Source organism: Schistocerca gregaria, chromosome X (assembly GCF_023897955.1).
Source record: "Schistocerca gregaria isolate iqSchGreg1 chromosome X, iqSchGreg1.2, whole genome shotgun sequence".
NCBI classification, from domain to species: domain Eukaryota; kingdom Metazoa; phylum Arthropoda; class Insecta; order Orthoptera; family Acrididae; genus Schistocerca; species Schistocerca gregaria.
The window spans coordinates 429,996,215-430,068,303 of NC_064931.1; the positions used below are offsets into that span (position 1 = coordinate 429,996,215).

General features: G+C 43.5%; 1 protein-coding gene across 1 annotated transcript; it reads left to right on the forward strand.

Annotated features, from left to right (window-relative positions):
* Positions 1-2,473: 2,473 nt before the first annotated feature.
* Positions 2,474-46,613, forward strand: LOC126298122 (uncharacterized). Its single transcript, XM_049989440.1, has 2 exons — positions 2,474-3,497; positions 46,540-46,613. The coding sequence occupies exons 1-2, from the start codon at positions 2,474-2,476 to the stop codon at positions 46,611-46,613; spliced, it is 1,098 nt and encodes a 365-aa protein (XP_049845397.1).
* The last annotated feature ends 25,476 nt before the right edge of the window (positions 46,614-72,089 follow it).

Here is a 72,089-nt window from a genome sequence, read left to right on the forward strand (position 1 = left end):
TACCTTCTCTCTGGCTAAGAATAATAGCACTGTGCATTTCCTCTGGCTAGTTTGTGTTACCTTGTCCGAGCACACCGTGACCTTTCTTTTACGATAATGTTGCAACTCCTCCTCCGTCATTATTGCTTGCCTGCTACCATCGTACGAATTTAAGAACACCTGCACGAATTTTTAGAGAACTCCCCACTTCAATGGGTGAACGGTGCAACACCTAAACGGTGCATATCTTCTTGTTAGCAATGATTGAATTAGAGTATACAGTGGCGCTTGGTGAGTTTTCACTTCTAATGATGCTATGTGGTTTTGTCTACTGGGTTCCAAAATCAGACCTAGCTTACGCGTTATCTCACTCAGTGCTTTCTGTAATCCCGACGAGTACTGTTCAGGGGACAAAAGGTTTGCACTCAGTTGACCATGCTACGCGTAATGTATGGTTTCTTGCAAGTCTGACGCTATAACCGTATGTTCGATACGCTATCCGTTAATGCTTGTAACAGCCTTGTCACTATAATTCCCTTGTCCAATACTTTTACCCGTACTTGCAGTACTCTTAAATTCCGATTAATCGTGTCTTCCGTTCCCCTAGCATAACCCATTACTCTACTCGTTAATTTCCTTAACAATCGTGTGTTTTTAAGCACTTCACTCGTCATATTCACCGTTTGTAACAAACCATTTTTCTGCTACCTTACTTCCCTCTGCCAATATTTTTTACCGCTCTGACTCCAGTCCCTTTTTCTTGTCATCGACGTATCGCAGCTTGTGGACAGAAACAAATATCACCGTTCCTCCTTCCTTAGAAGGTTGCTGCCACTAGCAAACCCATTCACATAGAACAAATTAGCGGAAAAGATTTACACTAACGTAGCTTATTCACTGCAAGCATATGAACAAAAGAGATCCTTGACAAACACATCTCATCTTGATCTTAACCAGTACGATTCTTTGTAAGCAAGCTCAATCACATCTTCTTCTCTCTTCCTTCGACTTCTCCTCAAATTCTTCTCTGACTGCCTCCTTGAAACTCCCATAATCGACTCTGGACAGCCTCGAAAATGTCGTAGACGTCCAACATGTGCTGTTGTCGTTCTTACAGGCAATTGAAGCGTCACATTGACTGGCGAAGTAGTAGCCACCACCTGGTGAAGTCTCTGATACCTTGTGATAAAGTTTTCCATCTCACCTTTCGGCGTGTGTGGAATGGATAACATCATCCACACTGTCCAACTTCATGTTGTGGTAGTCCTGCCGGATGACTCACTAATTCCTCCTGTTTCTCTAACGACTTCTGTACTCGTTTCCACATTGCACGCCAGTACATGACGTAGTCGGTATCATGGAAGAACATAGTGTTCATTATTTTCTATCAAAACCCATTGCACGCTAATACCTGACGCAATAGTTATCATGGCAGGGCGGGTGAAGGATCAAGACTTCGCTCTGAGCGACTGGAGCTGTGACGGTGTCAAGAAGACCGGAAGAAGAAGAATGGCGTACTCCTTCCCAACAACATAAATGCCGTAACAGTAGGTCCATCCAGCTGCGGCAAGACAAATGTTCTGGATGGAGTCCACTATGAGCATGTATGTGTATTTTAAAAAACACTGTTTCAGCTCAAATACCAACTACCACAGGAGAGATTGCAGGGTGCAGATGGTGTAACACACACGACATTCAGTGAGAGCACTGATCTCCCTCTACCGGAAAAAGTAAAGCCAAATACAGTGTTCATATTTTACGGTGTTGCTATGGAAAACCAAGATCAAATTAGGCGATATTTCTGTTTTAGTCGCCATATGTTGATGTATTTTATCTGAGTCAGACGTATTCCAGAATCCCAAAACAGCCGGTGAGAGATAATGCAAACTTAATTATGGCATTCAAACTGCACAATCTGAATTTAAAACACATTTACCACGCTCATGTAGGAACCGAAATGTCGTTCAATGATGTTGCAAAGATATGTGCACATTGCTGAAATCAATCAGAGTATGGGTTTCTCGATATTGGTAAAACAAGGAAACTGAATAATGGCTGGTATAGACGGAACTTCCTGAAGTTCCTAAATATATAGCCATTCAAAGAGCTGAGTTCATCAATATACACACCACAGTGGATAAATTCGCGCGCATACCGGGAACTCAATTTGATAAGATGGGTGTGCATAGACAGAACATTCGCTTGTACATGGACCCGAAAATTCAAATTCTAGAAGGTAAGGTTGGAGGCGTACACAAGGAACCCAGTTCTCTAAATGATGAAGTTAATGCAATCGAAAAGGAAGTAAACGACTTAACTGAAGGGGAAATAGCCGTTATTGTGAAAGGGACACTGTATGAAATGGGCGATATGACTGAAGGGAAAATAGCTGTTACCGAGAGGAGTGAGGAGCATAAGAAGAACAAGAGACGATATATAAAACTTCACGCTGCACAGAAGTCCGATTTACACTCGCACGCGATTCCGAGTTGCGATGTCGAGGCGGAAGGACGTGTTTGACGGTAGAGCGAAGGGTGTGGCGGATCGCTGTCCGGCGGGGTCAGCTCAGGCGACTGAGTTGCTCCCGTCGGCGGCCCCATCCGGCCCCCCACTTATGACGAACCGGCGCCGACAACCTGACGATGACTTGGATGTTTCTTCTGATCACTTTTCTCGCTCCCAGGAGCGCATGCTCGTTCGCATGCACAAGCTTGCGCATGGGGGTGACTACCCCGGTCGTGCGGAAGACGTAGCTGCCGTGCTTGCTTACTGCAATATCCGGAAGGCTGCTGCACTGCCGGGCACGGGGCGACAGGAGGCAGTTGAGCCGGTGGGGGCCTCGCCAGGTGCGTTGTCTGCGTCCCTGGCGACGGCGGTCTCACTGGGTGCGCCACGAGGGCCGGCCATGCAAGAGGTTGGTTCTCTCGTGGCTGCTCCTACGGCCCTGCAACAGCAAGAACCCGTTGCCACGCCAGTTACTGCCCCGCCCTGCGCGAAGTGCACTACCGCGGTCTGGGCGGGTGCAAAGCCAGCTGAAGAGGCCGCCGTGATTGCCGGCGACGACGACTTACCAGACGCTAATCTTGCGGAGGCTATTGCTGACGCCGACCGACGTGACGCTGACGATGCTCGTGCGCTCCGGAAGCGCCGTGCAGACGCGGCTGACGACTCCAATGTCCGCTCCCAAGCCTCCCACACTGCTCGGCCGCGGAAGAAAGCCCCTAAGGCCTCCCGACCCGCTGCTGCCGCCGCGGCCCAGGTGGTCGCGACGGCGATGCGCACGAGGGGGCAGCAGCCCTCCACAGGGCCTCCTGCCGTGCGCCTCCCCGATGAGGACGGGTTCATCACCCCTGCCAGGCGGCACACGGCGCGGGCAGCTGTCCTACAGCCTGCGCAGCCACTGCCGACTGCCAACGCCTTCCAGGACGCGTCTGTTGACGTCGCGGATGACGCTGGGGTTCCGCCCCGGAAAGCGACGCCGCGACCCCCGCCGATTGTGGTCCAATGGGACGGCCCTTGTAAACCGTTCGAGCAGAAGATCGCTCGGGCGGCGCCCACTGCCAGTGTCAGGACTGCTGGAACTGACCTTTACCGTCTCTCCATGACCAGTATCGAGGACTACCGTGCAGTCATGGATGTCATCTGCAAAGATGGCCTCCATTGCTACACACATCCGTCAGAGCCGCTCAAGCTGTTGAAGGTGGTGTTCCGCCGCCTCCCACTACAGTTTGGGGCGGATTACCTACGTGAAGAACTAGAGGACATGGGCTTCGGCATCCGCCACACGGGCCTCATGAACTCCCCGCGCACCCACCGCCCCATGCCGCTGTACCAGGTCGTTCTTGTCGACAACATTGCAAATCGCAAGATCTTTCAGGTGCGGCGGGTTGGGCATGTCGATGTCGAAGTGGAGCCACTGCGAGCCAAAGGCAGGAGGGCCCAGTGCTTCTCTTGCCAACGGCTCGACCATGTGTCCCGCTACTGTTCGATGCCTCCCCGCTGCGTCAAGTGCGGAGCCCAGCATCAGAGCAAGGAATGCTCGCTCAAACGTGAGGATAAACCGACGTGCTGCAATTGCAGTGGCGCGCACGTCGCGAGCTACCTTGGATGTCCGGCTTTCCAGCGTGGCCGCCATCAGCACCGTGGCCTGGCTGCCCCTTCCCGCAAGGTGCAGCCTGGCACCAGCTTCGCTGATGCCGCTAAGGGGGGAGCGCCCAACCCTTCCCCTCCGCGGCCTGCTGCCTCCGTTAGTGATGCGCCGCAGCGGCCTGCCTCTTCCGCAGCGGCTGCTGACCCTGCACCCACGCCTGCCTCTCCCGCTGCCGCTCCCCGCCGGCGCCGACGACGCCCGCGGCGTATTGCCCCCGCGACGGCTCGTCCGGCCGCTGGTGCCCCTCTGGAGCGGCGGCGGCCTGACCCCCAGGCTGTGCCCCCGCCGACACCGCCTCCTGCGGTTCCACCGCCACCTGCTGTTCCTGCTTTGGAGGCCGCCCCAGAGGCCCCAACGGCTCCCGATGCCGCTGAGCTCCGTACGCTACTGCGTTCGTTGAGCCGGCTGCTTGAGCAGCTCCCGGTGCTCGTCACCGCCGTCACGTCTGCCCTCCAGGCCGGCGTTGTTCCTGCTGACCGCCATGGATAATGAGCACATCCATGGGCTCACGGTGTGCGGTTTCAACGCACGCGGTTTGGTTCCCCAACAAGGGGAATTCCGCCAATTCCTCCGCGATGAGGCGATCGACGTCTGTCTCGTCTGCGAGACGTTTCTGAAGCCTGGTGTGGCCGTCGGGGTGGCGAACTATCGCTGCTACCGCACCGACCGGCCCATCCATGGCGGAGGCACCGCCATCTATGTGAAGGCTTCGCTAAAGCACCATGAAGTCCTGATGCCACCTCTTGCTACGGTGGAGGCCACTGGGGTGGCTGTCTCCACCACGGCGGGGGTCATTACCTTCACCGCCGTCTACAGGCCACCGAGAGGCCATCTCCTGGAGGCCGACCTTGATGCCCTGCTGACGCTGCGTGGGAAGCTGTTCATTGCGGGCGACCTGAACGCCAAGAGCCCACAATGGAACTCTCGCGTCACCGTCAGTGGGCGGCGCCTTCTCCGCATCACTCAGCGTCATGGCGCTGTCGTCCTCGGTCCGTTTGACCACACCTTCTTCCCCAACAGAGGCCAGTCCGACGTGCTCGACGTCGCGGTCCTAAAGGGCGTTGGGCACTTTACGTCGGCTACCGTCCGCTGTGCCCTGTCGTCCGACCACCTTCCGGTTGTCTACGACATGGACATCGTCGGCGCCTCCCTTCCGCCTGGCCGTCGTACCTTCCGCGGCATTGACGAGGCCCGTTTTCGAGATGAACTGCTCGGTCGCTTCGTCGATGCCCCAGATCCATCCCTGGTTGGGGCCGATGCTGCGCTGGCCTTTTTTACGCGGCACACTCTCAGCGCTGCTGCTGCTGCGTCTCCCCGTCAGCTGAGGCGGCCTCGTGAGATGTCCCGGCAGCTTCCGCCGCACATCTTGGAGGCTATTACCGCCAAAAACCGTCTCTTCCGTGAGTGGCAGCTGACTCGCCAGCCTGCGACCAAGCGTCGCCTCAGTCGGGCACGGCGTGAAATCCGGGCCGCTATCGACCAACACCGGAACCGTGACTGGGCTGGCCTTGTGGCCACCCTCACCACGACTGATGGGAGTGCCTGGCGGACCGCCAAGCGATTCCTCCGCCGCCATCAGCCGGTTCCTCCGCTCCACGTCGGCGGCGAGGTTGTCTGTGCCCCGGACGCCAAGGCCAACGCCCTCGCCGACGTGTTCGCCGACAACTTCCGCCCGATCGCGGACGTCCTGGATGCCGACCATGTCCGTCTCGTGGAAGACCGCCTCCCGGTTTTCCTCGCCGCCAGGGCTCCTGACGATGTGATCCCACCCATCACCGCCGCTGAGGTTGAATTCCAGTGCCGCCGCCTCAACCCCAAGAAGGCGGGTGGCTCCGATGGTGTCACGAACCGCCTCCTGCAGCTATTGCCACCGGCGATCCATCACTCACTGCCGGACACTTTCAACTGTGTTCTCCGCTCCAGGATCTTCCCTTCCGCGTGGAAGTGGTGGCTATCCCGAAGGCTGGCAAGGATCCGCGTCGGGTGGAGCACTACCGGCCGATCAGCCTGCTCGCGTCTCTCTCCAAGATCTTTGAGAGGCTATACCTGGAGCGGCTGTGGCGCCACGTCACTGCCGAAGGGCTCCTTCCTGCGGAACAGTTCGGATTCCGGCGGGGCCACTCGACCACGCAGCAACTCTTACGCCTGGTGGAACAGGCGATGCGGGCGCTGGAGTCGAGGGAGTACCTTGGGGCGGTACTCCTCGACGTCTACAAGGCGTTCGACTGCGTGTGGCACGAGGGCCTCGTGTACAAACTCCTTGTGCATGGGGTCCCGACGTCACACGCCCTTCTGCTGCGGTCCTACCTCGCAGGCCGCACCTTCCACGTCCGGGCCGGCGGCGGCACCTCCACTGATCGGCCAATTCGTGCGGGGGTACCGCAGGGGTCCGTTCTCGGCCCCCTGCTGTACACCTTGTACACCGCTGACGCTCCGCGGGTGGCGCGCGTGGAGTTGGCTCTTTATGCCGACGACACTGCGCTGTTCACCCGCAGTATGAACGTGGTCGCGATGTGCCGCCGGCTCCAACTGGCGTGCGATGTCCTGAGGACGTGGTCGACCAAGTGGCGCCTCAAGTTTAACGCCGCCAAGAGCCAGGCGGTCGTTTTCACTCGGAGACGGTTGCCTCCAGACCTGCCGCCTGTCTCGATCTCGGGAGGCCCCATCCCGTGGTCACCGACCGGCACATACCTCGGTGTGACGCTTGACAGGCATCTCACCTGGCTGCCACACATCCGCGACATCAGGGGGCGGGCGACTGGGCGTCTCCGGGCGCTCTACCCGCTGCTGAACCCCTCATCCACGCTCCCCCCTCGGCATGGCCTGACCGTGTACTTGGCCCTCATCCGGCCGGTACTCGAGTACGCCGCTGTTGTGTGGGGGAATGCCGCCCCATCGCACGTTGCGATGCTCCAGCGTGTTCAGAATCGGGCGCTGCGGCTCGCTCTCCACAAGCCGCCTCGTTACTCAACAAGGCTCCTTCATGAGGAAGCTGGCGTCCCGTTGCTGCGGTATCGCTTCAGGCAGTCCGCCAGGGTGTTCTATGCCTCTGCAGAACACTCTGGCAGACGTCTTATCCGTGGACTGGGTCACCAAGTCCACCGCAGGCCCACCACGCGTTGGCCTGATCTGCTGCGGGAGTAGTTTCTCCCGCAGCCTCTATGACGCTTTTGACGCAGCGTCCGCCCCCACGCGGCCGCTCCCATAGGCCAATCCTACGCGTGAGGCCCCACTATAGTTCTAGAGGTCCACACAGGAACAGCAGCTTCGCTGCTTAGCCTGTCTCCCTCCTGGTAGATTTATCCAGAGAATTGCAGTGCAGTGCAGTGCAGAGAAGTCCGATTAGTATACAACTAGATGTCGACTAAGCACAAAGTCATTGGACACGGAAGGCCGTTCGCGAGAAGTTACTGTTTCTGAGGTTAGGGCACTTAAAGCGGGAGCAGACACTGTGAGAAACCCTTGAACTAGATAATGAATCTCTCGATGAATTCTCAGCGAAATTCCACTACGACGACGCTATTACCGATTTCATTAACCATCACAGTGACGCTAGGATAGACAAACATTTGGTGTCAGTGGTGAAAAACCGTAGATGTGGGGGACGCAGCTTATAACTTTAAATGAAAAAACAATACAGATCAGTGACAAATAGTTTCAAAGAACACCTGGTCTACTGGGCCTTATTTTCTTAAGACTCAAAATAACTGTAAATTATTCGCCTAAATACCTGGAAATGTATCGTGATCTGCATAAGAATGGAAAAAGCCGAATCAATGTGAAATACACATGCGTTATAAAATATATATTGGGTGGAGAAAGAAATAGCAGTGGTGATGGTATTTACATTCAGCATAAAAGAGTGAGCAATCGACTCCCGCAATACGACGACCCCAATGAATAAATAGACCGCCTACAAGTCCTCATAGCATCAGGTGCCGCTGATAATACAGCTCATTCGAATGAAGCAGTTTCAGTAATTTCTGACCTCAAAGAGAGAGGTATCATCGCATAAGATATACGTATTGTATACTGTAGACTCAGCAGTATTGGGGTTGCAATGCGGCAACTACGTATCCCAGCCCCTAGACAACGAAAACTGCCAAAACTTTTAATATTTCAACTCTGAGTCGGAGGGTGCGTATTTAATTTGAAAGCCCGCAATTGGAGGCTCGTCCAGTAATTGTGTCCTTCAAAGTGGTAATTCCTTTGCTCTATGTTATTCAGCATACTATGCGAAATGTAAAAACCTTTGCAAAACCAATAGAGATTTCTGTAGAGTGAACGTCTCACAAAACACCGTGTGATATCGTTTTTTTTCCACAAGTAGGTTTCTGCAGATAGTGAAATTACGCAGTAATTTTTCACAATTAACACATGCTATCGATAGAGGTAATAATCTATCACGTAAAAGGCAATTTGTGTGTGGGCTCAGAGCCTAAATAAGTTGAGTGCAGGGAACAGTAGCAGTCAGAGCGTTTAACAGACAGCGATATTGGATACGGTTGGAATACGCGGTAACGGGTGGCAGCTATGGTTACATCAGTCGACTTCTCCAGGGCTGACGCACCTCAACATCAGTACCACGGCAGCTACTTCGAGTACTCCAGGGCAGTCTTCAATGTCGATTTTCACTACAACCGACGGCGTCGCCATGGCAGAGGGAACCATATCAGATCATACAAGTGCCTGCGCAAATATTCAGAGAGTGTCTGTTACTGAAGTTCAAGCACCACTTTTAGATCTCGCAGATATTACGTGTAATTCTGAAAACGATAGTGAGACAGTTAGTCCGAAATCAGAGCGCAAAAGTGTAAGGAATTCAGGCAAGGCGAATGAATGTGAGGGAAATATGATGTCTCAACTAATGTAAATGATCCAGGGAATGGCAAATAATATCGGTGCAGTTCGAACAGAAATGGGTACATTGCGAACAGATATGGGCACATTGCAAACAGTTACAGATACAATTCTGAGTGATGTGGATACAATGCGAATTGAAATAGGTTCCGCTGTGAAACAGAAAGTTGAAAAAATTATGGGTAACCTTGAAAAAGCAATTGATGATAAATTAAAATGTGTGCAAGTGGATATGGAGAAAATTACAGAAGAAGTTGTAATAGTAAAATCTGAAATCGAATCAGTGGAAAAAGGTCTTGGGAAAAAATGGATAAGATACAGACGGAACTTGGGGACAAGGTAAGCGACTGTACAAAAGCGCAAGATGCTCATAAAAGCGATGTATGTTTAGCAATTACTGACATAGCCAATCGTGTAGGTGAGGGGGAGAACGAAGTGGGCAAAATTAAAGATAAAATGGAGTCCAGTATCACTAGTGAAAATGAATTAAAAAAACAAATGCAACAGATAAAAAGTGATTTAAATTCGTTAGCCTCCCAACAAGCCACTGCTGTCATAAATATCCCTTGGGAAAATACCGGATCTGTGAAATGTTACACAGATGACGGAAGATATCACTCAGTAAATTTCTTGGCTGCGTGTAGGGGCGTCTTTGTTCACTGCAAGTCGGATGGAGCGAAAATAAAATACGTTAAACGGCATTTGGAAGGAGACTCACAGTCTTAGGCAAATGTTAAATGTAGTTGGTGCCGATCGTACGAAGAGTTTGAAATGTGTTTCTTGAATAAATTTTGGAGCGAGGCAAAACAGATGAAGATCCAAAATGAATTCTTAAACGGGCCGAGTTACAGGTACGGTAATGGGATGATGAGAGATTTTTGCAAGTGCAAACTTGGTAAGCTTATGCTTGTGAAAAATCCGTTGGGGTATTTAACGGAAATCACCACATTCAAAATGCTATTACCTAAAGATTTGCTGTGGGATCTTGCCCATAGTCCATGTGATTACATGGACGAATTGCTAGAATGTAGAGAAAAAATTAGAGAGGGCTTTGAAGTTCAAACCTCAGAGTAAACCGGGTGGTAGTTATCAAAATGGGAGTCCAAATAATCACCACCAAAATTATAATCGTGAAAGAAATCAAAGAAGTTCTAAGGGAGATAGTAGCTGGAATGAGCAGAATGGTCGGAGAACGAACTGGGGTGATAACGGGACACAAGTAAAGAACGCAGATTTGACGGAGGAAATTCGAGCGAAGTGCAATCGCGTAACAACCAGTCGGAAAACTGATGTTCGCCACATCTCAGGTCCGAGGATGGCCATATGAACAGGCGATGAAATGGACTGGAGATACTGGTAATGCTAGAAATGTTGATAGGTTTGGAGAAAGGCAACAAATATGTAACACAGAGTATGTTAAAGAGGAAGGATATATAGGTGGCTCTTTCAATAAAAGCAGGCGTGAAAGTAGGGAGCATAGGTTTGTGAGAGATTTAAGTAAAAGTAATGGGAATAAAATTGCGGGGAATGATGTAAGTTATGAATGTGTAATGTGAATGTGATTCAGTGCTTCAAAAAGAAGTTAAAGAGGAGATGAATTTCGTGAAAGCAAATTGTGTGGAGAGTTCTGAAGAGGTATTAGAAAACAGTGGCATTTGCAGTAAGGATGGTGTTGTAGTAGCAAGTGAGTCGGCGAAAAGCGTCAATGTTAGTGAAGGCTGCGTAGCTTTGGTATCGCCATCTGCGAGTGAGGGTGATTGTGTTTCGGTGGAAAGCGTCAATGTTACTAAGGGAGGCTTAACATTGGCCTCGCCAGCAGTTGAAATTATAAATGTGTCGGTGGAGGTAGATGATTTCTGTTTAAAGGAACACAGTAAAGGTAATTTATGTAATGATGTAAAAGCTAATGGTATTGATACTTCGGTGGAAGGAATTTACGCCTTTCTAGTCACGAATGAAGGCGAAACGAAGCTTATTGATGAATGTGTGAATCTAAAACGTTTGTCAGAGTGGGAAAGTGAGAACATATGTAAAATAGAATTGGGGGTTAATCTGGATGAAAGGTGTGTAGAAATGGCAGTGTGTGCTGGAAAAATGGCTCTGAGCACTATGGGACTTAACATCTGTGGTCATCAGTCCCCTAGAACTTAGAACTACTTAAACCTCACTAACCTAAGGACATCACACACATCCATGCCCGAGGCAGGATTCGAACCTGCGACCGTAGAGGTCACGTGGTTCCAGACAAAAGCGCCTAGAACCGCACGGCCACACCGGCCGGCCACAGTGTGTGCTGATTTTTGTCCGATCACAACGGAATGTAGCTAGGCTGGAAGTCCCAAAATTGTACGACAAGGTAGCAGCAATTTAGAACATAAAGTGTTTAACAGTGAATTGAGGTGTAATTTTGTTGAAGCTGAAAGTGTAGATATTTAGGAGAGGAAAAACAGTAAAGTTGTGCATGGTGTGGGTAGTGAATCTGCGAAATGTGTGGAAGAACTAACAGAAAATTTAGAGAGGGCTGAAGTAAATAATGTGGATGGCGACAGTTTGTGTAATGAATTTCGTAAAAGTTGGTATATGAAGGAGGAGTGTGATTCTAGTGAGACTGATTGGCAATGGTGCAGTAGAACGTTACAGTCGTTGCTGCCACATATGTGGAAATGAGAGAAGTTTAAAATTGTTAAGTGTATATATAGAAAGGCAGAAGTGAAAAGCTGTTCTAATGTGCAATTGTTAGTAGTGATTTTGGAGGGATAATTTACATATTTACTCGGGGATTCATTAGTAATTTGTTAGTTTATTGTGGCACTGTATGTGTGCAAAGGGGGAAGTTTATCCACTGAGGGTGGGTGGAGGTCAGTGACCTCTTGGATTTAAGTAAAATGTGTATTGGTTTATGCTTTGTATAAGAGTGTGGCAAAGAATTTAGTGATCAGTTTGAAAGGCATTAAAATTGTAATTCTATGTGCACGCATTTTTTGGTGTGTGGAGGTAGGAAGGACTTATTAAAGTCAATTAAATAGAACTTACAGGAATTTGAGGTTACTGCGATTCAATCGTTTTCCTTGTGACCGGAACCGCTCTGCTGCTACGGTCGCAAGTTCGAATCCTTCCTCGGGCATGGATGTGTGTGATATCCTTAGGTTAGTTAGGTTTAAGTAGTTCTAAGTTCTAGGGGACTGATGACCTACGAAGTTAAGTCCCATAGTGCTCAGAGCCATTTGATCCACCTGAGCATGCACATTACCGTTATTTGCACGACGATTCTGATGGTGTAATCAAATTTTCAATATCTTTATTAGTTTAAAGTTTAGTATCTGACGGTAAATTATACAAGTAACACCCAGCAACGAATTTCCAAAATCTGAACAGTTGTTACTATTTCTTTGATCTACATGTCCTTAGAAAGCTATTAGTGTAAACCTAAATTGGTATGAATTACAGGCATGTAACTTAAGTAGTACATGAGTTACTGGAGGTCAAAGTGGTCGATTACTATCGATCGCGTCATGCCATAAGTGCTCCACAGTTACATTAAAAAACGGTAGCAACATGCTTACAAATATATGTTATTCATCTATGTCTTTGTTTATTTCAGATATACAAGGTGTTACAAAAAGATACGGCCAAACTTTCAGGAAATATTCCTCACACACAAATAAAGAAATGATGTTATGTGGACATGTGTCCGGAAACGCTTAATTTCCATGTTAGAGCTCATTTTAGTTTCGTCAGTATGTACTGTGCTTCATCGATTCACCGTCATTTGGCCTAATTGAAGGAAGGTAATGTTGACTTCGGTACTTGTGTTGACATGCGACTCATTGCTCTACAGTATGTGAAGCACATCAGTACGTAGCATCAACAGGTTAGTGTTCATCACAAACGTGACTTTGCAGTCAGAGCAGTGTTTACAAATGCGGAGTTGGCAGATGCCCATTTGATGTATGGATTAGCACGGGGCAATAGCCGTGGCGCGGTACGTTTGTATCGAGACAGATTTCCAGAACGTAGGTGTCCCGACAGGAGGACGTTAGAAGCAATTGATCGGCGTCTTAGGGAGCACGAAACATTCCAGCCTATGACTCGCGACTGGGGAAGACCTAGAACGACGAGGACACCTGCACTGGACGAGGTAATTCTTCGCGCAGTTGACGATAACCCTAATGTCAGCGTCAGAGAAGTTGCTGCTGTACAAGGTAACGTTGACCACGTCACTGTATGGAGTGTGCTACGGGAGAACCAATTGTTTCCGTACCATATACAGCGTGTGCAGGCACTGTCAGCAGCTGATTGGCCTCCACGGGTACACTTCTGCGAATGGTTCAGCCAACAATGTGTCAATCCTCAATTCAGTGCAAATGTTCTCTTTACGGATGAGGCTTCATTCCAAAGTGATCAAATTGTAAATTTTCACAATCAACATGTGTGGACTGACGAGAATCCGCACGCAATTGTGCAATCACGTCATCAACACAGATTTTCTGAGAACGTTTGAGCAGGCATTGTTGTTGATGTTTTGATTGGGCCCCATGTTCTTCAACCTACGCTCAATGGAGCACGTTATCATGATTTCATACGGGATACTCTACCTGTGCTGCTAGAACATGTGCCTTTACAAGTACGACACAACATTTGGTTCATGCACGATGGAGCTCCTGCACATTTCAGTCGAAGTGTTCGTACGCTTCTCAACAGCAGATTCGGTGACCGATGGATTGGTAGAGGCGGACCAACTCCATGGCCTCCACGCTCTCCTGACCTCAACTCACTTGACTTTCATTTATGGGGGCATTTGAAAGCTCTTGTCTACGCAACCCCTGTACCAAATGTAGAGACTCTTCGGGCTCGTATTGTGGACGGCTGTGATGAAATACGCCATTCTCCAGGGCTGCATCAGCGCATCAGGGATTCCATGCCACGGAGAGTGGATGCATGTATCCTCGCTAACGGAGGACATTTTGAACATTTCCTGTAACAAAGTGTTTGAAGTCACGCTGGTACGTTCTGTTGCTGTGTGTTTCCATTCCATGTTTAATGTGATTTGAAGAGAAGTGATAAAGTGAGCTCTAACATGGAAAGTAAGCGTTTCCGGACACATGTCCACATAATATAGTTTTCTTTCTTTGTTTGTGAGGAATGTTTGCTGGAAGTTTGGCCGTACCTTTTTGTAACACCCTGTATACTATTCATGAAGAAATTGGTTAAATACACTCCTGGAAATGGAAAAAAGAACACATTGACACCGGTGTGTCAGACCCACCATACTTGCTCCGGACACTGCGAGAGGGCTGTACAAGCAATGATCACACGCACGGCACAGCGGACACACCAGGAACCGCGGTGATGGCCGTCGAATGGCGCTAGCTGCGCAGCATTTGTGCACCGCCGCCGTCAGTGTCAGCCAGTTTGCCGTGGCATACGGAGCTCCATCGCAGTCTTTAACACTGGTAGCATGCCGCGACAGCGTGGACGTGAACCGTATGTGCAGTTGACGGACTTTGAGCGAGGGTGTTTAGTGGGTATGCGGGAGACCGGGTGGACGTACCGCCGAATTGCTCAACACGTGGGGCGTGAGGTCTCCACAGTACATCGATGTTGTCGCCAGTGGTCGGCGGAAGGTGCACGTGCCCGTCGACCTGGGACCTGACCGCAGCGACGCACGGATGCACGCCATACCGTAGGATCCTACGCAGTGCCGTAGGGGACCGCACCGCCATTTCCCAGCAAATTATGGACACTGTTGCTCCTGGGGTATCGGCGAGGACCATTCGCAACCGTCTCCATTAAGCTGGGCTACGGTCCCGCACACCGTTAGGCCGTCTTCCACTCACGCCACAACATCGTGCAGCCCGCCTCCAGTGGTGTCGCGACAGGCGTGAATGGAGGGACGAATGGAGACGTGTCGTCTTCAGCGATGAGAGTCGCTTCTGCCTTGGTGCCAATGATGGTCGTATGCGTGTTTGGCGCCGTGCAGGTGAGCGCCACAATCAGGACTGCATACGACCGAGGCACACAGGGCCAACACCCGGCATCATGGTGTGGGGAGCGATCTCCTACACTGGCCGTACACCTCTGGTGATCGTCGAGGGGACACTGAATAGTGCACGGTACATCCAAACCGTCATCGAACCCATCGTTCTACCTAGACCGGCAAGGGAACCTGCTGTTCCAATAGGACAATGCACGTCCGCATGTATCCCGTGCCACCCAACGTGCTCTAGAAGGTGTAAGTCAACTACCCTGGCCAGCAAGATCTCCGGATCTGTCCCCCACTGAGCATGTTTGGGACTGGATGAAGCGTCGTCTCACGCGGTCTGCGCGTCCAGCACGAACGCTGGTCCAACTGAGGCGCCAGGTGGAAATGGCATGGCAAGCCGTTCCACAGGACTACATCCAGCATCTCTACGATCGTCTCCATGGGAGAATAGCAGCCTGCATTGCTGCGAAAGGTGGATATACACTGTACTAGTGCCGACATTGTGCATGCTCTGTTGCGTGTGTCTATGTGCCTGTGGTTCTGTCAGTGTGATCATGTGATGTATCTGACCCCAGGAATGTGTCAATAAAGTTTCCCCTTCCTGGGACAATGAATTCACGGTGTTCTTATTTCAATTTCCAGGAGTGTATTTACTATGTTTTTAGAAAGCACAAAGACATTAGGCTATTGGCTACCTTTTGTTGCCATTCTTTTGATATATGTTTATTTAATTTGTTTATCTATTTAATAATGTGTGTTAGAGCAAGTTTATGGTCCAGCCGTAAGAATGTTTATTTATTTTCAAGTATTTAAATGTAAATCCAGTATATCGAATATGTTTCATTATGTTTGTGAGTGTGCGTTGGTATGAAGACATGGCGAGAGCGCTGTAGCCAATCACAGCGCTCATGAATGGGGAGAATGGATGGAAGCGAGTTTCCGGATAGGATACCGGGGAGTTCCGGCAGTGCGGCAATTCTGGACGGTAGGGCAAAGGACGGGAATGAGTGTTGGACGTGGACAGTACAGCGCGACGGACGCACAGTCGGTGGTGACTTGAAGCAGTTACAATCGGCGGAAAGACTTGGACAGTGCTGCAGTTTGTGTGTGGTCGCTGAGAATAGAAATTTTTCGGAGTGCCGACCTGTGTTCTTGTCCGTGACTTCTGCAGTGAAGACGTAGTGTGCTTTTAGAATTGAATATCTCGCGAGTTATGTTGTTGTTCACACCTAATTACGTGCAGTAGGAATCTCTTGTTTCCCTGTTATTCAACTTAAAATTTTTTTAATTGCTGGACCATCGACACCAGTAAGTGTTTTGCAGAAATATACCACATTCTCAAACGTACTTCTGCTATCGTACTCATCATTTAAAGTCGTTAAGATAGTACCTGCACATTTTATTTAATTGCAATCTTTCATTTATAAATTTATATGTTACATTAATAATTCGCAATTGCCGAGTGATAGGAACCTTCTACCATTCGATTCATGTGTCTATTCATATTGTGTACTGTAGACTCAGCAGTATTGGGCTTGTAATACGGCAACTATGAATCCCAGCCCCTAGACAACGAAAGCAGCCAAAATTTTTAATATTTCAACTCTGAGTCGGAGGGTGTGTAGTTTTTTTGAAAGCCTGCAAGCTACTGTATCTTACCACCTATGGCTGATGTCACCTGTGGCTATGGTGGCATGAACACAAGAAAAAACTATTTCATCCCCGTATTCTACTCTGTGGCATATCTACTACAAGAAATCTACTAATATCAAACACAGGCCTTAATTTTAGGAACATTTTTTAGGACTGTACATATGGAACGCAACATATTGTATGCAAGTGAATCATGGACTAGAGCAAAGCCAGAAAAGAACAGAATGGAAGCATTTGAGCTGTGGCGCTACAGAAGGATACTGAAAATTAAGTGGAGTGATAAGATAACAAATAATAAGGTTTCGCAGAATAAGTGAAGAATGGAACTGATGGAACGCAGTGACTAGGGGAACGAACAGAACGACTGAACACTTGTTAGAAAATTAGGGAGTAACTTCCGTGGTACGACGACTGTAGAGAGGCAAAAAATGTATGAGAAGACACAGATCAGAATGTATTCAAGAAACAATCGTGGACGTTGGGTAAAAGTGCTACTATGAGATGAAGAGGACGGCATAGGAGAGGAAGTCATGGCGGACCGCATCAAGACCAGTCAGAAGAATGATAAGGAAAAAAAGTGCAGTGTGACCTAGCACTTCTATTATTGTTCCACTACACAAAGATAAGCCCACCACACAAAAAATTAGTCACCCCCACGAAAAGCTTTATTTGCCGCTATGGACAAAGGCCTTCTCTGGGGTACTCGATTTCGTATGTCCGCTAGATGCAGTCCTTCGCAATGCTCGCGAATGAAACTGGTTGATATGAGTATTATTCATTGACAACACCGGTTTATGTCGTGTCTGAAACCATATACACTCCTGGAAATGGAAAAAAGAACACATTGACACCGGTGTGTCAGGCCCACCATACTTGCTCCGGACAGTGCGAGAGGGCTGTACAAGCAATGATCACACGCACGGCACAGCGGACACACCAGGAACCGTGGTGTTGGCCGTCGAATGGCGCTAGCTGTGCAGCATTTGTGCACCGCCGCCGTCAGTGTCAGCCAGTTTGCCGTGGCATACCGAGCTCCATCGCAGTCTTTAACACTGGTAGCATGCCGCGACAGCGTGGACGTGAACCGTATGTGCAGTTGACGGACTTTGAGCGAGGGCGTATAGTGGGCATGCGGGAGGCCGGGTGGACGTACCGCCGAATTGCTCAAAACGTGGGGCGTGAGGTCTCCACAGTACATCGATGTTGTCGCCAGTGGTCGGCGGAAGGTGCACGTGCCCGTCGACCTGGGACCTGACCGCAGCGACGCACGGATGCACGCCAAGACCGTAGGATCCTACGCAGTGCCGTAGGGGACCGCACCGCCACTTCCCGGCGAATTAGGGACACTGTTGCTCCTGGGGTATCGGCGAGGACCATTCGCAACCGTCTCCATGAAGCTGGGCTACGGTCCCGCACACCGTTAGGCCGTCTTCCGCTCACGCCCCAACATCGTGCAGCCCGCCTCCAGTGGTGTCGCGACAGGCGTGAATGGAGGGACGAATAGAGACGTGTCGTCTTCAGCGATGAGAGTCGCTTCTGCCTTGGTGCCAATGATGGTCGTATGCGTGTTTGGCGCCGTGCAGGTGAGCGCCACAATCAGGACTGCATACGACCGAGGCACACAGGGCCAACACCCGGCATCATGGTGTGGGGAGCGATCTCCTACACTGGCCGTACACCTCTGGTGATCGTCGAGGGGACACTGAATAGTGCACGGTACATCCAAACCGTCATCGACCCCATCGTTCTACCATTCCTAGACCGGCAAGGGAACTTGCTGTTCCAACAGGACAATGCATGTCCGCATGTGTCCCGTGCCACCCAACGTGCTCTGGAAGGTGTAAGTCAACTACCCTGGCCAGCAAGATCTCCGGATCTGTCCCCCATTGAGCATGTTTGGGACTGGATGAAGCGTCGTCTCACGCGGTCTGCTCGTCCAGCACGAACGCTGGTCCAACTGAGGTGCCAGGTGGAGATGGCATGGCAAGCCGTTCCACAGGACTACATCCAGCATCTCTACGATCGTCTCCATGGGAGAATAGCAGCCTGCATTGCTGCGAAAGGTGGATATACACTGTACTAGTGCCGACATTGTGCATGCTCTGTTGCCTGTGTCTATGTGCCTGTGGTTCTGTCAGTGTGATCATGTGATGTATCTGACCCCAGGAATGTGTCAACAAAATTTCCCCTTCCTGGGACAATGAATTCACTGTGTTCTTATTTCAATTTCCAGCAGTGTATCATTGACAAAGAGTGGTATGCGACTGCAGTCCTTGTCGTTTATTATCTTATAGAATGACTGCAGAATGTACACGCAAGGCTTTGAGTAGTACACTATTAGCTGCAGATTCGCTAGAACGGCCGCTTTGGTACACTAACAAATTCGTTAAGTCCCATAGTGCTGAGAGCCATTTGAACTAACAAATTTGGCAACTTCGGTCACAGTTTGGTCAAACGTACATCCAAACACGTTAGCTTGTTGCTGCTATTCTGTCGTGCATCTACGTAGAATCATTTTACTGTCTTCACTGTCCTAATACCATAAAAGAAGTAAAGCACGCGAAAGGGAATAGAAACGTCTAAAATTGCGATTGACATGAAGTGCAAAATGGTTAAGCGGGAATGGCTGTAGGACAAATGTAAGGATACAGAAGCCTATACCATATGGGATAGACAGACGCGCTACAGCAAAATTGTAGATATAGATATAGAGCAAAGAGAGGCAGCTGTATGAATATCAGCGTCTGAGATGAAAAACCAGTATTAAGCAAAGAAGGGAAAGCTGGAAGGTGGAAGTAGTATATGGAGCTGTATAAGAGAAATGAACTTGAAGGTGATATTACAGAAAAGGAAGCGGGCGTAGAGGTAAATGAAAATGAGTTGGGAGTACGATACTATGAGAAGAATTTGACAGATGACTAAAAATCCTAAGTCGAAATAACGCTGCTAGAGTACAGGTCATTCCGTCGGAACTACTAATATTCTTGGGAGAATAAGCAATTACAAAACTATTCCACTAGAGGAAAATGAAAATGAGTTGAGAGTACGATATTACAAGAAGAATTTGACAGATGACTAAAAATCCTGTAGCAATAACGCTCCTAGAGTACATGTCATTCCGTCGGAACTACTGATATTCTTGGGAGAAAACTACATTTATAGTATTTATATATATTTAGTGAAAGCTGTTGACAGTTTTGCTGGAATGCTCTATTTGAAATTCTGGAGATAGAAGGGGTAAAAGAAAGGGAAGGCAAAGCTGTCTACAGCATACACAGAAACCAAGCTCCAGTTGTAAGCGTCGAGGGGCATGACAAAGAAGGAGTGGTCGAGAAGTGAGTGAGACTGAGACAGGGTTCTAGCCTGTCCCCTACGTTACTCAATCTGTACATTGAGCAAACAGTAAAGGAAACCAAAGAAAAATTTGGATAAGGAATTTAAGTGTAGGGAGGAGAAATAAAATCTGTGAGGTTGTCAATGACTTTATAATTCTCTGAGAGACAACAAAGGCCATGGAAGAACAGTTGAATGGAAGGGACGGTGTCTTGAAAGGAGGATATAAGATGAACATCAACAAAAGCAAAACAAGACTAACCAAATGTAGTCGAAATAAATCAGGTGGTGCCGGAGGAAACCAAATATTAAAAGCAGTAGATGCGTTTTGCTATGTGGGAAGCAAAATAATTAAAGATGGGCGAAGTAGAGAGGCTATAAATGTAGACTGGAAATGGCACTACAAGAGACACGATCTGAGACATCAAGAGATCATCAATTTACTAATGGCATAGTGGCGTGGTGGGGGTTTGGGGGAGGGGGCGGAGGGGTAAGAGTTGTAGGGGAAGACGAAGATATGAACACAGTAAATTGGTTCAAAAGAATGTAGGTTTGAGTAGTTATTCGTAGTTAAAGAGGCTTGCATAGGATGAAGTAGCATAAAGAGCTGCATCAGACCACTTTTTTCGGACTGAATATGGTCGTCGTCGTTGGACTTGAGTAGGAAAGGCGGCAGAAGCAGAGGGATTTGATTTAAGGTGGATCGCAGCCTGCACAGAAGTGACCCCCTCACTATGATCTAGGGACCATACTCTGGGCCTCAAATGAAAAGAGACGTCCAGGTTCTAGTGCCGCTTCTGTAATGGCTGCGGCAGACTCGAAATACCACTGAGCTGTGCCCTCTCAACTAGTCCGTGTGACATGACCTCATCCGCCTCCACGACCGTTGAGAACCACAATAAGGAGGTTTCTCCACCGTCCGTTTTGCCGCTTTGTCAAAACCAAAGGACTGCTTCAACCGCCAGCTCCACCGTTCCGATGACGTTGTAAAGTGTGCGTTCAGGTACTTGTAGATTATCCGTGTGAAATATGTTTGTGCTTTCACTTTAAGCAGTAAGTAAAAGAATGATCGATCGCCATACAGTGGCACATATGACGTTTCTTGTCTCCAATGAAAGCAAGTCAAGTCATCAGCCAAAGCATTACTTCGGACTGAGATCGAAGTCAATCTAATCGTCACCTTTTCTACGACCTGGTAGCTGATGTATGGGATGCGAGTGCATAAAATTTACTTGAGCTCAGTCATAAAGTTAATGTTCGTTTTGGGTGCCCTAATAATTGTATGTCAGCAATCGCCACAGTTACATCGTATTGTTTTTCTATAAACGTCTAAGAAAGTGAAAAGGTGGGAGACATATAGGGATTTAACCTTCCGTGGACGTCCGGTTCATTATAGAAGGAAAAAAGCGAGACACGAATACTACATTTGATTCTAAAAGCAGCCTTTGCGGCGTACCAAGTCCTCATGGTGAAGAGAAACAGCCAGATATTGTCACGGGAGGAAAACTTCGAAATCAGCTTGAGTGGCCAGGTGAAAGCTGCCCTCAAAGGGACAGTGGGACGTAATTCCTTCGATTACATGGCGCCGAGCATCCGTGGAGAAGGCCATAACGGCTGGCTATAGTGATTCCTCTGTTGTCGCCAAAAATACCGTGTTAACTGCTGGAGTAAAAAATGGACAAATCGCAACGCAGGACTTGAACTATAAATATTCTGTTTACTATAAAGTAGGTTGTTAATTTCGTCATAAACAGGTAAAGTGGGGCAATGTTATAGCATGTCATGTGGGGAGATTTTTTTCTCTTGTGTGACAGCCAGATGAAATGAAATTAATACTAAAGGCTTGGGGGAAGTGTAGGGAGGAGCTTACCGCCGGCTAACTAATGCAATCACTGTCTGTGTAAGTCTGTCTGGAGACGAAGTATTCGGAAAGACATATGTTGCTGGGATCTCGAGGGAGCGAGCTGTGCAGAGAGAACGTCCTGCTTGAGTGGTGTGCAACATTAGTGAGATGTGGCACTTACATTACCTTCCACATTCACCGTGGCGTCTTCCTCATAACTATCAATTCATGGCTTTCTTAATTTCGAAGTAAGGGATTAGTGAAGGATGGAACGTGTGTTTCTTGACACCAGTCAGTCGTTTAGCTTTGTTAAGGGATTAGCCTAGTAGATAACTTCTGTATGTTTTTAACAGGATTTTAACGTGTGACTGCCTAAAGCAACTGCAAATGGGGCGTGCTTATAGCAATAAAAATGTAATTAACATGCTTATCATACATTCATATTCGGGTGGTTATCGAGTGTTGACCTTGGCGTTTTATTAATTCCTACTGATGTGCGTCTGCCATAGTACGATGTTGTGCACGTCTATTGTGCGAAAGGGCACAGATATGATAGTTTGTACAGGAAACATAGCCTGACCAGTTTCTTTATTTCCTCATACATGTCAACCCACAGCCAGGATTTTACTTACATTCCTTCATACACGAGGAATCTAGACTGGTTTTGCTGCGTAACCCTTTTATTTATTTCGTTATACCTTTGCTGACAATACACACTAGCTACGTAAAAATCGCCAAAAATGTGTTACTTTCATTGAAAGAAATAGAGGTGTTTTAATACCCTGTTAAGTTTATTTTATCAGCATCGTCACCGAATTATGATACTTACTTTATATGTTCAGTTTTGGAACAAATCCTCAGACCCTTCTAAAATAAGGTACACCACTCACACCTTCAATGGGGATAAATGTCTTAACAGTTCTGAAGACAGCTTCGAGTAACAAATCTTTAATAACATTTCTTTCTTGCTCTCAACATATGCCTTTCTTCCGTTGAAAAATCTGTATCAACAGACCACGAACTGCTTATCATCTCGTAGTCTTTCGCGTGCCTGAATAAGGTGTTGACCTCGACGTTGGAGGATTTTATACTTTGGTAATATGGTCGCATACCCTGAAGTATTTTATTGACAGTCTTCCTATTTAATTACTTAAATAAATATCACATGCTGACTAGAAACAAAACACTAATTTGAACTAAAATGGCTTGAAGAACTGACGTGGACAGTTATTACAAAATTCCATAACATGTGCAATTTTAGACAAAATGGATGTTTGAACACAAACTTGATAATCGATCATTGTCCTTATACACGATGTAAATTTCGGTAAGAAGTACCTGTTTATAAATAGATGTAAAGTGTTTAAAGGAAATATAACAAACTTTACTCAAAATGATAAAAATACTATTATCCTAGACAAGTGTCAAGATAATTCTCTAGTTTTATTTGATGACTTCATCCTAGAAATCAGAACAATGTTAAGGAGTACATTATCAGAGGAAAACACAAAGTAATCGATTGCTTTTATCTTGCACCGGTATACATCAAAATTCGCAGACAACTTATAAGAGATAAGCTGATTTTCTAGGATATTTTTAGTTGCAGTGATATCATTTAAAAGCACATCTATCAAGAAGTGGTTTGTGTGGATTAAAATTTTTATGAAATTGTAAAAATACTTTCAATATATATTTTAATATGCGTGGAATGTGGCATGGTCGATTTCTGAGAGAATCGGCATTTTGGACCCCATCAAGAGAAAGGCTACGAGAGGGACTCTACTAAGATACATTTTTGGGTCTGTTTAAACCAGAACTATTATAACAATCGTCTGACAGGTTTATTTTGTTATCATCTGATACTACAGTGTAAGTTCTATAGATTTTGGCAAATCTCTTGTGTAGCTACAGTCTGCTTGTATGATACCAGCAGAATTCAAACACGTACCCCACTCACACATTTATACTCAAGTTGGTTGTGACTTTAATTTACCCTCGACATGTTGGCGAAAATATATGTTTAATTCCGGAGGTACGCATAAAACATCACCCGAAATTGTCCTAAACACATTCTCAGAAAATTATTTCGAGCAGCTAATTCATGAGCCACGCGAATAGTAAACGGTTGCGAAAGCACATTTGACCTCTTAGCAACAAATAATCATGAGTTAATAACGAGCATCAAAACGAATACAGGGATTAGTGAATACAGGGTTGTCGTAGCGAGACTGAATATTGTAAATACCAAGTCTGCCAAAAATAAACGAAAAGTAGACATATTCAAAAAAGCAGAAAAAAATCACTTGATGCCTTCGTGAGAGACAATCCCCACTCCTTCCCAATTAACAATGTGAGTGTAGACCAGACACGGCTTGAATTCAAAGAAATAGTATCGGCAGTGGTTGAGAAATTTATAAGAAATAAATTAACAAACGACGGATCTGATAATGCATGGTACACAAAACGGGTCAGAACACTGTTGCAGAAACAACGAAAAGAAATGTCAAATTTAAACAGACGCTAGATCTCCAAGACTGGCGATCTTTTACAGAAGGTTGAAATTTAGCGCTGATTTCAACGCAAGATATTTGTTACAGTTTCCACAATGAAACTTTGTCTCTAAACCTGGCAGAAAATCCAAAGAATCTGGTCGTATGAGAAATATGCTAGCGGCCACGCACAGTTAGTGCCTTCTCTGCATCATAGCAACGGAGATAGTATCGAAGACAGTGCTTCCAAAGAAAAGTTACTAAATACAGCCGTCCGAAATGCCTTCAAAAAAAGAAGACGAAGTATATATTCCAGAATTTGAATCAAAAACAGCTGCCAAAATGAGTAACGTAGAAGTAAATATCCTCGGAGTAGTGAAGCAACTTAAATCACTTAATAAAAGCAAGTCTTCTGGTACAGACTGTATACAAATTAAATTCCTTTCAGAGTATGCTCATGCATTAGCTCCATACTTAACAATCATTTAAAATGGTTCGCTCGACGAAAGATCCGTACAAAAAGACTGGGAAGTTGCACAGGTCACACCAATATTCAAGGAAGGTAGTAAGAGTGATCCACTAAATTACAGGCCCATATCATTAACTTAGATATGCAGCAGGATTTTAGAACATACATTGTGTTCGAAAATTATGAATTACCTCGAAGAAAACAGTCTATTGATGAGCAGTCAACGCAGATTTAGAGAACATCGTTCCTGTTAAACGCAACTAGCTCTTTACTCACACGAAGTGTTATTACTGTTGACAAGGGATTCCAGATTGACTCCATATTTTTAGATTTCCGGAAGACTTTTGACAATGTACCACACAAGTGGTTTGTAGTGAAATTGCGTGCTTGTGAGAGATCGTCTCAGTTATGTGACTGGATTCGTGATTTCCTGTCGGAGGTCACAGTTCGTAGTAATTGATAGAAAATCATCGAGTAAAACAGCGGTGATTTGCGGCGTTCCCCAAAGTAGTATTATAGGTCCTTAGCTGTTCCTTATGTAAATAAACGATTTGGGAGACAATCTGAGCAGCTGTCTTAGGTTGTTTCGAAATGATGCTGTCGTTTATCGGCTGGCAAAGTCATCAGAATATAAAAAAATTGTGAAATTCGATGGACATCATTAAAACAAAGGCCTTTTCCGTTGCGGCGGGGTCTTCTAACGAAATTTCGATCACCAACTGTCTGCTCCGAATGCGAAAATATTTTGTTGATGCCGACGTACATAGGTACTCATCATAATAAATCTTCATAATAAATAATCATCGTAATAAAATAAGGGAAATCAGACCTCACGACGGAAGATATAGGCGTTCGTTTTTCCCGTCGCTGCAAGAGATTTGAATAACAGAGAATTATTGTGAAATTAGTTTGCTAAATCCTCTGCCAGGCACTAAAATGTGATTTGTAGAGTACCCATGTAGATGTAGATGTAGATGTCGATGTAGACGTTATGAGATACTCCAATAGTTGTTCACCTCACGGTTTCAATATCTAGTTCTCTGCGACAGGCCATTTTTCGAGATCATGCTTTCATATTTCATTACACAAGCGTTTGAAATAGTCAGTACACGTAGACTTACAGGGAATTGATTGTGAAAGTTCTTTAAGTCCAAAAATGAACTACCTTTGAAGAATGATATACCTTTCAAATGTCATAGCATGGTACGCCAATCACAAAATTCTTTAATACGTGTTGCTTTAAGCTTTTATACATTGTGTAATGTCAACTTATGGACAAGTTGCAGGAGCGAAACATTCATTCTATTAAATTTTCTTTCAGTTTTACTCTGATTACTAGAGATGGCTATCCCCAAATAGCTGCGTCACTATCTGTTACCGAAAATGTAAATTCTGTGTCTTGTTCTCCGAAGAAACTAAAATACCCTTAGGCAAAAATTTCAGTGTAGTAGGGGACTTACGTGAATTACCTGTCATCCGTTCATTCCACAAATAGTATGCGCTGACATCATTAAATTGTTCTTTATCAGTAGTATCGTAACCGGAAGTAAATCAGAATGTTCTGTTCCTAGTTACACTTCGCCATACTGCGAAAGTATGTAAATGCTCAAGTAGTACATTTTCACTTAGTGAATTTTGGTGCTGTATCCCTTTAGCACTGAATGGCGTAGGTAATTGTGGAAGGTAATAGGCCCACAGCTACCGAAAAATCTCGTGAACGATTTGGTTTCCATTAACGAGATAATGACATACATTACCGTAATGAAATAGCGTTATCTGCGATGGGCAGGCTCCACACTCCCGAGCTTTAGCCACTACCGTGCCTCACTTTGTTTGCTGTGTGGACCGTGTGGCTGGTACTGCAAACACTGATCTCACTTCCAGGCAACTAGTCTATGTTGTACGGTGATGCTTTTCTAGCCTTTCTTGCGTATCGTACGAAGGTAACCTTTCGCTCATAAACGTGACTCTTGGATTGTACCTCTGATGAATTTTGTTACAGGTAAATAAGGTACCTGCCTTTCTAAGGGGGTGTAATATGTTTCCGTTAGTTATAAGGAGCGTGTCATATGTGTTTTAGTCCATTTGAGACTTGCCAGTCTGGATGTGAAACCTAATGAATTATTGCTCAACGATGGTGCACTGTGGCTAGATTCGAATTCATATCTCGGAGTTAATGCTCCGGAAATTTGTTCGTCAGTACACGTTAGTATAAGTTCGCCCCACTTCGTCATCCTATCAGCTTACAGAGGTGTGCAGCAATATACTTTTTTTAGGCACAGTTCACTCGAATAGTAGACGGTGTTGCACTTCCCCATATTAGAAATAAAAAAATAATTTGGAATTTGTCATTCTTGATTAGTTCGAATCCATGGGAAAAGGGTCAGAATTACTTAAATATCACAGTTACGTGGGCACATCTGTCAGTTGACCTCACTCTCAGCCACTGCAGGAAACATTATTTTCTGAAAACACTATATACGGGATATACGAGTGCATTAAAAATGATACACAACAAAATTATCTACTACCATTGATATGTAGACGATACGTTACTACTGACAGATGGATATAGGACTGACATACAAACAGTTCATCAGCAATGAGATAATTTTCACCCAAAAATAAAATTTATAATAGAAACGGAGAAAAATAAATGCATAAATTTTCTGGTCCTAAAAATAACAATAGTAATAACCACCACAAATAAAAACTTATTGAAAACATACTACTGCGGACATAATTATAAATAAAAATTAATGTCACCCAACATCACATAAATATGATAATGAATAGAATCGTAAAATAACCTGTCAAAAATAACGCTATATAAATTGAAATAACAGCTCTACAGTATATAGCACAAAGAAATTGTTTTACTTCCCATGTAGTGTTCAACTTATTTGAATAATATACAAAGCTTATAACAAATAGTGTACGTAGGGACATAACACTGAGAAGAGAAAACAAACATAAAACAAGTCTAACGCACGTTCCAACAAGATACATAGGCCACATATCGAACAAACTGAACAATATGCTAAATAAAAAGAAAAAACTAGCTTTGCGCACAAACAATAATCTGAAAAGAAAAATAAGATCAGGGTAAAATGAGGTCCCTATTGTTTCGAATCCAGGCATATGCAAACTTTCCTCTGAGGATGGCATTAAATTCTATATCGGAGAAATTGGAAGAAACTTGGAATCAGATTTAAAGAAGACATAAGGATCTGTGAAAGTAATCAGTCAACTTCATTGACACCTGAAAAGTAAAAATTGTAAGGCAGAACAAACAGACAACGCCTTGTAAATTCTATAAAAAATACCTAAAGATCATGCCATGAACATCTTACATATATGAAAAAATCCGAAGGACATCCTTAACGTACAAACGACTGTGATACTTAAAAATTGCTTAGAAAACTTTACTGAAATAATAGAAAAAGAGAAACAATAAAAATGACACGCTACATAAAAAACAATAGAAGATCTCAAACTTCGTATAACAACAAATTTACAATCTCTGAAACTCAAACACCATCCCTGGACTTTCGCGATATTTATTCTGTAAACATAAGGCATCACTGGAAAGAAAACTGTCAAATAACAATCAAACAAGTTCTATACAAAATCACATTGACTTTGAGTCCAATACAAAAGAAACTAGGTGAGTTAAATAAGAACATATTTTCAGACAGAAAACTCGCTCCAAGACATCATTTCACCTAGACGTAAGTACGTAAGTATTATACGGAAAATATATACAGGTAAATATACTGTAACAACTATAACATCTCAACAAGTAGACTTGAAAATTGTAATTCCGCCGAAACGAGCTCACTGAGTTTCAATTTAATCAGCACAAGATGAATAAAATAATTTACAGCTAACATTGTACAAGCTGAAAGAAAATGTCGTAGTTTGATCTTATGTACGTTGCGGGCACAATAGAAATATATGCTACTCATGTCGCATACACTGAGATTTTGCCATCTGCAGTGAACAGATATTTCCTGGTAAACGAGTTAGCAGACTTATTTATTCAACGCTATGATGAACAGAAACTAACATGCACTGTTGTGTTGCATCTGTCGAGAGGTATTCTCTGAGAACGTATAGATCGATATTATTAAATAATCGATTCGTGCTTAAGTTCGTAGCGTTTTTCCATAAGATTAAGATACACAACAGTTACATGTGACAGAAACTTTAGTCATCAATAATATATTCTCTTTCGGTATAGAGAACAGTTTGCCACGCTGGAATTTCTTTTCGATCCCGCGGCTGTAGAATTAACGTGCTTTTGAAGCGAAGAAGTTGTCGATCCAACTTTGAAGCGCATTTTCATCCCGAAAGAAAATTCCTTGTAGGTTGTTCGATGGAGAACGGAGAAGGTGAAAATCTGAGGAAGCAAGATCAGGTGACTTAGGTGGGTACGGAAAGACCTGCCAACCAAACTCCGGTACTGTGTTTTTTGTCAGAATGCGGGCGGGCGTTATCCTAGAGGTGCGGCTGCAAGTCGTCTCAGTCGTTCACAGTGAATGTCAGCAGTGATTATTACACCTCGGGGAAACAGTTCGTAATGCACCAAACTGTCGCTGTTCCATCAGATGCATAACATTGTCTTTAGTGGATGCGCGCAGGTCTTCGTACGCCGAGTGTCCGCTTTATTTGGGCTCAACCATCACTTTCTTTTCTTTACGTTAAACACTAAGACACCATTTCTCGTCATCATAACGATGCAGGATAGGCATGGTCGGTATTGTTCACAAGCCAACTGATGACCGGCAAGTGGAGCTGCAGATATGGCCACACGCAGATTTTTATAATTTTGGTTAAGAGCATGCGGTACCCACACACCCAATTCTTGAACCTTCCTCATATCATGCAAACGTCGCACGATGGTGCAATGACCGCAGTTCATCACACTTGTCGGTTATCGAGTCCACTGACGTGGATCGTTGTGGAATAATGCGTTTAAACGATCTTCATCAAACTCCCAATGTCTTCCTGAACGTGGAGAGTCACTAATGCTCTATGCAATAGGATTATCCCCATACACAGCGCAAATGTTTCTGGCTGCCTTCGCTGCTTTCACATCCATTGACCTCAAACAGAACAATACGTAGGAAAAGTTCCGAGTTCTCAATTTGATACTCTATTTTATAGCGTCCACAACATCACTCACTATCTCCAAATGACAATATGTAAACTCAAACAGCAACAGTGTACTACTAATAAAAAATTACAGTCGATCAATAAACCCATAGCTATTGGAATACCAACAAACAAATCATAAACGCTACGGAATTACGCACCAACCTAATAATTTGTGTTTCAAGTTAGCTTCTGGTGTGTTGAGCACATCAAAAGGTATTCACGAGAGTGTACGGAATGATAGTATCAGCTAATTTATGGGCTGAGATAAGGTTCCTCCCGAAAATCTGAAGGCAATAACCAACAAACGCTCCTAGCGTACATGTTCTAATACCTGTGCTGGATGGCATGACTAACTATATTCAGCGCCGATCTAAAATATCCATTTCAGTACATGTCCGGGCGCTAAGTTCCGTGACGAATGATACGTCATCCTGCATAATACTTACACACACCATTAGATGACTGTCACAAAGGCATATCGTCGATCAGCCACTAGTAAAGATGGAGAAATTTCAAGTGACTGCTCCACTAATATTGATCATATAGTGTAATATGCGACAGGTTGGCTTAGATGTGTAACATAGGACGTCTCAGACCGAATCACGAATAATACACTGGCTGGCATGACGACTGAATCTGAACCAATAGCAGTCGCCAATTTGACTCTGAAATTCCTGGGAGCGACGTAATTAACGCAGATGGTAGATACGACGCTTGAAATGGCAGCAGTGTAATGCCATCCACTGGATTTTGCAGAGGTTGCACGGAATATCATCGATTCCTAGCACAGTTCGTTGTTCTCAATTGCGCACCTGTCCTCCCTTCAGGCAATGCTACGTCTCGGGTTTTACTACGAATTATGTTGCTACAGTGACGGTTTCGGCTAACCAACTACTTTACCGTGTCTGTGCTGCTCGCATACCTCGTACTGGAGAATTACGTACCAATGCCAGATATGCAGGTGGATTACAACTCCGGCAAATGACATTTACCGCACGTCGCACTTGGCCTAACTGCATCTCAGTTCTTACTGTCTTACATGTATTTCCTACTATTATATGCTGAATATCGTTAAGAAGATGAAATTAGTTCAAAAAGTTTGAAAAAAAAATCGAACGTCTGTAGTTAGATGTAGCCTATGTTACAAAGCCACAAATGCGCTCTGACAGAAATCATAGCTTCTCACTTCTCAATTTGCAGAATTGAAAGCTGCTATGAAATTCAGATAGAGTAGTACTGCATGCAAGCCAGAACTTGATTGTAGAATTCTGCCTTTTGCGATATGTGATACAGCCAGCTCAGCTACCCAGATGCTATCTGACCCAACTTACCGACACCTACATTTTAACTTTAACAAAGGCTGTCAAGCGTTTGTTGCTGACTAGCAACTCTGGGAGGAATGACATCACGGTGAAGTGGCATAGCGGTCTACTATGGATTGTTTCCAAAATACATGTGAATTCCTAACGGAACAAACTTCTGAGGTCGTCTGTCCCTAGACTTACACACTACTTAAACTAACTTATACTAAGAAAAACACACACACCCATGCCCGAGGGAGTACTCGAAACTCCGGGGCCGAGCAATCCGTGGCATGGCGCCTCTAACCGCGCGGCCTCTCCGCGCGGCGATTGTTTCCAGAATGAAAGGATGTAGGACTGACTGTGAGACTCACATTTGTACATCTGTCGGAAAGACTCTCACTAACAGCAAGGTCCAGGGTTGAGCCCTAGTCGGTCACATAATTTCACTACACCACATACTACGCTGCACCTTGAAATATTCACTATGGATGCAGTCCAGAGGTTCTCACGAACGGCCAGTAACGGACAAAAATTTACCTTGCATTTTACTTTTATTGAAAAGTCATAACAAATATCCTTCTACGTTTATAGGCCTTTCTTTCTCTGTCTGTCACCTTATAAAGTGCTAAACTGTACATTTACCTGATTAAACTTTAAAAAAAGAACTGGAAATAAATTATATAGTTTTTAAGGACAAGGGCGTATTTTACCATGAGTTGGTACTGCCTGTGACCATAATTCTAATGGTGTTTAATTTTAATTTGGCAGCTTCGAATGTGGTTTTTACGGTGCACGACTGAAAGTCTGATTCTTGAGTTTAATTTTCATTGTTGATCCATAGACTAACCACTATTTTGAGCAGTTTGTCACAATAGAGAAAACTTGTTACTTGCAAGGAAGATAATCTTTAATAAGTTATAGAGGCTTGATCTAGACAGTAATCCTTGCTTAACATTTAGTAGACGACAGATTATCGTAATTCTGTAATTTCGAGTACGATCACACGGAAGTTGAAGAGGATTCATAGGAAGAAGAAAGAGAAGACAATGAGGAAATAAACCACCCAAGTAACGCTCCAAATATGTTACAAGTTCTACTGCCAATATAGTCCGTGAACCTCATGGAATAACTAGGTACTACTTGGAAAGTAAGAAATAGATGAGAATCATTCAAGAAATTTTAAACCCTTGAAATGGTTGACCATACAAAAGAAGAGGCCGAAGAAAATTTGTCTACAGCTAGCGAATCTGAAATTTAGAAGGGAATTTTAATTTTAGTGGGAGTTTATCAGGGTACAAATGTTTCATTCTGTGATTTATGCTCACGTTTACTTGGAAATTCCGAACAGAGAGGAACTTTGAGTAAGGAAAGAGCTTATCAACTGCTAAAAATTGTTCTTTTTGATGATAAGGGTACCAAGGCAGAATGACGTGTAAGTGACAAAACTGCGTAGCTGCGTAAAGTATTTGGAGAACTGAACGGAATATTCCAAAGGTAGTTCAGAAGCAGACCTCGGGATACAACAAATGTTAAAATGCTATGTCTATCAGAGGCCATTGTTCATTTGAAGTTTTCCTCAAAGAGAAGCTAGGAAATATGGACTACTTGGTAGAATTCTCAGCGATGCAACTGAGCAAATGTAATAAAAATATAAGTACACTCAGGAAAATCCAGTAGACCAGCTTGTTAATGAGGTCCCTGCGAGACTGGAAGACACCGGAGGGATCAGTAAAAAATACAGGCTACAATATTACATCTGACCGTTTCTATACATCTGTTGAATTGGCGAATAGTCTGTATGCATATTACAAACCCACCTTGATTGGGAAATTCAAATTCAACAGAAAACACATACTAGTAGACCTTAAAACTTCAGCAGGAGAGCTTTAGCCCTCCAAGTTTGCATTCACAGATCCATGACTAACAAGCATCCAGTAACAATTGTCTCTTTCATCACAACGGAAAAACCGAACAAAATTATGTTGATGTTGTCTACACAAAATCGTCATGCAGGAGTGGACTGATGCACCAAAAAAATAAATATAAATCATAATTGCATTAAGAGATTAATGGATGCCATAGTCCAAATGGCTAAAACATACTCAAAATAAAGAGGTACGAGAAGATGGCCACTGTCAGTATTGTATAGTCTACTTGATATAGCTGCAATGGTTAATTGGAATTAAGGGAAATCAAATGCCAGAAAATTGTATCCCCATTAATCATATCTTGATCTTTAGAAACCATAAGTAGAAGAGCAATCCAAAGACTTGAAAGGAGTCAAATCGCCTGTTGGTGACATACATGGAATGATACTAGAGATAAGAAAATTACTCAAAATGAAGAATCAGCTATGAAAGCAATAAATATGCTTGAAGAGTACAACTAACTGTAGAGTTAGAGATAACATGTTGCCGTGCGGTTAGAGGAGCCATGTCATGGATTGCGCGGCCCTCCCGCCGGAGGTTCGAGTCCTCCCTCGGTATGGGTGTATTTGACGTTCTTAGTATACGTTAGTTTAAGTAGTGTATAAGTCTAGGGCCTGATGACCTCAGCAGTTTGGTCCCTTAGGAATTCACATAAATTTTTTGGTAGTATCCCAAAACCAAATTAACGTGTGGAACCTGCGGTCGCCAAGCGTGTAAGTGGCATTCAGAATAAACCATTCTGTATGCAGGGGTAAACGTGATCTGTAAATGACTGTAGTTTCTCAGGTTGAAGAGAGTTCCTTGATATTTTTCAATGTTCCGTAACCTATGTTGTGCAAGTTTTTTCATTTCTGTTTTTGTAAAAAAAGTAAAAAACTGTTATTCAGTTATTATATCAAAAAGAGTATAAAAATTTTGGTCAGTCTGTATATTAAAGTAGGGAAGTAACGTTTCAAGTTTATGCACACTTTCATTGTCTAAGGATTGAGTACTGTTGCCTGTTACACTTCACCAGAGAAAAATAGGATGGTAACGTATACGTTTTTGAACGCCCTTATATGTTTCATACATTACGTTTCTAATTATGATGTCACTGAGCACTTTTAAACTGACCTCACATTGGAAACAGAATCGCTTAAAATAAATACATATTACAAGATTTATAGCTTATTGTAATACGCACAAAGTGTGCATTTGGTTGGTGCTCCATGTAACCTAAAATAACTTGTCGCTCCTAGAATTAATATTTCAGGAGTTAATAAGTTAGACGACGTAGATTACAAAGGTCAACTAAAATATGTATAATAGTCAGTGGGGCTAGAGTTCCGACTGCTTCAACGATAAGCATAAAACATACCTGAATAATATGAGCTGAGCTACACAGGTGAAGGCTATTTGTTGATGCGGAGAACAACACAATAACCACACGAGTTCAAATCAAATTTCAAAAAGTTCACTAATCGAGTAAATTAAACTATTCAGCTCTCTTCGGAGCATTTCTACAGCCCTTCTGAGGTTGTCACTAGCGACAGCAGCTTCATCTGTGGAAAAGTGGTCTTGAATCAAGTGGTGATAGTCAGTATGAGCATAATACTAAACGTCGACCTTCATCACCTGACTGAAGCTTTAGCATCTGCTGATGATGGAGAGGAAACAAGACATTGCGAAACTACGTTTACCATATTTACGTGTGTTAACGCCGATATGAGTTAAAATTCGTCAACGTGCTGCAAAGACTAACAAGGGTTTGCCATGACACTGAGATCACAGATTTACTACATACTTTGTACTCCTTTACTAGGTCATTAAAACAACATAATGCATAATGTGCAAAGCAGTAAAGCGCACTACTCTGGTAATTTCGAGAAAATCGCAAGAGAAGGCTTACGCGTCTCTTATGTACCGAAGGTATCTATGCTAGGTGCTGAATGTTATAGTTCGTGGTGACCGAGTGGTTAGCGTTACATTTTCGTAAGACGAAAGTGTATATGGCAACTTAATTTTTAATCTCTATTTTGTTCATCAGTGGTCATATTATTTAATTTTTATGACATTTGAGATGTAATATAATTAAAAAACCTAGTTTATTTGAGTGAAGTCTCAGTGAGTTTCATGTTATTTGACCACTTACTAATTTTTATTAAATTTAATTATTATAACAAACTTATTTATAACTGTCGACAAGTAAATGAAAAAACGCATAGAGTTTTCAAGAAAATGTATGGCTGCCGTAGTTCGCGAAGTGCCTTATAAATGCACTCTGGTAAGGTACTCTGAACTATTTTGCACCTGGACGTTTCGAGCTGCAGACAGAGACGCAGGCCTCATTTGGCAATTAACCTGCATAGGGGTGAGACGTTGCTAATGTAGCGAGAATGAATAACGTAGGCGAAAATTTTTTTAACATGGCATAATTTACACTTGTACTACAAAAATTTGAAGATTTGAGCGGTAGTCGAACCGTCGCCTCGTACACCTTCATCTTACAAAGCTCGAACACTAACCGCCTTTTTTTTATGTGAAGAGTTGAGTGATCAGTTCTGAGCTGCTAGAGACAGGATGGGAAGGGGTCGAAACCCGAGGCTTGGCCACTACGCCTCCCCCTTCCCATCCCTTAATCACGCCCTTACAGTTTCTTTATTTATTTATTTCTTATCTTTTTTGACCGGGAACAGGCTAAGTAAACAAAATTTCTTTATTTGTACAATCATAAATACAATAGAAAAGCCATCCTTCTGGCGGAATCAACATGAGACATTATGCTCGAACGAGGCGAGCAGACGTCTTTATTAACAAGGCGTCGTAAAAAAATAAAAATCTGAATTAAGCTAAGAGGTGTGAGGCAATAGAAAAAAAGGGAAGAAGGTGCAGGGTTATGATGTGACTTGCAGGCAGCTGCCCTGCAGATGGAGCGTGGGCTCAGAGCGGGCAGGGGTCAGCGTTTGAGGACTGGCCACTGTTTCCCTGGCACTGCTACCGGGGAGAAGAGCACGAAAGGAGGGTAGAAGCCAAAGAGGAGGGGACAATAGAGGTGGGGGAATGAGCAACGTGCTCTGGTATAGTGCATAAAAGAAAGGAGGCGTTTATCCATGTTACGATATAGAAAGTAGCGCGGAGAGTCTCAGATGACAGCAGGAGGAGGCGCGAGTGTCGTCCGCGTGTCGCACCATGCAGCTGAGGAGGTAAAGATCGCGTGTAGGTAACTGCCGAAGAAGGTGAGGTAGCGCGGTCGGTGCTCGACTTCACTGTGGGCAGTTTGTAAGTACTGCCAGAAATCGAGGCGTGATTTGTCGCCATCATTATACATGTAGATCACCCATTCAAACGCATGATTTTTCGTGTCGGGGAAATAAGTATCCTCAGGATCGACAAAAGTCCATGGGTCAATCGAATCCGGCGGAACGCGGAGGTAACAGCAACGAATCGTCGCCCAAGTTTCTAGACGTCACTGGTGGCAGCCCAAGTGGACGTCGTCATCCGCGAGATGGCAAATTGAACAAAGCGGAGCGTCAGTCTGATGGCGTGGAGACGTTGATTTACGACGTGGTACCATGTTGCCTGGCCGTTGGAGGGAAGGCAAATCTGGTGGATATAACATCAAACGGTGGGCCACTGCGTTGATGGATGTCTTAGTTCGTTGTTGTAGGATATGTAACGAAGCAGTGGGGTGTAAGAATCTTTAGGTTGAGGAGAAAGCGCCTTCGGTAAGTGAGTGTGAGCATAACTGAAGTAGACGAAGAAATCAGATATGTGCGTCAGATGGTGCTTGATGTGTCCGATTGTTACTGGTGGTGTTATGGTCGCGGACATAAGAATTTCCACCAAGCTGCGCGTAAGGGAGGGGCCCTCCTTCCACACCTTGTGCATGGTGGACATGTACAAGGCCGCCGCTGGGAATCGCACACAGACAAGGCCGAGGCCCACTCACGGGGGGAAGTTGAGCGTTTCGTAACGGGCCTTAAACAGCGTCCGAAAGCATCCTGGAGGCTGCAGCCAATAGTTGATGGCAGCGGGATGACCTGTGCGATGTGGACCATTCTAGAGGCCACATGTTGATTGATGTATTGGACCGTTGTAAAGAATCGAGTCGGCGAAGAAGATTTTGTCGCACCGCCTAGCGGAAAATTTGGAGCACACGCCGAAAATTGATGGTAGCGGAGCGGCGCACGGTGGAGGTGAAAATGATACCAATTTATCACAGTTATTGTACATACGGGAGAGGTGCTTAATCACCGTGGACATCGCTGTGGACTTAGCGACATTCATGTTACTACCTTCTGCAGTTCCGTACGTTGATATCAAATCAAGCACCGTTTGTGTTTCATTCCGTTAGGGGACCAAGAGGAGTTGGTCGTCCGCATACGCACGATACCGAAAACTGTGCTGTCGCGAAGTGAGACGTGAAAGGTGTCTCATCAGACTCCCGATGAGTTGCTCCAGGTTTATGGAACGTCGGATCGTCACTCGTCCAGCCGCACGGCTACTGGCCTGAATCAGCGATTCGGCGGTGCCGCATAGGCGCCGGATGACATAGATAAAGGCGGGTGGAAAAGCCATTCAGCTCATTACGGAGAAGATGGTTCAATGGTTCAAATGGCTCTGAGCACTATGGGACTTAACATCTTAGGTCATCAATCCCCTAGAACTTAGAACTATTTAAACCTAACTAACCTAAGGACATCACACAGATCCATGCCCGAGGCAGGATTCGAACCTGCGACCGTAGCAGTCCCGCGGTTCCGGACTGCAATGCCTAGAACCGCACGTCCACCCCGGCCGGCCCTTACGGAGAAGAGAAAACGATGCCGCACCTTGTCGAAATCAATGGCAACCACCACGGCGCGGGGTCTGCACGCCGCTGGTAGTGCAATTAAATCACATACTTCTGTGGCCACTTGTATGTTAACTGATCCACCAGGACTTTCTGTTCTGGGGATATAATGCTACGAAGGATCTTGCAACATCGCGTCGCCAGGAGTCGTGTAAATATTTTATAGTCTGCGTTAAGCAGAGTCAGGGGACGGTAGTGTGCTGTCGTCACTCGCGGTGTCGGTTTGCGGATGATTACAATAATTCCTGTGACGAAGGACGGCGGTACAGCGATCCCCATCGTCATCAGTTGATGAAACATCGTCGTCCACCGTGAAGCCATTAGCGCGATTCTATCGGCAATCCGTCGACACCAGGTGACTTACTCAGAGCACCTTTGTTGACCGCGTAGTAGACTTCGTCGCGCGTAAGTAGCTCCATCAGTTCGTCCGCTTCTTCGCTAGCGAGGGTGCGAGTTACGTATGGTAACACGAAATCCTATAACTCCTCAGCTGGTACAATGTGCGGTAGCAGTCTACAAAGGCATTGACGATTTCGGCCTGTCATGTGACTTGCTGGGCGCGACAGGTGGAGATCTCGGTGATGAGTTGTTGTCGGTGTTTCATATCGGCGGTGATATGATGCATGGTGGGATGTTCTCGTTCAGCCGAATCTCGACGTCGGGTCAGTACCATCGTCCCTGCAGTCTACGGCGTGCCAACGCTACAATTTGTACCTTAATCTTGCCGCGTTCCCTCTGGGTTTCAGAGGTGGGCGGCTGGGCGTTCAGCACGCGGAGAAAGGCGTAGAAATCGTCGGCAGTGTGCCGGCACCACGCACCTACTTCCTTGCCATACTGAATCAGGGTACGTCGAATGGCAGGTTTGGCACATTCCAGCCTCCAAATCAAGACTGTGCAGTACTTAGGTAAGCGACGTTCACAGGTGGCCCATGCCTCTGTGACACGTTGAAGACATTCGGGATCATGAAGATGGGAGGTGTTTAGCTTCCACGGTGCACGACTGCGCCAGACCACTTGTTGCGGAAGGAGAATGTTGCAGATGCACAGTGGTTCGAAAACGGCAAGGGCCAAAGTTCAGCACCTTGGACTGCAGGTGTAAGATTCCGAGAGACGTAAATCCGATCAGGACGGCTCTCGGAGTGACTCGCTTGGTAAGTATGTCCAGGTGCGTCGTAGTGCCGAACTTCTCAAATGTCACGGAGCAACAGATCGCGGACGACGAGGTGCAGTTCTTGACAGATGTTGTAGTGAGGCATTTTATCTTTAGAGTACAGGACACAATTAAAATCATCCCCAAGCAAGTAAGGTCACAGCGTCCAACAAACAAAGGGGCGATTTCTTCCGAATAGAAGTGCGCCCTGTCGCGTCTGCGGGTGGACCCGGAAGGGGCGTAAATGTTAACAATACGTGTCCGCATGACGATGACAGCCAAGCCTCTGGCGGATGGACGGTATGTGATATCAGCTACCGGAATGCTTTTTTCGCGTGTAGATGGCTACGCCACGTCCTAGGTGGTAACCAGGAGAAGGATAAGTATTACACGACGCGACGTCTGGAAGTGTGGCCAAATATACTTCCTGTAGTAGTGCGATGTCGACGTCCGATGTACATAACATCCCTCGCAGCAGTTGAATTTTCACGGGGAAGCTAATGGTGTTACTGCTGATCATCGCTACTCGGTAGGTTTGGAGTCGTACCTCGCCATGGAGGAGAACTCCATCAGTGGAGGGTCGGTCTAAGGCGCTGCAGTCATGGACTGTGCAGTTGGTCCCGGTGAAGGTTCGAGTCCTCCCTCGTGCATGGGTGCGTGTATTTGTCCTTAGGATAATTTAGGTTAACTAGTGTGTAACTTCGCAGTTAAGTCCCATAAGATTTCACACGCATTTGAACATCAACAGAGGGTGAAGAGGGGCGTGGCAATGGCGAGTCATGCCATACGGCACCTAACGGCGTTATCGGCGGAGTAACCAGGCTTCCGCCTGGGGTAAATCCGTCCCCTGTGTGCAGTTTGGGCCTTCGTCGACGTCGTCCCTCCATGCCATTGAAGGCGCTGTCATTGTGATGTTCCTATGTTCCACTTCGTTCGTAGCAGCGGAGGACGTCTGGGCGGCAGTCGCAACAGTGGAGTCCATTGTCTCAGATGCAACTGAGCGAGCCTTTTGAGTAGGCACCGGCACAGCCACAGCCGGCGTCATGTTGTCGTCATTCGTGTCGTCGTGCAGGCCCGCGGCTCCGTCGAGCCGGACGGCCTATGGAGCCTCAGTTGGAGGTGATCTGTCTCGTCCTGGGACGGTACGGCGCTTCCTCTTGCGCCTTTGAGGTGAACGTTGTTTGGATGTTCGTCCCTCGGTGTCGGAAGACGAGAGGGAGTCGCAGCGGTCTGGGAGGAAGGCCGTCACGGGAACGATAAGTGACGGTGCGTCCATATCGGCGGTCGGGTGGGCATCGGAAGTCGTCGCTGTTGGTAGAGGTGCTGGAGTAGCATCAGGTTGTGAGGGCGACGGATCATCCCCCGCGGTATCCGTAGCAGCTCGAAGGGTCACTGTTACGTGGTCCGACAGACGGAGGCCGGTGGGACGAGAAGAGAGCGCCGTTGCGTAGGTGAGCGGTAAAACCGTCGTCGTAGTCGGAGGCGCCACGGTAGCGGCTGGCAATTGGGTGATTCGTCGCTGAAGACACTCACACCTTAGGTGGCCTTCTTTGCTGCACCCGGAACAGGTCTTGGGTTGGCCGTTGTATATGACGACCGCACGGCACCGCTGATTTAAGAACGGGGTACGTTCGGAATTGTGCCCAGCGTTCGTCTGTGTGGCGACGTACAGTGCCATAGGCGCGGGAAGCGACGATAACGTCTTCCGCCGGGAGCTCGAACGGGAGCTCGAAAACTCGTATGTTGTGCATTCCTAAGCCTGCGTGGTCGACAGTGATGGCACCGACATTTCCGTCGGCGTGGCAAAAGCGTAGTCCGTGTTTGGTGTCACTATGTATTCTTTCGCACACCGCGTCACTGACGACTTTGACGTACAACGTACTGCTCACTATGGACAAATGGATGCCCAAGATGTCGGAAGCTGGGACCTTAGCAACGTCGCGTAGGCAGTGTTTCACTTCCAAGGCCTGTGGTCATGTGTAGTCGTTTGCAGAAGCTGAATCGTAGTGTTGATTTTCTAAAACGATTGGCCATGATTCTACTACACGTGAGCGACATGGAAGTACTGGCCGCTGAAAACCAAACAATAGTGAGAGCACGCGCTCCGCAGGCGGAAAGAACAGCACGTGCGCACCGCACGGCTGGGAAAGCCGGACTGTAATAGAAGCACAGAACTTTTCTTAAGATTCACTCAGAATTTCCAGAATAGTGCACTTTACTACTGGCAAATTATGTTGTGTTAATGGTCTACTAGAGGTACACAAAGTTTGAAGTACGTCGTAGTCGCCCCTTGTAAGTTCTAACAGTGAAATTAAGATTTCAATTTTAAAACTAACTTGTGCAAATGTAGTTTTAGAATAAGTTTATCTGTGCGGAACTGTGCCAAATACACACTGTTACTGAGAAACCACGAATAAACGCAGCGCAGTCTGACGAAAAGAAACCTTCATGATATTCTTCTGGAGTTTGCCCGTTCATGTTCGTTCAAAAGGCGTAATCAAATTCCGTTTCGACGAAATCAGCACGCCTAAAAAAGTGTGACATCGTTTGATACACTAGTCAAAAAGTTTAAAAATACAGTTTTGCTAGATTCTGGCACCAGAGGCACCTGTAAGCCTAATACTCTTCTGTTTCTGACAGTCTTCTGGCCAGATCACCTATTATTTCGAGTATCTGTGCCTCAGCATTTGTCTGACCAAGAGAGATACTGAGATGTTTTAATCACTGTACTCGTTTTTAGAGGTGCGAAGTTCATATCCGCGGCTGGCAACCCTGATTTAGGTGTCGCATGCTTTTCATAAATAATCTAAGACAAATGTGGAGAAAAATTGTTAGCTACACCCTGGATGGATTTCATTTGCCTTCCTTGTTGTATCCGAGCTTGTTCTCTAAGTCGATGAGACATTAAAGACTAACTCTTATTCCTTCTCTGGCCGACGATGTAGAGTAGCTCAGTGATCATCCATCAGTGCTTTGTCCACTGTATGAGATATAAAGGCAGAATGCGCCTTGTATCTTAAATGGTGGCCGCTGACGGGCATCGCAGTTCAATGATAACCGTACTTTACCTTGAATGTACGAAGAAACACAAATACCACGGCATTGTGTGCTAATATTGTTTATGACTGTCCTCGACAAGGCTCTATCCGCAAGCGCAAAGGTGCTCTGTACTGGAAATGCCCTGCCAGTAGTATTGTGTAGGTGCCAGGATGGACAAGGAAGAAGGCTTCCGGTATGGGCATAATAAAAATAGGAGGCTTTAGAAGTAAACATGAAAATTATACTTCTGGTACGCGATATATAGTACGACCGCTAGTGAAGGCGTGCTAGCCACCAACCATTGGAGTAACTATCGCTCTGAGCTGAGGTGGACATAAGTCCAAAAGGTAGGAAAAGAGCAGGCGGAAGGTTAAGCAAGTCTCGCCAGTCAGAGCCAACGCCAGCGAGAACGAGCGCCTCCCACCCGTTGTCCTGGAATCTGCAAAACAGCACGTGATTCTGATCCCACGCACCCTACTGGTTGGCTTCAGGAGTCGCACGGAAAGAGTCGCCTGTCAGCAACCATTACTGGAATTAAGTCAATCCTTAAATATAAACTAGTTTGGCACTGTGGCCATGTGAGAGAGTGCCGAATACAGAGATGAAAAAACCATCAGCGAGAAAAAAATGAAATTATCAATACACTACTCCCCATAGTCCACCAAAACTGATGGTTTCTTGTACATAATGTATAGAGCTCACACAATCAAAAAATAAGTAAACGCAGTGTACTAAAGGACATGTGATGTAGAACACTAACTTGTGAAGCTTTCTTCACTAATTATCTGTGACTTCTACTGTGCAATAATTTGACGTAAATCTTCGTCCGACGAGATACAAAAACTACATCCGGCCACTGAGTGTCTGTGAAGGCGAAGATATACAAAAGTGCCGAGCAGTGCTCCTCTTTGCTTGCTAGTAAATTTATACGATACCTTTCGAATATTCACACACGCGAGAACAGCACGAGTGAAATATACTTACCTTCTTTTGAGACTAATGTGGGAAAGTAGTGGCATTGACATTTCTTGTGTTCGTTTTCTTTCCCGATCGGCAGACATCCCAGTGCTACAATGTTACTCCTCGACTTCATGAAAAATCTTGAAGAAATAACGCCAGCTGACTAAGTGAAAGAGAATAAAGAACATTACAGACATTCATATAGCTTGCTACTTTGTGTAGATACGATATGCAACCTGTCGCTTTTTAACTCTGTCATTATTTTTTCTGTTGTTAACTAGTTTTCGAGCCAATGCAAGCTTATCGTAAGATGGAGTTAGACGAAGACATTATATAAAAGAACATTGCTTCCTTTAGTATATTTAGGTAAACCACTACTTGGTGTTGATTCTGCAGTAGCTAGAAAACCAGGTAACGGTATAACAATTTGTACCAGATACGAAGAATTGCTAGTTGCATAGGATTCCTACATAAGTTATCAATCTGAACCTCAGTTGTAGTTCATCATGCGCAGTGGATAGAACGCGTTTATGTATCGTTTGTTTCACAGACGCAGTCACTTCACATATTTTTCTACTGCAAATTTCTGCACCACGCAAAGAAGTCGTTTTCTCGGATTACAAATTATGCTTAAAAGTTATATTCGCTGTCCTTTGAAGCCGCGTTTGAACACTTACATAAATTTCATGCACTCCCCAACCACTTTATGCTTTATGGAGGTGACTGAAACATGCAACCGTATCGTTTTACAACCGACATTTTTCATAAGCGAAAGTGTGAATGTCGTTACGCCGAGTGGCGAAGCTCTTTCTATCCGTCGTTAACAGCTGCTCATTATCTCGGAGAAAGCCTTCCGTAATCCAGACGATTTTCAAAATGTTAGTTATCAATTATAAAAGAGTACAGGGATTGGGTGTTACAATGAAACACAACGCCAAGAAATCGAGTCCGGATTGAAATTACACTAGTACGTAGGAAGCACATAAGACACGCACGTAAGTTTGAACGTAATATCTTTACATTATGTAATTATGAATACAAAGAAATAAAACACAGTGTGACACAAATACGTACCTATGAGCTAAACAGAAGGATGAACAAAACTGATAATAAGGAAAAATTTTAAATTACATTAAAGCTATATTTTAGAAACCTCAATAAATTTTACAAAATGCGCTTGAAGGCTTGATTGCCCAAGAAACGTAGAAATAAATAAAGTGGGAGCTCCAGCATTTTTTAAAACTTTTCTTCTCTTTGATTTTTGTACTTGACACACCCTATCAAAGTAAGTTATCAATTTGAGCGAATTATGTTACAGTTGATTATGTGGAGGGTACACCGCGAGTATTTGAACAGAGAATTGGCCATCTACATATGTTTTCTCATTTCACGACAATACTCTAATGGTGATACATCTCAGTGAACAGCTTCTCTGTACAAAAATATGTCATCCCCAAACAGCCTCAGAGGCCTGCCAATTTTTTCTTGAGGTAATTGAAATGCAAATATATATTCGTGTTAAGAATAATTATTTCTTGCAGTTCTTAAAATATGAAACTGAAGTAGTTTGCGGAAAATAACTCAACTATCAACCTCAGAAAAGGATACTATACTACACACATATCACTGGTAGATAAATTATTAGTGCTATTACATAATACTGGCATTCAGTACGTTATCTTGATCACATTCTTTATATAAAGAAAATGGCCAAGCTAATTTTCTAAATGTAGGAATTGTGAAATAGATCTGACCAATGAGATAATAACCGTTACAGGGAACAAACTGTTTTAATGCTATCGATCATAGTGAGAAGTTCTGTCATTGTACCGTTTCACGTATACTACAGCTTACTTTTTATATTATTATGCACTGTAATTAGAATAGTTAACTACAAATTACCTTGAACATTGAGGTATTCCCCAAGGGAGTATTTCGCATCACTGCTTTTCACAATACGCCGAATTAGTCCAAAAAGTTTCGAGGTTGGATTAATGAAACTAGAGAAAAGTTGAAGTGATGGTTTCAATGCCACATCCCCTCCCCTCCTTGAGTAAAATGCTCGTCACGTTCATGTAACCATAGGAAACTGTCATAAAAGTACTTCTTTGGGATGTTGTTCACCTCCCGTGTCACATTAGCTTGAATGATGTCAATTATACCGTCAAAGCCTTGACCTTTCATGTGAATATTTCTGGACTTTGTCGCTTTGTAGTAGTTCCATAATAATAACATCAACTCTTATCACCCATTTCAACAAGCCGTGGCGGGCTTTCACACGTTTGTTATTATTCCTATTGTCGTTCTTTTCGAGTCAAGGTGTATAGGGCGAACCCTTTACACACTTTGCTCTTCTTGCAGACATTCTGGAGGATGTCTTGAGCATTTTGTAAACTGCCAGTACTCTTCGGTGTATTTACAATCGATTGTAAATCAGAAGCACCTAATTTTCGTATAAGATATCCATTCCAAAGAATGTGAACCGTCAGACTGCCGAAAAATGTATGACTGATTATTTTCAGGATAAGGAAATACACGGAACTAATGACGATCAGAAAAAGATTTGTGTAATTATGTTGATTTTTTGGTGACTTTCTTATTAATTATGAAGCTAAACTTTTGTAGAACTGCAATTATAATGCAAAATACTGTGTAATTATCCTGATTTTTTGGTGACTTTCTTATTAATTATGAAGTTAAACTTTTGTAGAACTGCAATTATAATGCAAAATACTGTCCATTCCGTTCAAGGGCAATAGATATAAAAATAGCTGTATTGCATTGCAATTAAACTTATGTAACAATTAATGAAATGTATGTGGGTAACAGCAGTCACTAAACATCTGCGATCTTAGTTAAATTTTCAAGTCATTATAAGATATTAGACAGTTAATTATCATTACACTGGGCTCTTTTAACATATGCTGAAAATTGTACACACCCTGTTGTGTAAGAACTCTGAAAGGGCAAACACGTCGACCTGTTTAGCAGCAATGCAGTCGTGTAGGTATTAGTTAAAATGGTGGCTGTATTAGAATTTACCCTACCTTCCCCACAGTATAATTGCAACAGTGAACCACAGCGTAAACGTGTATCTCAGAATTTATTGTCCCCTAAAATATTCATCAAACAGTGTAATTGCGAAAGTGAGCTCCAGTATCCACAGCAGCAATAAACAGAAGCAGAGTATTGTGCAGTTTGGAACGATCATCCAATGATTCTGTTTAGTCCCAATATGTTACGAGCAGCCGAGTTACCTCACGAGCAATGTGTCGATACTCACGAAGAGCAGCAGCATTGTTGCTGTTGTTTTGATAAAGCAGCTTTACGAGTAAAGCTCTGCTCACCTTGCACACACACATGTTGACTGTCTGCAACTATAATTCATATTGATGCCTGTGTTTCAAGCCTACGTCGCCATACCGGTACAACAACAACAACAACAACAACAACAGTGCCACGTCGGCTCTGACAGTGGGTGAGACAAAATCTGCTACATAACAGTAATGTGAGCCCGGCCGTTAGTCGTTAGCGCCGTGGATACGGTAGCGCCGTACAAATTTTGAGTCATACAGTAACCATTCCTTTGCTGTTATTGCATAAAGGCTGTCATCGTCCTCTGCACAATACGCAGTACAACCGATTTGCTTTACTGTGGAAGGTTTATCTGTTTAGCAAGAGTAGTAGAAGGCAGATTTCAGACTACCTAACAGATCAAAACGAAAATTTCTGTTCCCACACTGACAATGTTTAGTGTTTATGAAAAAAGTTCAAGGCAATCGTAAAATGGGTTTTAGACAGGTACCTGCCGAGTAAAACTGTGAGGGACGGGAAAAACCCACCGTGGTTCAACAACAAAGTTAGGAAACTACTGCTGGAACTTCCCCTTAGAAAACTTTTATGAGTTACTGTGCTGATAAACCTCTTACATTATTTGATTTTCAAACAGCTGAGCAAAACTGAACGTACTCAGACATTACTCTCTTTACTTATTCTGATCAACAGTAAACTGACACATAATATTTTTAGCGCAACGCAAGCTGACTTTCAAAAATCCCTACAAAAGGTTGGCCCTTACTTACATTAACCTATACGTTTCACAAATCACTTACCTCACAAAAATCTTCGTTACTCGAACTACTGCAATACAGCGAGCCCCAATACTGCCAGCTAAATAAAAGATTCAAACTACTGAAGGCACTAACTACTGATAGGCATAGTTAGCAAATGAATATATATATATATATATATATATATATATATATATATATATATATATATATATATATATAATAAAAGATTCAAACTACTGAAGGCACTAACTACTGATAGGCATAGTTAGCAAATGTATATATATATATATATATATATATATATATATATATATATATATATATATCAGTTCATGACATACAGTCTTACAAATTTACTGTCTCTGTCCAGATCATCCGCTCTCAAAACTCTGTCATCTCACTCCCCACATCCACCACTGCTGGCGGCTCACCTCCAACTGCGCAAAGCTACGCGCTGTTAACAGCCAACAGCCCAACACTACAATAGCGAATATTACAACAATGCCACCCAGCCACAGACTGCACGCAGCACAGCCAGTGATTTTCATACAGTGCGCTACGTGGCGTTATCAATATAAAAACCTAAACAGCCTACTTACAGATGTAAAAGTCATTCACAATCCCGTCACTCGGCAACTGGTTACCAACAACGCTCTGCATGTGATGCTCCATCAACCCAAAGATTGACACTGTCGAAGAATATTACTGTGACCACATCATGATATCGAAAGCCATCACTTGAAGACACAGACATCTAGTTGCCTCTAGCTCTTTGGAACTTCTGTCTACAGAAGTATTCTAAAGTTTTGACAGCATCCTTCAAGACAACGTCTGACACTTCTAGCAGCATGGGAAAGCGCAGTAGCTTTCAGAGAAGAGTCAGCATCCACAGGGAAGACAGTTAACATGTACTGATGATCGTGATCTTCGATGATGAATTCGTGAACAAATTGCCCGAGAGTGCTTTCCACGTGAATCACTCTTCCTAGAGAATGCAAAAGATTACCCCTATAGCCCTCATGCTAGAGCGAAGGCTGAATATTTTTTTCCTCCCCGGAAACGATTTATATATATCTTATGCAAAATAATTGTGTCTCATTTCGACAGTCTATTTCGATAACTTTGAGAAACTTCTGTGTTGCACTATCGTTAAAGGCAGTCGCCATCCGTCTACTTTAGCGCCGTAGAAGTGGTAGCGTTCCACGAGTTGTCGAAACAGTCACGTATTTAGTGTAAACTGATCGACTGGGGCCAGTTGGCTGCCCTAGACACCTCACCATAGTCAGTGTTGTAACATGAGCGGCAGGTGTGTCTCTTCGGTTTCTAAGACAATGGTGCTATTGTTCCAGAGACATAACTACAATCCCGTCCGTTTTGAGAGAGGATAATACCCCTTTTGGCAACTCGGATTAACAGCTATTTCTTTTATTTTGCCCTTTTCGCGTACCTACACGTAGACGGCGTGGTTTTATCGGATTTGGCATCGGAAATGTTAGGGGATGGCCGAATGCCTTCCTGTTCCCTCGATTTACCACAGAGGAGGGAATTTGTGTATCCCAACTGTCCATGTGTAGTGTCAGCCATGTGAAAGTATGCGAACGTTTTCTAAGTGTTTGCGAATCGTGAAACTGAGGCGGGACGTGAGTACCAGCCCGATATTCACCTAGCCGGATGTGGGAAATCGCTTAAAATCCACGCCCAACGTGGCCAACACACTGCCTATCTTCGTTAATGCGCCGGGTGGGTTCGATTCCTGGGCAGCCCGCCTGCTATATTCCGGAAGCGGTGTGTTAACACGCGGGCAGGATATGGTTAATAGCTACTGTCAGTGATGGTACCAGCAAGTGAAATACAAACTAGCAGCCTGTCATTCGACTTGCACATCTCCTTCACCAGTAAACGCTACATTATGTCAACGATAATACCACTTTTGGCAACTCTGCAACACTACCACGACCATCATTAACATTCCTGTAAGACAAATGAATATAAAATACCCTCATTTTAGCATAGTTTTTGATAGGTTCCACGCGTAACATCACATAGCAACGACCGGCCGGGGTAGCCGAGAGGTTGCAGGCGCTACAGTCTGGAACCGCGCGACCGCTATGGTCGCAGGTTCGAATCCTGCCTCGGGCATGGATGTGTGTGATGTCCTTAGGTTAGTTACGTTTAAGTAGTTCTACGTTCTAGGGGGCTGATGACCTCAGAAGTTAAGTCCTATTGCGCTAAGAGCCATTTGAAGCATTTTGAACAAAGCAACGTAAATAATTCTCTCGGGCTATATCCGAAGCACCAGAAGGGCTTCTTCGCCTCAGCAGACAGCTTGGGGGCTTTTGAATCGTGCGATGGAGAACGAGCCTCCCGGCCTCCTCCAGAACTGCCACGTCTGCTGCAATCGAATTAGCTGCCTGCGGCGCGGTCCGCCAGATCTGATCGACGTGAAAGGCGTGACGCATGCAGCAATTCCGAGGAGTGGCCGCTGGGGCGCCTGGTGGCCCATTCAGGCTTCCCTCATTCAGCGGCCTGACCCCGCGGCACATATATTGACAACTGGCAGCTGAGCCCCGGTGCAACAGTATAGTCGCTGCTGCGCCTCACCGTGCATGCTATCCATCCAACATACTTCCGGATAGTCTTATACACTAGGGAACGGCACCACGCTGGAGTAGGTTTCGCTTCTGGACAGCGTTAGTGTCTCCCACCTCTACAAATACATCTCTCTGTCACCCTCACCTTTAATGAGTACAGGTGCCTAAGGCTTTAAAAATAATAACTATATATTACGAGAACGTGCTGGAAAGTATGTTGTGGTGGTTTTCAGTCCTGAGACTGGTTTGATGCAGCTCTCCATGCCATACATGCCATACAGTAAAGCTGCATGCCCTCGGGAAAAATTATGGCTGTAGTTTCCCCTTGCTTTCAGCCGCTCGCAGTACCACAACAGCAAGGCCATTTTGGTTAGTGTTACAAGGCCAGATCAGTCAATCATCCAGACTGTTGGCCCTGCAACTACTGAAAAGGCTGCTGCCCCTCTTCAGGAACCACGCGTTTGTCTGGCCTGTCAACAGATACCCCTCCGTTGTGGTTGCAACTACGGTACGGCTATCTGTATCGTTGAGGCACGCAAGCCTCCCCACCAACGGCAAGGTCCATGGTTCATGGGGGGAGGGCTGGAAACTAATGCCTCCGAATATTTTGTATGAAAACTCGTAAAGGCTTTTAAATAACACAAACTTTAATAACCATCTACATCTTTAATCTTCATGACTACACATTTATTTCTCAAAAGAGCCATTCTGGCAACGAACATATTTCTCTCAACGAGACATCAATTTCTCGGAACCGTCACTGTAAAGCATTTGACTTTTTTGACGGAGCCACAAACTCACCTCTGCTTGCATCACTTCATCACTATCAAATTGAAGACCTCGAAGGTATTCTTTTAGTTCTGGCAACATGAAAATTGAATGAGGCCAAGTCGGGATTGTATGGAGGATCGTCGATGACAGTGAACCCAAGGCATCGAATCTTGCAGACGTCGCAGCGCTCGTATGTGGTCTGGCACTGTCATGCTGAAGGGGGACTCCCTCTATGGACGGACTCTTCCAATTCAAAACTCGATTGCAGAGTGCTGTTTCTCACGCAGCGACAAAGTTACATTACTCACTGCCATGTTAAATGCTGCAATTCGGTGCCCTCTAGCGGTACAGGCTGCAGACATGTAGATATAAAGAATGAAGACGTAGAGTGATAATTAAAGTTGTTTTATGTAAAAATCTTTAAAAGTTCCACATAAAAAATTAAGAAGCATTATTTTTCAGCCCGCCCTCGTTTTACTACAACACATAATTTTATCTGATTTGTTTATGTCGGTATTTAGTCTGTCGCTTTAGAGTAATTTCCAGTAAACTGCTGTTGAGATAAATGCATCATCTAGATCGCACTTGTCTAAAAAGTTTGAGAAGTGTCGTGCAATTATTTTAAGAACTGTAATAGCAACAAACGTTGACAACTTTGATAACGTCTTAATATATATCATATGAAACCGAGGTGTGCCTTCAATGAACTCTAAGATTCTGGACACAGGATTGCAGGCTATAGATATGGAAAGATATAAATGAGCGGAATGCTGTATCTTTCTGTTATTTATACCTACGTTCATGGAGGTGGATCTTCTATTATTTATTCTTCCGTAGTGGATAATACTTCACTTTCTATTCTACCCTCGCTCAACTTCCGGTGGTTTCTCAAATGCATCTGTGGGCTCACGAACCGTGTCAGAATTGTTCGTCGCAGACGTCATGGGCAACCCGTGGGTAGGTGCCTTTTCCTGGCTGGAATGTTTTATACAGACAGACAGGCCTCAAGCTCATCAATGTGGCCCATGCAAGTTAGCTAAAATTTTGGAAATAAATGTTGCGAAAATTATAAACGCTTTTCTTTGTGGGTAGGTGGGGGGGGGGGGGGGGGGGGGTAGGAATTTGTACCTGTCCTGGCAAACACTAAGATACTGAGTGTGTTATATTCGCTGGTGTGACCACTTCTTCTTCAGTTTCTTAGAAGCATGTTGCCAGACTGTTTGATACCCCCCGTGTAACAAGTTATGACGATTTTGAGAACTGTTTCAGAAAATTAGTTCCTTTTGGCTTGATCAGTGGACTCTGGTGAGGAAGAAAACAGGCGGAAGCGTATTAAAAACATCATCTGGGCATCTCGTGGAGTGATTTAATGAAGAAACAGACGGCCAAGTCTTGATGTAGGAATACAGAATCTCGCGAAGCCATGTTAGAATAAAATTTTCTGTTATCCTGTCGCGACAGACACAAACAAGAATGAAGCTTTCGAGAACTCTCTCAGTGTTGATTGTAAGGTACTGGTAGCGTACCTGATACTGTGGTTTACATTCATAATTCTACCTATATAATCTATGGGGATGACATACGGAGGCAAGGAATTTGCATGTGCTACGAGAAATTACCAGGTGTGTCAAAAAGTTTGGATACTGGATTTATCAAAAATTGAGAAAAGTTGAGATGATGTTTGTAATATGTCGGATGTTCTGATGTCTCTCCCCCGCCCCCCCCCCCCCCTCCACGCCCCCCACCCCGACCCGCAACGCCCCCCCCCACCCTCAGCCATTGAGTTCAACGCACATTCAAAAATGTTCAAATGTGTGTGAAATCTTATGGGACTTAACTGCTCGGGTCATCAGTCCACAAGCTTACACACTACTTAACCTACATTATCCTAAGGACAAACACACACATCCATGCCCGAGGGAGGACTCGAACCTCCTCCGGTACCAGCCGCACAGTCCATGACTGCAGCGCCTCAGACCGCTCGGCTAATCCCGCACAACGCACATGCAAAGAATCCTGCAAAAAGACCGAAAAGCCCTTTTTTGGGATTTTGTTGAACTCAAGCGTCACTTTGGATTGAATGTCGATTATGCTTTCAAAGCGTCGACTCTTCATGTGAATTTCTGCAAATTGCCAACCTGCCGTAGTTTAGTATTGGTAACAGTAATCCTCGTCACCCTGTGAACCTTTTTTCCAGCGATGAGTTGTTTGTGTTTTGCATTTCAATTAAATTGCGACAAGCGTCCATGGCCGTTGTTTTTGTTCGTGAGACAATGTGTGCGGGACAAACATGCTAAAGAAGGGCTTACTGAAGAAGATGTTGCACATTTGATTTAAAGATGTTGGTCTACTGCGGTTCGTAAGACAACGATGTTGACATACTATAGCCGCACATCCATTACTTAGCACTGCCTGCTCCCAACTGACTACTCGAATGCATTCTGTTGTTTACAATTGTTAGTTTGAGCCCTGACGTCACTTATACGCCAACAAGGAAATCAGTATCGGAAATTCGTGGACGAATGGTGTGTGTCTATGTGTGCCTTAGAATAAAGCTAGTAACGTCACCGATCACCGTCAGAGAAAAGAATAAAATAAAATTTAATGCTATGCCTCTGCAGGCTCTCAGTATCGAAGAGCTCTACAGAACGGCACTTGGATATAGCAGTTATTCCAGTTAAATACTGGGCATCAAAGGCATTCAATCTGCTTGCGCCGCGTGGGATTAGCCGAGCGGTCTCAGGCGCTGCAGTTATGGGCTGTGCGGCCAGTCCCGGCGGAGGTTCGAGTCCTCCCTCGGGCATGGGTGTGTGTGTTTGTCCTTAGGGTAATTTAGGTTAAGTAGTGGTAAGCTTAGGGACTGATGACCTTAGCAGTTAAGTCCCATAAGATTTGACACACATTTGAACACAATCTACTTGCCAACAAACCAAGAAGAGAAAGGAGGTACTGTATCTGCAAAAAGACAGACTTTGTGTCTAGGTGTGAAACCCGTGTCTATTATTATTTACATTTCCTATTTTATCGTTCTTTCTTACTTAAATCGCTTTCTTGCTAATGACACATTCAACTCCTCATCATTTATTTTCTCATAAAATATAATATGCTCCTCTCTGAAGTCTAATGGAAAGGGGATAATGTTGGAACTATGGTAATTAGTAAGGACCGTCGTTAAATGGGCAGCACACATTAACATTTCATCACAGGTCGCAAAAGCATACAGTAGTAGTGGAGAAGGGTAGATATTGGGGCCACATTTAAGGGCACCTGATACGCCACCGGTGCCCCTCAGGTAATTGTGTGGGATAAAATCAATATCATGATGGAACCTGATACCAGTCGTGTCAAGGTGAGTCTCTCTTCCGACGTTCACGCCTCTGGGACAATTATGTGACTGAAAACTGTGGAAAAATTGCGACACATCCACTTTGCACGTTCTCGCCCCAAAATCAAGGTCCGCCTCCCCCACTGATCAAGACCAATAGGATGACTTAAAAGTAGCGGGAGAATGAAGTTCCCCGTCTGCACAACGTCTGCATGAGGAACCGTTTACCATTTGCAGTCAGGTATAATAGTGGCCTTGCAATGGGTAGCAGTCTTGCTGGATTATTAGCTGATATTTACATCTTGAGCAAAAGTTTTTCTCATCCAATAACCAAATGAACAGTACAATAATTTACTACAAGAGATACGTAGATGACGCTCTATTACTTTTTGATGGTAACAGCAGCAAAATTGATGCTTTAGGTGAAGATCTGAGCAAATTACACAACAACATCAAATGCACAGTGGAGCATGAAATAAATAATAGCATCAATTTTCTGGATCTCAAAATATCAAACATAAATAATAAACACAATTTTGCTATCTATCGAAAACCAACAACCACAGATGTTACTATAAGTAACACATCCTGCCACCCGAACCAACATAAGATGGCTAATTTCCGATCAATGCTACATCGTATGCATACAGTCCCCCTCACCCCCACTGAACAGCACAAAGAAATCAGCATAATCAAATCAATTGCCCAAAATAATGGCTATAATGCTTCAATCATAGACACACTCTCTCAAAAAACAAAAGAAAAAATTGCTAGCAATTAGTCTTTGCAACAAGCAACAGCCACAACAACTATGAGAGACAAAAAATCAGTAAAATATGTAGCCCTACCATATATAGGCCCACTTTCACACAAAATTTCCAACTTATTCAAGAAGAAGAATGTCAAAATCAGTTTGTCTACCAATAACAAACTCCAACAAAGAGTCATACACTCACTCCCACACAATAGCATACCCCATAAAAGATCTGGAATTTATAAACTCAAATGTAACAACTGTCCTAAATTCTACATTGGCCAAATAGGTAGAGCTGTTGAAATAAGATTCAAGGAACACATTGATGCCCTACGTCTGAAAAACCTAAGCAAATATGCTTTTGCGCCCCATCTTGCAGAAAACATGCAGTTGAGAATATAGAAAACAACCTGCAGATATTACACCTTAATGACAAGGGTTTCACATTGAATCTCCTAGAGGAGATTGAGATTCATACACACAAAAACAGGTTCCCTGATCTCATTCTGAATGAACAGACAGAGTCAGTTAACACCCCCTTCCTAAATAACTTTGAAGAAGTCTTCACTTTTTTAAAATAACTTAAGCCTAATATTCCATTAAAAACATTCAGTATACAGGCTCCAGAAACTGCTTATATGTCATTGAAAAATTGCATAATGAAAAAATGTGCATATCTTATCATGTCAAATATTAGAATTTATCTCCTACAACTGTAACAACTAATTAGTAAACACACAGTAACTCTGTACCACATGTAATGTTTGTAATCGTATTTGTAAGTAATTTTATTTTATTCCGTTTTAGATTAATTTCATACACTAGCAAAGAGATATTTTACTGTACCAATATCGACTATACAGCATCTGTAAGTTAACATCGTTATGACTGTAAGCTCTTTGCAAATATTGTTCTCATTTGAAATATGAAGCTGGGCCACGTTTTGTAAACGTTATTCGTGTGTGCTGCGTGTGTAATTAAGATGATGAGGTTGAAAGTGACGTCCATTGACTGGAATAGCACTCACATAGTGCAAATTGTAAAGTGTATTAAGCTTGCGTTCGAAAACAAAAGCACACGAATATTTCGTCAGGCAGAACTACAGAGCACGTAAATACACTAACCTGCACGTTTACCAAGGTTAAAAAACTATCTCATGAGCAATTAGATATTGAAAGAGAAGTAAATTTTTCGTAAAAATACCATACCGATATGACAACAAAAATATTTCTTTTCTTTCCCAGTGCAGCAAACGAATAACAAAAACAAAACTAGGTCCAACTAAGAATGCTTGTAACTGCCATCTGAAGATGGATTTGTAAAGAAAAATCCGAAACCGGTTATGGTCTGAAGAAAATAAACCTTTTTAAACCATACATGTGGCTGGTAGCTGTTTTTTTATGAATTATAAACCTTATAGTACAACAGCCACGTTTCTCAACATGTCGACTTTCGACAAAATAGCGTTAGGTATAATAGTGTTGGGAGAGTGATCGTAAAAAGATCCTAACCATCAAGGACCAGAAATAACTGTGACATATCGTCAATAAGATTCACTTTCAAAACCGATAGCAACTGCTGCTAGCAGATATTGCAGGTCAATCGCTACAAGTTTCTTAATGGACAGTGGCAAGAGAATTTCATGCAGTGAACATTTGCAGTTGGGTACCGTGAGATAGGCCATTATTCACAGCAGCACATAAAGCGACACTTCGTATCCTCGTTACGTATCTCAGGGGAGGAGGTACAGTTGATGGCAGTCAGCCTAGAAAAGTTGTACTTGTTCTGAATTACATATTACATTTCGTTTTCGTAACTGATAAAATAATTTGCAGTATTAACACTATAAGGGCGAGGGGGAATGTTTCATTTTACTAAACCATGGTAAATTTTACTACTCCGTATTTTATTCAAAGGAAGCAACAGTATATAGTTTATGCACAAGTTAATTACAATTTTAATGTCGCCAGTGGTATGTCTCGTGCGAAATAAGTACAAGATATCCTGTTCTACACCATATCCTGACAATATCACACTGGCGGGAACCGCGAATTGTTACCCGCTAGTATCACGAATTTTACGAATCTTTAGTAGTATAGGGTTAAGAAGATGTCCTATTTATAGCGTGAAATATAGCATGTAAATGAAGTTTTACTTTCAGCTAATAAAAAACTGAAACAAACAGCGTCAGAGCGTGCCCGACATCCTCAGCCTGTGGGTGCGGATAGAGGGGCATGTGGTCAGAGTACCGCTCTCCGAGCAGTTGTCAGGTTCCGTGCCCGGTGTCACTACTTCTTAACCAAGTAGCTCCTCAATTAGCCTCACAAAGGCTGAGTGCATCCCGCTTACCAACGGCACTGGGCAGATCCGGACGGTGAACCATCCAAATGCTAGCCAAGCCCAACAGCAGTTACTAACTACGGCGATCTGATGGGAATCGATGTTACCACTGCGGCAAGGGCGTTGGCCACTTCCTGCTAATAACAGAATGAAATGTCGTGTGGCTAGGGCTTCCCGTCAGTTAGACCGTTCGCCTGGTGCAGGTCTTTCGAGTTGACGCCACTTCGGCGACCTGCGTGTCGATGGGGATGAAATGATGATGATTAGGACAACACAACACCCAGTCCCTGAGCGGAGAAAATCTCCGACCAAGCCGGGAATCGAACCCGGGACCTTAGGAGTGACATTCCGTCACGCTGACCACACAGCTACCGGGGCCGCACAATAACAGAATAAAGACGTGAGACTGAAAGTACGTATCTATTGTGGCAGTTTGAGTAAAGAGAAAGGAACAGGGGAGTATGAATCTCAGTTAATGCGGTGGAACAAATGAATCACATCCATGTGTTCCTCCAATTATCCGGGAGTCTACTTTCACTGGGAACGAAATCTGAAATCTGTACACGCCATAGTTAGTAGTCCATTCGAAAGATATTACTCCTCATTACGCTGTTGTACATTTCATCGAACTTGCTAGTAAGGCAACATTTGATAACGGTCGTTTCCTGCCAAGATGTATTTCCTCGATGACATGCTTGTCTAACGTGTACATTTAGGTAACTGAAGACACAATGACAAGATCGAGGAAAAACATGGGACCTGAAATAGACTCCAAGCAGTTGATTCCGTCCAACACATACAGGAGTACGATGAGTAAACAAAGCGCCACTATACATGAGAGGAAGTCAATGCTTTTTCTTAAGGAACGGGTTGGTTCACATGTAAATCTGATCTGGCGTAGAGTGGGTACTATCTAACCACTCGTTTTAGTATTTAAAAGAAAGTACAAATCCATACCAAATATGTCCGTGTAAATGCTTCCACCGTTGCAAAATCATGTATCTTTGTATTTTAAAATATTTAGCCAGATCTTTCGTATACGTTTCCACTCAATTAATGTCTGAGCAAGGTTAGTCGAATATTCACGTTGGTCATATACGTTAAATGTTTACCCATCATCCCTTCGTTGCAGTAGTTTCCGGGAACGAAGCACGACACGGATTAAAACTGGGCTGTTGGAGTTGAGATCGGCAACGACCTGAGACGTAATAGTCGCTTGGTGACAATGAGGACGAAGAACAATAGTGGCGTTGCGTAGGCAATTGAAAGCGGCACCAGTGGCAAGTGAAACAAAAGGGAGCCCTCAGTTATGGCCTGCGGTAATCTGAATGCAGTGGCTGCCCAATCAGGAAGGCCATTCGTGCATCGCAATCAGCTACTGAAGAGTGATCTGCGTCTTTCTCCGGGTGCTTACAGAAATACTTGATGAAACAAACTAACTGAGAACGACTTATCTCTTTTTCCTACTAAATGAGTTTGCAATAATTATCATACATAAACGACATACTTTAGTGACGCTTTGTATTTCCTGTTCGCTCTTAATACGATTGGTTCTCAACCTAATGAGTGCCTCTGAACAATAGTAATTAGCTACTAAGCTGGCTAAGTATGTAGCGACTTCAGTACACATAACTCGATGAATCGCTGAAGGAAACCCGATGAGGACAAATAACATTGACTGTTGTGCTTTCAAGCTCGTTGTTGGATTATGCACTGATTATATGCTCCTTATAACGTCGAAAGAATATACTTTTCTTTAATTAGGCTGCAGTAACGTTCAATTGTGATTTTAACTTTGACAAACAGCGGCAGTTATAAATAATGTTAACACACGATAGCTGCTGAATTCTAAATAACATGTTTGTCTCTACGTCATCGCAACACAGAGTCTTAAATCAGCAAACAAGTTAGGTTTCCATCTGATATTTTTTTCACCGAAAGAAATGTTCTGCATCCGTTTTATTTTACAAGGTATTGTGCTACTGAAAGAAGAACGTAAACCACTGCCTAAAACTGCAACGCTGCATTCCGAGTGCATTTCCTCTTGACATTTGTTAACGTAAATTGGAATAGACAAGTAAAACTCATAAGCAAACCCCCAAGCCTATGCCGAAACTGTTATCCAGCTGTACATCCTTGTACGAAGTTTCACTAGAAGAGGTGCCAATGTACATTGATGCGCCCTATCATCACTGCTATTCACGTCCGGCCACGGTAACTTAGTGGTCAGCGCGACAGACTGTCAATCCTAAGTGCAGGGGTTCGATTAGCGGCTGGGTGGGAGATTTTTCTCTGGTCAGGGACAGGTTGTTGTGTTGTCCTGCTAATCATCGTTTCATCCCCATCGACACGCAAGTCACCCAAGCGGCGTCAAATCGAAAGACTTGCATCCCACATGAGGCCCTAGTCACTCGACATTTACATTTATTACCACTCACACCGTTTTGGTTGTCAGAAGCGTCTTTTCATGGCTCTATGCACTCCGTTATACCATATCAATGTGACACTTTTCTGCAAAAATCATAATATTATTACGGAGGTCACTAGCAGGTAATGAAAAACCGGCAACTGCGAGTAGGACTCGCGCTCTAAGGGTTGCGTACAGACTTAATTATGTGTACAGATAATAACTAAGTTAATTTCGTGTAGCTCAGTGGCCTGGTGGAAGTCTTCCTATTTGAAGATACTTCGACGACTTTCATGCCCCTAATCTACCCTAGGTATCCAACCGGGGACAGGGGATGTACTGTCTGACGTGGAATTCGAGCTTGTTTCTGGTGACTCCTCACATAGCTGGGTGGTGAAGGCTAGGTTAACACAAAGGCTGGGAAATCCAGTGTGCTTTAGAGATTCGATCACGCGACCTTTCGGTTTGCGGTCACGTGGTTTACCGATAGACCACTTTTTTTTTGTCTTTTTTTAAAACTTTTTATAGTGTCTCCATCCACCTCGACAACCAGGCCCAAAATGTATACTTATAGATACTTCATCTATAGATTTTAATGAGTAAGTTTGCGAGTACCAAAATTTGTGACATATGTGGCCGTATTTTTCGATTGCATTGACTTAGAAGCTTACATCTCCATGGGACCGTAGTTCTTAGTATTTGACAGAAATTTCAACTTCATACGTCTACCAATTCCTGAGAAAAAGGGTCTTTACAGACTGCCATATGTTTTGATTGCACTTACGCAAAAGCTTGAATGTTTTACACCACCTACGGATCGGAGACCTTAACATTTTACATATATTTCAGCTTGATACCTGTACCCATTCCTGGGATAAAGAGGTCTTAACATACGCGCTCACAGCAAGACGGAAAACAAAAGACAATAAAATGCATTTTGTAATATAATTACAAATCAATAATTTTCGGAGATTTTTTCTTTACTGGTACTGTGACACCTTGTTTGTTGCCGGATTTAATGATTCTAGATCAATAATGTAGGTTTAGATGAGTGAGTTAGTGAGTTTCAGAAAAGGTGAGATAAATTGTCGTAACTTTTCATTGCCTTGAGTTAGAAGTTTAAATTATTTACACTGGTAACGGACCGTGTACCTTGGTCATCATCATCATAATCACCATCAGCAGCAGCAGCCATTTCGATCTTTCGGTGATGTGGCCTCTTTGAGTTGGCGAGCAGCATAGGACCTCTGCAGGTTCTTCCATTCCTGCTGGAATGTAAACTGGGTTCCAGTCTAGAACCTGTTTTGACCACCTGATATCTTTTTTTCGAGCAACATGACTAGCCCACTGAAATTTCAAGTTTGTAACTTTTTCCATTACGTCACTGATATTTGTTGTCTGTCTCATATCAAACGCTTTCTTCCTGTCTTTTTTGTGTAGCTCAGCCCTGATCTTTCCAGTTCTCTCTGTGCTACTATGTTTTCTAATAATGAATTTATTTAATGTGCATGTGTCACAGTCGTAAGTTATGAATGGCAGCAAACAATGGTCAAAAACTGTTTTCTTCAGTAGACCCTAGTATTTTTCTAAATTCTTTATTCAGACCAATAGTATCATACATGATAACCCACAACCCTAGTGTTTGACATAAATTTCAAGTTCATACCGCTAACCATTCCTTAGAAAAAATGGTCTTAGCAGTCGGACAGATAGACAGACACACAATCACGCGGACAACGAAATGATCCTATTATCATACTGTTTTTACCGACTCAGGTACGGAATCCTAAAAGGGAACACGTGAAGAAAGAAAGGCGTACGTGGATGGGGCAGCGAAGATGGAAGTGATCCAAACCTCTATATCAAAGCATGTGGGGGATCCAAGTATTGAGCATGATAACTCTAAACGAATATCAACTGAATCTGACTCGGTGAGAAAGTCATACGTTGCTTAAAGTCTGTTAACATCAAAGACGTACTGGAAGGTGTTGACGATTAAAATTAGAGAAATTAATTAAATTTCAAGGCGAATGTAGTGTAGATCTGCTCCAGGTGTTTGGTTTCGGAGGAATTCTCCAGCGTGGAGGACAAAATATGTCAGCTGTAGGTTTATATCATTGTTAGTATCAGTGGCACACAAAAAAGTAGAAGTATTCGTGGAACTCGTTCCCGTCGGCATAAAGATTTAGTCCTAACGCATTGAACGAGCAGATAATTACTGATCTCGTAGCAAGTACTGCACAAATGGTGAAAAATGAAGTACCCATCATGGGCATGGAGTAAGGATAGGAGAAAATCTACTTTCTCTCAGGTTTCCATTTGCATGTAATCGCAGTACCGCCCACGCTTGACGGTGCAGAAAAAGATAGAACTGGAATAAGTGACGGAATGCCTTGGCGTCAGTGATACTCGTTATAGAGTGCGGCGAACCAAAAGTAGACTACCCCGGATGACAGTTGCTTTCTGAATGGTTTCTACTTCTTAGCAGAGCCCGTCCTAGTAGAATGCATTGTCCGTCAGCGAGTGTGTAAAAGAGATATTTGCTCCTCTTCCCTGGGCGCCGCTAGGACGTCTCGCTAACTCAGTAGCCACGTTAGAAGTCCATTCTAATCACCCAACCATTCTTACTTTACTCTTAGAGTCAGATGCAAAATGTATTGGTGCTTTAGTGATTTATACAGCTGTCTTCACCGGTTTCTAACAACTCTGTGCCCAGGGAGCAAAATGCATGTATATTGTGATAATGGTATATATTGAACGATTTGATATGCCGGTCATTATATTTCCATGCGATATGATACCAGTGTCTGGTGCACATACTGTGTGAAATGTAGCCTACAACGGCAGTTAAAGGGAAAGAGAGGCGTATCACTATGACAAGAACAGCACTCCGTCTTCGGGCCACAAGTGGCCCATTGGAACCATCCGACCGCCGTGTCATCCTCAGTGGGGTTGCGGATAGGAGGGGCAGCAGTGGTCAGCACACTGCTCACCCGGTTGTTACGATGGTTTTCTTTAACCGGAGCCGCTACTGTTCGGTCGAGTAGTTCCTCAATTGGCATCACGAGGCTGAGTGCACCCAGAAAAATGGCAACAGCGTATGGCGGCCTGGGTGGTCACTCATCCAGATGCCGGCCACGCCAGACAGCGCATAACGTCGGTGATCTCACGGGACCGGTGTATCCACTGCGGCAAGGCCGTTGCCACTATGACAAGAAGGGGTCCCATTAATTATCTGCTGTTAGTTGTTTGTCAGCAGATTACTCTCTGAACTCTATGGCGTGAACATAGACACAGGGAAGTCGTTGTCTGGAGAACAACTACGGAACGTTTGTACAAATGCACCAAACGCCCTGCTAGAAAACAGCGAGTTGAAGGAACCTGGCCATCGAAGAAAGAACTTTTCCATGGGCATGATACGTGGCAGCCATTCATATAATTTCCTATCACAACGTTATCTAGAGGAATTTATGTGGCCTGGCACCAAGAAGGTCTAGGGCGAGACACGATGTTGTAACGTGACATCCCACTGGCTGGATAGTGTACAGCGGACAGGCCGATACGAGTAAACAATGGAACAAAAAGAGCATGAACAAAAGGACCCTTCGTAGAATGTTTTGTTTGGTTGAAGTCTTGGGGATAAGCATTTGGCAAAAGACTACTCAACCAATTCGCAAGTGGTACGAGACGTCTAGTAGTTGAAGAATGCAAGCTTCGTGATTGAAGGCAGGATTATTATAATAATATAACATGACTGCCAATAGAAGACTGTAAAAGACTGTAAAATCAGATTTGATGCATTGAGAAAAAGAGGTGAATATCAGTAACGCAAATTTATATTTGGATCAAAAAAATTACACTCACATATAACTTAGCGTTTAACTGTAAACGTACTCTGAAGAGCCAAAGAAACTTGTACACCTGTCTAATATCGTGAAGAGCCGCCGCGAGTACACAGAATTACCGCAACACGACGTGGCGTGGATTCGAATAATGTCTGAAGTGGTGCTCTGAACAGCGCATCGCAAGGCATCCCATGTATCTTCAATAATGTTCATGACTGGGGAGTTTAGTGGCCAGCTGAAGTGTTTAAACTCAGAAGTGTTTTCTTGGAGCCACTCCATAGCAATTCTGGAGTTGTGGGGTGTCGCATTGTCCTGCTGGAATTGCCCACGTCAGTAGGAATGCACAATGGGCATGAATGGATGCAGGTGCTTAGACAGGATGCTTACGTACGTGTCAACTGTCAGAGTCGTATCTGGACGTATCAGAGGGCCCCATATCACTCCAATTGCACACGCCCCACACCATTTCCAGAGCCTACACAAACTTCAAGTGTCCGCTGCTGACATGCATGACATGAGGTTGTATACATAGCTATACATGTCTATCCTCTCGATACAATTTGAAACGAGACTCGTCCTACCAGGCAGACGGTTTCTAGTCATCAACAGTCCAATGTCGATGTTAACGAGCGCAGGCGAGGAGTAAAGCTTTGTGTCATGCTGTCATCAAGGGTACACGAGCGTTCCTTCGGCTCCGAAAGCCAATATCGATGATGTTTCGTTGAATGGTTCTCGCACTGACACTTGTTCATGGCCTAGCATTGAAATCTGCAACAGTTTGCGGAATGGTTGCACCTCCGTCACGTTGAAAGATTCTCTTCAGTCGTCATTGGTCCCGTTCTTGCAGGATCTTTTTCCGGCCGCAGTTTTGTCGGAGATTTGATATTTTACCGGATTCTTGATGTTCACGGTGAACTCGTGAAATGGTCGTACGGCAAAATACCCAATTCATCGCTACTCGCAAACCATTGCTCCAGCTCTGACTATAACACCATGTTCAAACTCACTTAAATCTTGATAACTTGCCATAGTAGCACCAGTAACCTTTCTAACAACTTCGCCAAACACTTGTTGTCTTATTAAAGCGTTGTCGACCGCTGCGCTGTATTCTGACTTTTTACATATCTCTGTATTTGAATACTCATGCCTGTACCAGTTTCTCTAGATATGACAACTATACAGCAGATGTTAAGTGTGTTTGATCTTTCTCGCCAATATAAAGTATCATAGAGTCATTTATTAATGTTACTAGTGTTGAAAGTTCTCTTTCATATTTCTTTTACCGGTAATGTCATTTCCGAATTTAATTTAAACGTCATGAATGTACAACTTCCGAGTTATTGACTGAAATAACACATATGTAGGCATATTTGTGTCATGAACCAGCTTTTCTCTTGTCTTACACACTATTTTTATTATTACTAATATTAATACCAAGCTTCGCAGGCTATGTGAGCTCTTCGCTGCTGAGGTCACAATGCTTTTTCACGTAGTTCTACCTTGGAATTTAATTTTCCAATTCATCACATGTAAGACTTTCATGTCTTCTCTGATGTTGTCGAAGTATCGTAGTCTTAGTCTTCCAAAAGACTGTGACTTTATGAGTGGGTAAGATCTGTGTGAGCGCTGAATATATGATTGGACTGTTTGTGGTTGACAAGTTGCGCTGTGGCTGACCTACTGACACTTCTCCCTAGTGAGAGACGCCGGGCAGTCGCAGCAAGCACTTAGTGCAGGTCAGCTGCTGGCGGCAGGTACCATAAACTTGGCAGCGAGAAACACAGATAGAGCGCGAACTCTGGCGGCATGCCCTCTGAGCAAGTTAACATGGCTTCAAGGAGTTAGAATATGCAGTACAAACTATAGTATTCACTGAAGATATTTGAAATGCCTTACAGGCGTGCTATGAGGGAACTGGAGACAGTTTATGATTCACGAAGATGAGACGCCCTCTTTGCTAATTAAGCTGTGATTGCAAACATATTATTTGTGAAGTTCATAACATTTGTTATTATTATTGTTCATGCAGTTCATAAAAACTATAGCACACACGTAAAGTACATATATGACATGTTATTTAAAATACTTGATACCAGCAATGAAGATAACTAGCTACTATAAGCGATTTATTGAATAATATGCAGAAATGTTTCTACACTACGATTTCTTCAGAAGAACACTCATTAAAACCAGCATGTGAATCCCAGTCAATGAGCCCACTGATTCCTATGTTTATTGAACTATAACTCGACGTTATATTGTATTTAAAACTGATGCTTTAACAAAGGTCAAGACGAACTACCGATGTACATAAGTTATTGTTTTGATTTGTTATGCAACAGCGCCGGATGTGGCGAAAAAATCTCACTGCAGTTAGTTATTGTTACAAGATTTGGATTGAAATGTATTTATATGAGGTTGCAAATGAACAGAGAAAATTTATCATGTGTTATAAAATGTATATACGTAAAGTTTAAGTACAGTTTTCTCGAATGGTACTCATGTTGCAAGACAGTGTACTGAGTAGCACAACAGTCATGCAAGCGAGGTTTAAATAAGGATGCAGAGAGGAGTTTGCGGTTTTTCGTCGAGTTGTTTTCAATTTCTTGTCTCTGGCTCGGTGGCCAGAGCTCTGCTCAGGCTTCAGACTAGATTTTTGGGATTTAAGATATTTAGGTGATAGCGAGTTGAACTCTTAGATGTATTCAGGAGTCTGAATTCGGTTTTCGATTTACTGTGATTGATCCTTTATATTCACGTGAACTTCAGCGCGACTTAACTGTTTGCAAAGTAGCTGTGAACTCTGGTGATTTTAGTGGATTATAACTATTCGGATCCAACTGACAGATAGGCTTTTAAGCTTCTGCTTCCGGTTCTTCTTGAATTAATGTTCGGATTTATGCATTTGTTATGCATTCCATATTGTCTGTTAACGCTCTGTGTGCACAACAAAACCTGAGTCTGCTTTGAAACTTCACATTATTGTCCAGTTAATTTGTCAATTTTGTGCAAGGCAACCATTCACATATATTGCGTATTGCCTATTGCTTATTATGAATAAAACTATGATCATAAGTTCAAACAACTCATTGAACACAACATTATTATCCTACGGGATTGTTATCATATATTTACCTTGTTATTTAATTAATTTATTTATTTGGTTACTTCCTGATTCATATCACTATTTTAGATACCAGTAAAAGAACTTCAGACCTATTTACTGCTTCAAACTGAGCTTAAAAGCAATGACGTACGACTAATCTCTATTGATTCAATGAGCCATGTTGAAATATTAAGTCGTACTTGCCCATAGAAAGCTGCTCACCAAGTCGCTATAGAGTTGTGTCTAATAGGGCCTACCAGCCAGTTGAACTCCAGGATCTTCTTCCTTTAGGATATTTTGAACATTGTTGTTACAGTTTCCTTTCTTCTGGGGATCTTAGTGCGTATCCAATACAAAAAAGACACCTAATTTTAGCTTTGGACATAACATTTGGTTTCCCATACACATCATATACTCCTTTGATTCTTAATACTGTATCTTCCATTCTGCTGTGTTATTATTTGGAATCTCGCTAGATATCTTACTTAAAATTTTCCATCCAATGTTTCTTAATTTTGCTTCTTCTGATTTTGTTAAAGTCTATGTCTCACAAACAAATGTCAGTACTGGTATGAAGAGGGTTGTATAGATGTGAATCTTTTTAATTTCTTGAAATCACTTAGCTTTTTATTATGTCCAGTAATGTGAAATAACATCTATTTGCTTGTTGTGTTGTACTATCTATTACTTCTTTCATATTGTTTTTTGTAGTTAGTAAGGTTTATACAGGGTGTTTCAAAAATGACCGGTATATTTGAAACGGCAATAAAAACTAAACGAGCAGCGATAGAAATACACCGTTTGTTGCAATATGCTTGGGACAACAGTACATTTTCAGGCGGACAAAGTTTCGGAATTACAGTAGTTACAATTTTCAACAACAGATGGCGCTGCAAGTGATGTGAAAGATATAGAAGACAACGCAGTCTGTGGGTGCGCCATTCTGTACGTCGTCTTTCTGCTGTAAGCGTGTGCTGTTCACAACGTGCAAGTGTGATGTGGACAACATGGTTTATTCCTTAGAACAGAGGATTTTTCTGGTGTTGGAATTTCACCGCCTAGAACACAGTGTTGTTGCAACAAGACGAAGTTTTCAACGGAGGTTTAATGTAACCAAAGGACCCAAAAGCGATACAATAAAGGATCTGTTTGAAAAATTTCAACGGACTGGGAACGTGACGGATGAACTTGCTGGAAAGGTAGGGCGACCGCGTACGGCAACCACAGAGGGCAATGCACGGCTAGTGCAGCAGGTGATCCAACAGCGGCCTCGGGTTTCCGTTCGCCGTGTTGCAGCTGCAGTCCAAATGACGCCAACGTCCAAGTATCGTCTCATGCGCCAGAAGTTACACCTCTATCCATACAAAATTCAAACGCGGCAACCCCTCAGCGCTGCTACAATTACTGCACGAGAGACATTCGCTAACGATATAGTGCTCAGGATTGATGACGGCGATATGCATGTGGGCAGCATTTGGTTTACTGACGAAGCTTATTTTTACCTGGATGGCTTCGTCAATAAACAGAACTGGCGCATATGGGGAACCGAAAAGCCCCATGCTGCAGTCCCATCGTCCCTGCATCCTCAAAAAGTACTGGTCTGGGCGGCCATTCCTTCCAAAGGAATCATTGGCTCATTTTTCAGATCCGAAACGATTACTGCATCAAGCTATCTGGACATTCTTCGTGAATTTGTGGTGGTGCAAACTGCCTTAGACGACAATGCGAACACCTCGTGGTTTATGCAAGATGGTGCCCGGCCACATTGCACGGCCGACGTCTTTAATTTCCTGAATGAATATTTCGATGATCGTGTGATTGCTTTGGGCTATCCGAAACATACAGGAGGCGGCGTGGATTGGCCTCCCTATTCGCCAGACATGAACCCCTGCGACATCTTTCTGTGGGGACACTTGAAAGACCAGGTGTACCGCCAGAATCCAGAAACAATTGAACAGCTGAAGCAGTACATCTCATCTGCATGTGAAGCCATTCCGCCAGACACGTTGTGAAAGGTTTCGGGTAATTTCATTCAGAGACTACGCTATATTATCGCTACGCATGGTGGATATGTGGAAGATATCGTACTATAGAGTTTCCCAGACCGCAGCGCCATCTGTTGTTGACAAATGTAACTACTGTAATTTCGAAAGTTTGTCTGCCTGAAAATGTACTGTTGTCACAACCATATTGCAACAAACGGTGTATTTCTATCGCTGCTCGTTTAGTTTGTATTGCCGTTTCAAATTTACCGGTCATTTTTTAAACACCCTGTAGATGGTGAATTAAGTTAATGTTTCTATTTTCTGTAAGACAATTTTAAACGTATGATCTGCTTTAGTTTGTTGTGAGATAAGGATGTATTTGATTTTACTGATATTAATTTGTACTCCTGTTGCAAGTAAGCTGTCTTACAGTCTTGTAATGAGTGAAATAATTTCCTGATAATTTACTTCTAAGATTACGTTGTCATCTCCAAATGCGAGTATGTTAATACTGTGCTCTTAAACACAAGTATTGTTTAATGAGGTGTTTCTATAAGAATTTTGAGACAGATGGTACTGAACAGTGGTAAATGACATTTGAATATTAATGCTACGAAGTGAAACAAATTAAATAATATAGATTTCAACCAGAAAACTTTCTGAAGAGTTTTTAAATAAAATAATTCCGGTTTTGGCTGTTAAAACATAGTTTATTGGGATTGCTGTTTCAACATGTTGTCATTTACAAGTGGTGTGAGATGTTGTAACTCAATCAAGCACAAAATGGTGTGCTGCACTGTTTAAGAGCACTAGCATGTTGTGTTGTGAATTTATTACATACATACATATGTTAATACTTGTTCCATAGATAATGAATACGACATTTCGTAATGATGTGGAATGTGTCACTTTAATATAAGTTTTCTTCACACAAAATAATTAATTAATTTTTTCTTTTCCATACAGTTGCTACATCATACCTAAAAATTCATCTACTGAGTAGAAGGAGTTGTCATGTAGGAATCCTTTTAATTTGTTTTCAAGTGTTGGTTGGCTATCTGTCAGACTTTTGTTGCTATTTGACAAATAAACAAAGTTTTTTGTGGCAATATAATTCACCCCTTTGAGTGCCAAAGTCCGATTTAACCCAGAATACTGTTGTAGCTATGCACTTCGCTGTTATTTTTGAATTCGGATAGGTTATTAATAACAAATTTCCAAAGTGAGTATATTTATTGCGGAGGTATACTGTGAATATCCTGAGTTCCTTAAATAAATGTCTGTAAAGTGATCTTGGGTGGGCTCCAGCTATTATTCTGATTACAAGCATTTGTGCTATGAAAACGTTTTCTCTTAATGATGAATTATCCCAAAACATGATGAACTAAGAAAGTAGTGAATGAAAATAGTGTTAGGAGGCTATTTTACAGAAATTTTTATCACAAAAATTTGCAATAACCCTCATAGAGTAGGTAGTGGGACCTAACCGTTTTAGCAGATCATCGATGTATTTCTTACATTTCAATTTATCACCAGTAAACACACCCAGAAATTTTGAATATTCTGCGTTAGCGACGGACATCTCTTCATAGTCTACATTTATCAATGGTGTTATACCATTTACTGTACAGAATTGTATATGCTGTGTTTTCTCAATATTTAGTGATAATCCAAATGCAGAGAAAGACTTAATAATTTTCTGAAATACATTATGTACAATTTCCTCAGCTGATCCTTCTTTTTGGGTGTGATTACTATACTAGTATCATCAGAAAAAAGATCTAGCTTTGTGTCTTCATAAATATAGAGTGGCAAGTCTCTAGTATATATTACGAACAATAAGGGACACAAGACTGAACCTGCGGGACGCCATTCTTGACACTCCCCTGTTAGAGGGCTCTGCTGAGTTTTGCAGACTATCTGTACTGTTAATTTCAAACTTCTGCATTCTTCCAGTTAAGTATGAATTACACCATTTCTGCAGTGTCCCACTCATACACGATACTTAAGATAATCTAGAAGAATTTCATTATTCACACAAACAAAAGCCTCGAAGAGATCACAAAATATCCCAATGGTTGATGTTTGGTTATTCAATGCATTTAATATTTGCACAGTGAAAGCATATATAGCATTTTCTGTTGAAAAGCCCTTCTGAAAACCAAACTGCAATTTTGTTAGTACTTAATTTTTGCAAATATGGATGCTACTCTTGAATACATTACTTTTTCAAGAATTTTGGATAAAGCTGTCACAAGCGAGATTGGGCAGTAGTTGTTGGCATCAGACCTATCCCCTTTTTTATGCAGTGGTTTAACAACAGAGTTTTTCAGTATATCTGGAAAAATGTCCTGTTGCAGTGAGCTACTATATATGTGGCTCAGAGTCCTACTTATCTCTTGGGAACAAGCTTTTAGTACTCTGTTGGAAATGACATCAATTGCATTTGAGCTTTTACTTTTGAGTGAATTTATTATTTTCCTCATTTCAGTAGGAGCGATGGGCTGAATTTCTAAGTTATGAAATTGCATAGGTATTGCTTCTTCCATATACTACCTTGCATTTTCTAATGGATAGCTGGATCCTATTTTCTCTACAACACTTAAAATGTTTATTAAGAATGTCTTCTACTTCTGACACCTTAAGTGAATACTATCATTAAGTTTGATAGAAATACAGTCTTCCTGTGCTCTCGGTTGCCCAGTTTCCCCTTAACAATATTCCAAATTGTTTTAATTTTATCATCACATGTGTTATTCTCAGACTTTATGCTCATCCTTCTGGACTTTTTAATCACTTTTCTAAATACAGTGCAGTAGTTTTTATAATGTTTCACTGCTTGTGGACTATTACTCCTCCTAGCTATAAGATACATTTACCTATCCTGTTTACAAGATGGTTTTGTCCGTTTAGTAAGCCATGGGTTTTTAGATGATTTCTTACAATTACATTTCACTGTTTTATTAGGGAAACTGTTTTCAAATATATTCGTAAAGGTATCATCAAAAAGGTTAAATTTTAAAGTCGCATCAGATTCCCTGTACACTTTATCCCAATCTAACAGTTGCAAGCTTTTCCTAAAATTTTCAGTTGCTAAATCGTTAATTGAACTCCCTATTTTGAAGGACTGTTTTGCATTACCGAATGAAGCTATGTCATGTACTCTAACTATCTGTGCACCATCATCAGACAGACCATACTCAACGGGAAACATTTTTATTTGGTTACATTTATCTTGCTCTATAAAAATATTATGTATTAGTGTGCAGCTTTCCTGTACCACCTGAGTAGGAAAAGCAATAAGTGACATCAAAATGGAAAGAACCAACCAATACTCCAAGGTCAAGTTTTCTATCAGACTCTTACAGAAAATCTAGATTGAAATCCCAACAAACAATAATCTACTTCCCTCTCTCTGAGTGATAGCACAACAAAGAATCCAAGTTTTTTCGAAAATTCCTGAACATTTCCCAATAGGTATTTATACATGGCTACCATTATTTAGATTAAGCTCACATGCACATGCTTCTATTTGTTGCTCTACACAAAAGTTTTTAGTTTCCAAAATTTCATGCTATCACAGATTTTAACATGTGTGGAAACTTCTCCTCTATTCATCCCTACGTACATGTGCTGAAAGCTTATATCCACCCCCATTTATCATTTCCATACCTGTGATTATATTATGCTCAGACAGGAATAGTACATCTATTCCACCCTTAGTTTCTAAATCTTCTAAACAAACAAGAAGCTCATCTATT

Bases quoted from the DNA above. Each gene is read 5' to 3' on its own strand.
- LOC126298122 (XM_049989440.1), top strand. From the start codon at position 2,474: ATGTCGAGGCGGAAGGACGTGTTTGACGGTAGAGCGAAGGGTGTGGCG. The intron at 3,498-46,539 runs GTAAACCGTTCG...CTGTGTTTCAAG, and splicing joins GGTCCAATGGGACGGCCCTT to CCTACGTCGCCATACCGGTA.